At 36.5% G+C, this 72089-nt stretch overlaps 1 protein-coding gene across 1 annotated transcript; it reads right to left on the bottom strand.

Moving 5' to 3' along the window:
* Positions 1–42673: 42673 nt before the first annotated feature.
* On the bottom strand, positions 42674–45405 carry LOC114695777 (endoplasmin-like). Its single transcript, XM_037198939.1, is given in 2 exon segments — positions 42674–45061; positions 45064–45405. Coding segments are annotated over 2 exon segments (2400 nt in total). The 5' UTR covers positions 45350–45405; the 3' UTR covers positions 42674–42947.
* Between the last annotated feature and the right edge of the window lie 26684 nt (positions 45406–72089).

Raw genomic sequence — 72089 nt, 5'->3', positions numbered from 1 at the left:
TTTGGTAGTTCCTAGACTTAGATGATGTTTTAAGCCCCTGTCTATGCACATCATAGACAATATTTCTTTTCATCTATCAGAAAAAAAGGTTTTTTAATTCCTTCACAATAAGTTTTATTATCTTTGACTCTGCAGAGTTACAATGTTTTATAAAGAAAGAAGTCATCACATAGGTTCTACTTAATCTTTGACATGACTTGGGAAATAGTTCTCTTAGGGAACTCCTTACTTTGATTTTTGAAGGTAAATGACCTGCATGTAGGGTCCCTTATATAACAGAAAGTTCAGAAATTTATATACCACTATTTCCCTACAGAATAATCCAGGAGATATAGCATATACAGTGGTGTAGATTTCTCAAAATTATGATGAGTCATTGTTAATTTTGATATTTGTAAAACATTGCTAAAGGGTTGTTATCTAGAGATTTGATGATCAAATATTCAACTTCTTATGGATTCCTTATGCAGTAATAGGAGAAAAGCAATGACCAAAAACTTGTGAAACACAGATAGGAAGATTTCTTCAAGCAGAATTATCTTTGTTTTTCATTGAAAACATGTCTTTAAGACATGCCAGATGTTAGGGTCCACAACAATTAATTTAGAAACTATGAATGTTAATTGAAGACAGTTTCAGAAAAAAAATCCACAAATTCGATTTATGCTGGCTAATTAAAAGGGCAAAATTCATTCCATTGTAAAAGTGAAGTGAGAATTCCTTCTTCCCACTTAGATGACTACATATGAGGGACGTGTGAAAAAAGAAGTCAGTGGGCAAGTAAAAATAAAGTAAGATGATACTAACTTTACCACTTTAAATCACTTTCATTATTAGGTTTAATGAATTGTACCAGTGTATCTTTCCTCTCATACAGAATAAAGATCACAAACAAAAACAAAAACAAAAAAAAAAAAACAAAACAGCAGGGCAGTGGTGGCACACGCCTTTACTCCCAGCACTTGGGAGGCAGAGCCAGGCGGATCTCTGTGAGTTCAAGGCCAGCCTGGGCTACCAAGTGAGTCCCAAGAAAGGAGCAAAGCTACACAGAGAAACCCTGTCTCGAAAAACAAAAAAACAAAAACAAAAACAGAATAAAGATCATAAATTATAGAAAGAGATAAAACCACACATTGTGGTTTTGTATTTGAAGTAAATATAATTCTGGTGGCAGCTGTGTTCTAGAATTCCTTCTTGCCATCATTTTTATTTTGACTAATCAATGATGTACTCTACAGACAAACCACAGTTGGTCAACCCTTGAAATCATTACTGTAATGAAGCCACATTGTTGTACTTTTCGTTGGTTTGACTAGATCTATAATGAAAGAACTCCACTGCTCTTTCAAACAGGACAAAATAGAAAACATTGATAATAAGCTTATATTTGTTTTGTTTTGTGTTGTGTTGTGTTGTTTTGGATCTGGACTCACTGTGTAGCCTTAACTTGCCTGGAACTTACAGAGATGTGCCTACCTCTACCTCACAACTGCTGGTATTAAAGGCATTTACTACCATGCCCAGTAAACACTTAGATTTTGAACAATAAAGTCTTAAGATTTTCATAAGGTACACACAAGAAGAATGACCATAGGAAAATTAAATCAATCATAGGACTTTATAGTACAATGAATTATTTCAGTGTATGTGTACAAAATGAGATACAGTCGCATAGGCGTGGTTAGAACTTGGGTAAGAGAACATTGGAAGCTTCTTTGGAAACTTCACAAAGTATCTCAACGATTCAGTGTTCTAGCCCTCCACTGCCATTCCAAATAATCAAATCCTGTTAAAATTAGCATTAAGAGCAACAGTGGCAGGAAGAAAACTGGGAGAGATCAAATCTGAAATGAAAGGATAAGAGTCCAAAGTGTGGTTGTAAAATGATGAATTGTATGATACCAAGGTTTCCTTCTTTTTGCATACTCCCATCCAGACAAATAAAGACCCTAAATGCCAATTTCCAACAGAAGAACACTGTCAAAATCTTCTGAGTATCTCTATTTGTCAAACCTACACATGCTGACAAACAAACCAATTTTAGTTCTATCATTTGTTTTAATTTGCAGTTACATAGTCGTAGAAGTTAGAAGGCCTAACCATTGTTGTTTTGGATGTGTATCCTTCTAAGTTGAACATGCAATCTAAAGGTGGTTAAATGTGAATGATACTAACTTGTTATTTTTAAGATTTGATTTACGTGTGTCTGTGTAAGTATATGTGCATGTATGCTAAGAAGCACATGTTTGTGCATATACAGAGGCCAGAAGAAAGTGGTGAATCCCTCAGAGTTGGAGTTAAAGGAGGTAACAGGACTTCTAGCTTGATATATGGGTGCTTGAATCCAAATTCTGGTCTTTATGATTGCTCACCAAGTGCTATTAACCTCTAAGTCATATCTCCAGTCCCTAACTTGATGTTTGATACAAAACTTTTAAATTTATGTTTCACTTGTATACAAGAGTAGCTTTCAAAGTCTATAAAACATTAAATGTGGCCAAGGAAGAAGGCTTCATCAGTGAAGTACATGCTACAAAATTGTGAGAATCTGAATTCAGTCAGTCCCCAGCAGCCACAAAAAAGTCAGCAGCTATTTATTATATATCTGATATATCTGACATATTGATGTTTATCAATTATACAGAAGGATACAGAAGGATTTCTATATCATTTGATTATACACACATATATATACACCACACTTTGTTCTAATTCACCTTTCAAATTGCTGTGTCATTCCTTCTACCCTCCCCCTTGTTAAGAATCAAGTTGTATAATTTGTGGGTTTGTCTCTGTATTCCCTATTCATTGTTTTGCATATCTGATAGTGTTATGGCTTCAGCACTGCTCTGGATATTTGGAGTCTTTTGGGCAATCTATGAATTTTAAACTTGGTTGTTCTACTTCTTTGAAGAATTTCATTGATATTTTCATGTTTTCACAAGTGGTATGTTGAGTCTGCAAATGTTTTTCAGTAAAATGACCATTTTATTATTTATTATTGATTTTCAAATCACTGGAATGAAACCAACATGATTATAGAATATGATTTTTAATGTATCATTAGATTCAACTTGTAAATATTGTATTGAAGATATTGAGGTTTTTATCTATGTTCACCATGGATATTGACCTATACTTTTTTTGTCTTTATCATATTTGGTATCAGGATAATGACTTCATAGAATGAACTTAGAAGTGAACTTTGCCTATTTTATGAAACAGATAGAAAAGCAATGCTATTTACTCTTTAAGTCTGATGCATGACTTTCCATTATTGCTTCAGTATCATTGCTGGTATATTTATATCTATTTAGATTTTGTATGTATTATTTTGTTCTTGATAAGAACATATACATTTATCCATTTATCCTAAGTTTTTTTTTAACTGAATACATTCCTTCTAATAACTCTTCTTTTTCTTTTTGTAATTTTGTTGCTTTAATTTGGGTGGTTTGTTTATTTTGTTCTGAAACAGGGTCTCAGTAGACATCATAAGCAGGCCATGAATTTGCAGTTAATTCTCCTACCTCCTTTTCCTGAATGCTGACTGATAAAATTATAAGAGTCACCCCACAACCCATGCCTGGGTAATCTAATCTTAATTAAGGGCTCTCACTTTCTCTTGCTTGATCACTAAGAGTTCATCACTCTTATTTAACTTTTCAAAAAATAAACTCTTTGTTTCATTGATTTTTATACCAATTTTTTGGTCCCTTAGTTTTTGTTCTAATATTTGTTGTGACTTCCTTTTGCTGTTGAGATTGTTCTTTTTTTAATGTAGACACTTGTACATCTAAATGTAAAAAAAGAGAAAAGAATATAGATATGAGATAGATCACTGAATCTATTCTGAGAAAAAAGATAAAGAATAATAGGATAAATGGGTAGATCACTGAATCTACACTAAAAAGAAAAAGAGGAAGATATAAAAATGACAAAAGGTAGATTACTGAATCTATTATGAAAAGAAAAAACACTTTTAAAAAGGAATTACTTGTTTTAAAAAAGGTAAGTAATGAAAATTTTTGTCTGAATTTGTGAAATGTTACTGGACTGGACATTGTTATATATTAATGGAGTTTTTTGTCTGAATCTGTCAAATGTTAATGGACTAGACATTGTTTATGTAATCTTGACTGTGTATATTGTATATACTTATTGGACATATTTTTTCTTGTATTAGTTATAAGCTTTTTTAATTTTAGACAAAAAAGGGGGAAATATGGTGGTATTGTGTTCCCCAAAATATTGTGCACCCTAATAAACTTATCTGGGGTCAGAGACAGAACAGCCACTAGATACAAAGGCTAGAAAATGGTAGCACTCACACCTTTAATCCTAGCACTCCAGAGGTAGAAATCCCTCTAGATCTCTGTGAGTTCAAGGCCACATTGGAAACAGCTAGGCATGGTGACACACACCTTTAATCCCAGAAAGCCAGCCTTTAATCCCAGGGAGTGGTGGTAGAAAGCAGAGAGGTATATAAGGCGTGAGGACCAGAAACTAGAAGCATTTGGTCTGGTAAAGCATTTAGCTGGTTAAGCTTTCAGGCTTCCAGCAGCACAATTCAGCTGAGAGCCATTTGGATATGAGGACATAGAGGCTTCCAGTCTGAGGAAACAAGACTAGCTGAGAAGTTGGCGAGGTGAGGTTAGCTGTGGCTTGTTCTGTCTCTCTGATCTTCCAGTATTCACCCCAATAACTGGCCCTGGGTTTGATTTTATTAATAAGACTCTCTAAGATTCATGCTACAACTACTATCACTTTTAGGGGATGGTCATTTTTTAGTTTCTTTTTTCTGAGGATTTGTCTTGTGTCACTTTGCTGTATATGAAATATTAGCCTTGATTAGTCTTCCTGTAGTTAGTTACTAAATTTGGGCACAGTGCATACAATGACAGCATCAGTCAGAGATATTTATAGGCCATCCAAGAGTGGGGACCCTCTATCCCTCCCAGCAAGTATGCTATAGAGAGTAGTAGAAGGGGATAGTTACTATGCAGCTGCCCCTACACTCAAAGTGGTGAGAGAGGTTTCCCTATGTATTGAGGATGGGAGCTCTTCTACAAGAATTCACAGCATCAACAGTTTTAAGGCATCAATGATATGAGTTAGATGCTCTATTGCTCTATAGGGAGAAGTAGTAGCCAGTCCTGTAGCACCACCCTTACACACAGTCCTGACAATAGTGCAAAGATAGCCAGTGACAGCAGAAAATGTAGTTCATCTGTACTAGTACTATGGTCATACCATCCCTGGAGTAAGCTCTTATTTCAAGTTGTGCAAAGCTATCTTTGCCACCAGCTATAATAGATATTTGGGGGTCAAGAGTCAGGCACAGGTATCTACAGTAGTAGAAACTGCATGTGTATCTGCCTTCAGTCCTGGGAGTGATGTGAGTCTAAAAAACTGACTACAACCTTAGTCACAAAGGGAAAGTTCCCTGATTCCTTGGTTTTCAATGATGGTGCCAGCTATCTCCCTCTGTGTTATATACCACCCATCCTCTACAGTGTAGGTTCCCACTGAACTTGAGTCAGAATCACTCTCCTATTCACACAGCCAGAGCAGTACAATGTCTGTGGGATCCCAGAGATGGAAATGTATAGCATTTTCTGACCCCAGGGCATACAAAATTTATTCAATAGCTACAATCCTTCTTAAGACAGTTCCTGGCTATAGCCCTGAATGTTTACTGGAACATAATATAAATTCTTTTTTTCAAAGACTTCTATAGATTTTAGGTTAATTTACTTAAAAGCTGGTGAGGACTGTGAACCTTCCACTTACTAGAATTGCCAGTGCCTGTGCTCATATAATTTGCTTTGACTCTTCTGTACTCTTAACATGCAAGGAGATTCCCCCAAGCTGGGAGCTGCCATGGTGGACACTAGGGTATTGTTTCTCTTACTATGCTCTTGTACCAGGGTTTTAGGTCTTATCCAGATTCTGCTGTCTCTTCTGCTAATTTCCAGTGTTCTTGCTTGTTTCTTTGAATCTTCTTTATGAGTTCTGGGCATTTCTCTTCAGCCATACTGTGATCTGCCATCAGTTATTTTTCCTGAATCATGTAGGTAAGAAATGTGAGGGTCTGGAGCAAAGGAGAATTTCAATGTAAATAATTACAGTGAAGACATTTTTTGTAAGGCAATACATCATAAAAAGTTTCGGGGAACATATGTGAATTCACAAAACCTCCTAGGGGAGATGTATCATCATTAAAGAAAGCATATTCAGTTTCACTGGCTGTTTTTTGTGATTCATGAGTGATCAAAAATGACTGTAAAAATATTAATGTGACTAAATTAAAGACAGTTTAAATAGAGGAAGAAGTCATGGGAACTCATCTTTTTACCTTGAAATAACACAAAATGTAGAACCTGACATTGATCTCAAAATAACATATTCCTGTTCATTGTTGTTTAAAATTACATTGTGTATACTCAGTAGAAATCTTCCTTTACAGTCTAAACTATCTAATTCTTCTTTTCTTAGAATTATACACAAAAGTTGAAAAAATCTGCAGTATGTTTTATTCTAAGACAAAAGTACATATTCTAGCACTTACACATTTCCTAAGAGGCTATATTATAGAAAAATAAAAATGCTGAGTTTATATAATATATGAAATTAAGGGGCTTTGAAGCCTATATAGAGAGGTCAAAGCAGAATTTCATTATGTTGTAACCAAGAGTAGAAACAGGACTGTATGGTGGCATGTCCCACCATGAATGACTTCTTTAAAGACATTTTTAAATCACAGAATCTTGGCATTTAAAGAGGAACAAGGAACAAGGAAGTTTAAAAATTGAAACTAGAAAATTCAATTACTGGTAATTAGAAATTGAGTTTATAGTTCTTTTTCCCTTTTCTGTTAGCTAGTAATTAATCTAACTCTTCCATCTCATGGGTGACTCACTGTATTTTTTTTTCTTTCAACTCATACTTTTTTTTAATTTAATTGATTTATTTTACATCCCAACCACAGTTTCTCCTCCCTCTTCTTCTCCCATTCCCTTCACTCACCTCCTTTATGCGCCCCCCCCCCATCCACTCCTCTGTTTCTGTTAAAAAAAAAGGGGGCAGGCCTCCCATGAGTATCAACAAAGCATGACATATCAATTTGCCTTAAGACTAAGCACCTCCCTTTGCATTTAGGCTGGGCAAGACAATCCAGTATGAGGACTAGGTTCCCAAGAACCTGCCAAAGTGTTAGGGACAGCCCCTGTTCCCATTGTTACAGTCCCACAAACAAACCAAACTACACAATTGTCATGTATATGTAGAGGGCTAAGGTCAGTTCATTGCAGACTCCTTGGTTGTTGGTTCAGACTCTGTGAGTACTATGAGCCCAGGATAGTTGTTTCTGTGGGTTTTCTGATAATGTTTTTCACCCCTCTGGCTCCTACAATCCTTCCTCCCTCTCTTCAACAGGATCTCCAACCTCAGCCTAATGTTTGGCTGGGGGTCTTTGTATGTGTTTCCATCAGTTACTGGATGAAGGCTCTGTAGTGACAATTGGGGTAGTCACCAATCTGATTACAGGAGTTGGCTAGTTCAGGCTGTGTATCCACTATTGCTAGGAGTCTTAGCTGAGGTCATCTTTGTAGATTTGTGGGAGTTTCCCTTGCACCAGGTTTCTACCTGACCCCCCAAAAGCCTTCCCTTTTCAGTCATCTCTTTCAGTGCTCTCACCCTACACCTACCCCCAAACCTGATCCCTCAAGTTCCTATCTTGACCTGCCACGTCCTGGGTGAACTTTTGCTTATTTTTTATCTTCAACTCCAGAAAAATACAGTTGGGAAACCCACATTATCGTATTTGAGTCATGTTATATACTATCCTATTGAGATTCACAATCAGTTATTAAGCATCTACCTTATATGAAAAACAGACGTTGGAAGCATCATTTTAAGAAAATGTATCACTTTGGTGCATAAAATAAGTTCTTTCTCCTGATACAGCTCAGTAAATTTTACTAAATGTATTTGTGTTTTCAAACCTATCCTTGCTATCTCAATATTGGCTTCAAAAGTTGTATCACCAGTTACTAATGCAATCAATAAGCAATGGAGAAAGCACTGAGATCTGAATCTTGTCATATCCAACAGAACTATGCAGTGAAATAAAATTCAAAACATAAAAACTCTACTTCCTTGATATAAGTAATTTGTCTAATTTTAATTATGACTCCAGCATTGAAAACTCAAAATACAGGTTCAATGGGGTTTAATGCCTGTATTAGGGTATGTGCATATACAATAGAAGTTCAGTACTCTGTAGCAGGAATCTTAAAAGTTCTTATTAACAAAATCAAACCCGAGGCGAGTTATTGGGGTCCATGCTGGTAGATCAGAGAGACAGAACTGGCCACAGCTATCTCACCTTGCCAGTTCCTCAGCTGGTCCTGTTTCCTCAGACTGGAAGCTTCTGTGTCCTCATCCCAATGGCTCTCAGCTGATTGCTGCTCAAAAGCCTGAAGCTTAACCAGCCACATGCTTAACCAGCCAAAATGCTTCTAGTTTCTGGTCCTCACGCCTTATATATCTTTTTGGTTTCTACCACCACTCCCTGGGATTAAAGGCTGGCTTTCTGGGATTAAAGGCGTGTCACCATGCTTGGCTATTTCCAATGTGGCCTTGAACTCACAGAGATCCAGAGGGATTTCTATCTCTGGAATGCTAGGATTAAAGGCGTGTGCTATCACTGCCTAACTAGTGGCTTGTCTGTTCTCTGACCCCAGGTAAGTTTATTAAGGTACACAATATTTTGGGGAACACAATACCGCCACATCTCCTCTCTTTTTGTCTAAAATTTAAAAAGCTTATAACTAATACAAGAAAAACTATCCAATAAGTATATACAATATATACAGCCAAAAATTACATTAATGATATCTAGTCCATTAACATTTGACAGATTCAGATAAAAAACTCCATTATATATATTAACAATGTCCAGTCCAGTAACATCTGATAAACTCAGACCAAAAAATTTTCATTACTTATCTTATTTAAAACAAGTAGTTCCTTTTTAAAAGTAGATTCCATAATCTCCCTTTTTATCTTATCATATCCATATTCTTTCTCTTTTCTTTTCATAATAGATTCATTAGTCTACCTTTTGTCATTTTTATATCTTCCCCTTTTTCTTCAGTGTAGATTCAATGATCCACCTATTTATCCTATTATTTCTTTATCTTTTTTCTCAGAGTAGATTCAATGATCTATCTCATATCTATATTCTCTTTTTCTTTTTTCTCAGAGTAGATTCGATGATCTATCTCATATCTATATTCTCTTTTTCTTTTTGCTTTCTAGGGGTGAAGATATCTTTAGGGAATCTTGAAAAGAAAATTTTGGGGTTAATCATCAAGTCCTGTATCGTTTGTCCAGTCTCTGCATAATAGGAAAATTCAGGGCTTGTTTCAAGTCCTTGTTTGAGTAGTCTGTCAGGCTGGATCATCTCAATTAGTCCTCTCGAAATTGTCCTGACCAGTTTGTAGTCCAAAGTCGATTTTTCCGTGGTGTTAATCAGCCTAGGCTTTATCATAGTCCATGTGGAATCATCGTTGTAGGATCCCATCATACTTTTGAAGATTTCAAAGTCACTGTTAGGCATGGTCATGGTTTCCTGCAGACTTTTTTTTTTTTTTTTTTTTTTTTTTTTTTTTTGCCTCCTCTGTGGTTTGGAGCAATCATAGTCTGATAAATGTCTGTCTCTCGGAACCATGAACATTCTTCCCTAGAACAGAAAATCTTCACAACAATTTCTCCCCACCATTTGTCTTGCCAAACTTTTCCAAACTGACCTTTGCCGATGCTTTCTTGTAACACGATGGTCCTGGCAATTCTTCTCTGAACCAGCAGCAGTAAACCCTTCGTCCCAGGTAGCAGCATCACCGCAGTCACCAACACAATGAGGAGGAGGTGGCAACGTGGAGTAGCCACTGCTTCCATGGTCCCACCACTGTTTGTGGCTCAGTCCGGGCCAAAGCTTCTCCCAAGCCTCCTAGGCCGGCCTCAAACTCGGGATCCTACTGCCTCTGTCTCCTTCAGCAAATCCTACCGGTGTGCGCCACCACAACCGGCTGAGTGTAGCTTGGGCCTGAGCTGGGGCTCACAAGGCCACAGGCAAACAGCTTTTTCATGAATTCGTAACACGAACGTTGGGCGCCAGATGTAGCAGGAATCTTAAAAGTTCTTATTAACAAAATCAAACCCGAGGCGAGTTATTGGGGTCCATGCTGGTAGATCAGAGAGACAGAACTGGCCACAGCTATCTCACCTTGCCAGTTCCTCAGCTGGTCCTGTTTCCTCAGACTGGAAGCTTCTGTGTCCTCATCCCAATGGCTCTCAGCTGATTGCTGCTCAAAAGCCTGAAGCTTAACCAGCCACATGCTTAACCAGCCAAAATGCTTCTAGTTTCTGGTCCTCACGCCTTATATATCTTTTTGGTTTCTACCACCACTCCCTGGGATTAAAGGCTGGCTTTCTGGGATTAAAGGCGTGTCACCATGCTTGGCTATTTCCAATGTGGCCTTGAACTCACAGAGATCCAGAGGGATTTCTATCTCTGGAATGCTAGGATTAAAGGCGTGTGCTATCACTGCCTAACTAGTGGCTTGTCTGTTCTCTGACCCCAGGTAAGTTTATTAAGGTACACAATATTTTGGGGAACACAATACCGCCACAGTACTCTGTTCAAGGGCTGGAAAAAAATGGTTCAGCATGCTCTTGCAGAGGACTAGAGGCTGGTTCCCAGCACTCATGTCAGGTTGCTCACAATTGCCTATAAGCCCAGCTCTGGGAGGATCTGACATTCCTAGCATCCACAGACACCTGCAGTCACATGCATATACCCTACACACTACATGATTTAAAAAATAAATCTTAAAAAAAACAAGAATTCTGCTCATATCTCTTTGAAATTCACAGTTTCTATGCTGACAATTAGTTGCAAGGATTTTTTTTCTGCTCTTGGACATTGTTGAGTCCCGCCCAACCTGTGGATCAGTCTTGAATAGGGGAGTGAGGATTGAGAAAAGACAGCTAGGAAAAACAGACAGAAGATGAGACAGAAACACAGATAGGTTCTGGAGAGCTCCGAATCAACACTACAGCAGCCCTGAGTTTATTTCTTACAGCCTTTTTATGCGCAAAGCAGGGAGCAGGGGAAGACCTCCCCCTCTCAAGGACACCATTGTTCAAGGAACAAACAAGCATAAACACCTTCTAAATTCTCAAGACATCTGGTAAGCACACCTTTTGGACAAACATCCTGTTAGCCAGCCTTAAAGGAACAAAGACAAGCTTGAACTCTCTGACCTTGAGTCAAGATGGAAGCAAGCCACAAGCTGGAGTCACTGTGGGCTGCCATCAGGACATATGCTTGGCTAGAGCACAAGACTGGCTAGTGTGCTTGCTACCTAGTTTTATGTTAACTTGACACAAGCTAGAGTCATTTGGGAAGAGGGAACTTGAGCTGAGAAAGTTTCCCCAACACACATCAGACTGGTCTGTGGGCAAGCCTGTGGTGCATTGTGTTTTCTTGACTATTTATGGGGGGCGGCCTAAATCACTGTGTGGGGTGCACCCCTGGGCTAATGGTCCTTGGAACTACAAAGAAAGCAGGCTGAGTAAGTCATAGCAAGCCTTTGCATCAGTTCGTGCCTCCATGTTCCTGTCTTGAGTTTCTGCTCTGGCTTCCATGGATGATGGACTAAAAGTTGTAAGACTAAATGAACCCTTTCCTCCCAAGTTGCTTTTGGTCATGGTATTTTTTCAAAGCTATACAAACTCTAACTAAAACAGGAACATTAGGAAGTTAATAGTAGTCATCAGGTTAACTAATGTTGAATCAAAATTTATGCATAAATGTTCAGCTTCCCTTGCTCCTCAAGAAAGCTAATGCTATGGCACATACTATACAGTTTACCATAAGCCTTCAAAAACATTGAACTCCATCTTTCCTCAATGGTAGCCACTTATTAGCACACTTTATATGGGATTATTTTTGTTTCATATTATTCAGAGTATCATTACTTTATAAATGTCTGCTAAAAACCGCAACCTGAGAGTTTTAGTCCTAGGAAACTCAGTGGATAGTCTCTTGTATCAGTGGTTGTCAACCTGTGGCAAACTTCTATCTCCAAAAATATTTACATTACAATTTATAACAGTAACAAAATTATAGTTATGAAGTAACAATGAAAATAATTGTGTGGTTTTTCCGTCACCACAACAAGAACCGTATTAAAGTGTCGCAGCATTAGGAAGGTTGAGAACCACTCTCTATGTAAAGAAGCCCTGTCTGGGCAATTGTGTATAAAGAGATAGATGGTATCTCAGGGTTTTTTTCCTGGCAGTTATCAACTGTATTTAAACTGTCTTTATAGGATATATCCTCTCTCCTTCTGTCATCTGCCTTTGTCACCAATATTTTTCTATTTTCTCCTGTTCTTAAGCCCAAATTACAGGGCAACTATGTTGGGCAAGGCGAGGCACTAGATATACAACAAAATGTTTCTCTTTAATTTCCCATTATAAGTATCTAACTCCCTAAACTGACTCTTCTCTCAGCACCATCCATATAATACTTGCTATGTTCTATCAATAAAGCCACAAAAGTATATTTTAAGCAAGTCAGTCTTTTACTCTCACAGATACAATTTGCGATTCATATGGCCTCCTCTTTCCTAGAAGACCTCATTTTTCTACTCTATTCCTTCTTTTAAATCTCTGTCTTCTTTACATCTTTCTACTTTATTCTATCATTTGTCGTACCTCCAGAATATATTTGAAGGTTATAAATTGGTTCTTTAGCTTCCTGAATCACCTTTCTGCTTTGCAAAGGATCTTTCTGTATACTTTGTTCTCTCTCTCTCTCTCTCTCTCTCTCTCTCTCTCTCTCTCTCTCTCTCTCTCTCTCTCCTGTATGTGTGTGTTATGTATTTCCTCACCTTCAATAAAATGATTCCTCATCAGTCTAAAAAAAAAGACATAGAATAAAATGTCCTTCATCATTTGGTTCCTTAATACTTGTGAAGTAACCACTTGTTCCTGACCACAGGAAATGCCACTGTCCACACTAATCACACACACTGTCATCCAGCATTACTGAGCCATTTTCAGTTTCATAACACAAGGAAACATTTCAAGGGGTCTTACAAGTACTCTTGAGTCAAAAGCTTGTCCTCTTTCACCTATACCATCATTCTTGTGCACTAGTTCAGAAATGCAGCTTCAGTAAGAATGGGAAGGGGTGGGGTATTATTTCAACCCGCTTACAAAATAATTTTCCACATTTCACATGGGAATTTCTAAGTACAAACAGGAATCTGGGTGAGTAAGTAAAATAGCAACATAAATAAAATGCACACCTTTTAGGTCATATCAGGAAATTGCCTTGAGGTTTAAATAGCTGAGATCATTTCTACATTCCTCACAGATAGCCATCTATAATTAAACAGTGGCAGTAGTCGGCACACATTTATCATCTCTGAAGAAAAGGAAAGTCACCTCCATAAATCTCAAAATATGGGATATTAAAAGTGTGTTTCTATAATGGTTTCTATAAAACAATTTGTGCAAAGTAACTTATAGAGATTTAGTGGGAGGGGGAGATGAGAGAGGGTAATGGGGGCATAAAGTGATCAAATTTCATCATATACATGGATGAAGTTACCTAATAACTATTATAATTATTATTATATCATAACTTCTGCTATAGTTAAATCCATGTCCCAAGACATGGATTATCCAGGTAATATAAACAACCTACTAATTTTCTTCATATTAAAAGCAAAGGTACTAGGATCTAATAATTAAAATGCTATTAAAACAAACATGTTTATATTTTAATTAACATTAGTGAATTCATCACATAATATAATGAGTACTAATCAACTTCTTACAAACACTTTTAGAATATTCTGTCCTAATTCACATATTTACTTCATGCAATTCTCCCTTGAATTACTTTGATTGGCTGTTGAAAAATAACTCTCCTAAATGTAATTTCACTTCTAAGATGCTCTGTGCAATTCTATCAAATTAACTTAGAATTCTCTCTCTTTTCTCTTTACCTTCTAGTCCCTTATCCAAAGTACCAAAAGCTACTATCCAATTCTGTCATGGTTGTATAGAAGCAGACATTGACAATACAAGCATGGATGTGTGGCAGTAAAATTTTTCAAAAATAGCCAGTAAGTAAATGTGGCTAGTGGGCTACAGTTTGCTAGGATTTTAAAATCCTTTCTGACATCTTAGACCAGTAACACTTGGATCATTACATTAATTTTAACTATATTTTGTTGAGCATTGCACATAAAAATAGTATTCCTTCCCTGAAGACTCCAAATCCCCAAATCAAATAAGGTAGATATACTAATATTTTAAATGTGGTATATATTATCAATTGTAGGTCAAATAGAAATGTGATCAGAGATGGGGAAATTAATTTTGATACTTGTTATTCCTTACTCCTTGTCAACATTGAAATACAGTATGCTAACTTGATCAACTTGATTCATTTTTTAGTTCTAGAGAAAGTAGGAGAGAGGGAGGGAGGCAGAGAGATTTAATCAAAATTTTAAAGATTTGTTTATTCATATTGTATCTGTGTGTATGTTTTATATGCATGTATGTAAGTGCATTATGCATATGCCTCCTGCACAAAGAGGCCAGGAAAGGTCATTCGAACTGACCTGGATGCTTGTGATGGAAACCACACCCAGGGTCTCTGCAAGAGCAGCAGGTGCTTTTAACCTCTGAGTCATCTCTTAGGCCTTGAGAGATTTACTTTTAATTGTCAGCAACGAAAAACCTTCCCCCAAGAACAATGATGAAAAATAAACCACAGAATTTACATAAATTCTACAATTCAGAAGAATTAGAAAGATAGTAGGAATCAAACTTAGGGGCTTGTCTAAGAGTATGTGCTCTCTCACTGAGCTCCACCCAGCCTAAAGGATATAGATGACTTTCTTTTTCTATAATTGTCGAGTGCTAAGGAGGTAATGAACTTTGTACATGTTGACACATAGAGTCAACTTGTAGCCATTCTTGCTTCGTAAGAGGTAGGGTCGCCTTAAAGCTACTACTTCAGCCCAGGCTGAAGGAGAAGGCAAGAGATGAACAAGACTGTGAAATGAAACACTCCTCTGTTTCCCTATCTCATTCTTCTTTAACTATTATTTTGAACTTGAAGTAGTCAAAGCTAACATATTTTTGTATAGACAGATAAGTTACTTGCATATGATAGCCCTTGGAAATAAAGCTACATAAAGGTCTGATCGAGAGATGATAAAGGAATGATAATACCCAAACCATCAGTGGTAAAGTCAGGACTTCAACCAAGCTAGGTTAATTGAACTCCTCATTAATTCTTTCATTCTCCTGGTTCTCACATCTGTCTTGGTAAGAGCTGAAGTAGATAGCTTGACAGATTTTTCAGCTATTTCTGTTTAAATGCAGAGTGCCCCTTGCTCTTTAACAGATCTTGGTGATTATCTTGGCAGGCCATTAAAGACATGACATTACAAGCTTCAAGGGGCTCCTGAGGGATTAAAAAAAAAAACAGTTTTGGGGCTGTCTAATTTCTAGTATTCTCCCATCTGCAATAATTTTTAAGCTTCTATATTCGTCATTGAAGAAACATTTTAAACACAAAACAAAAAAGAATGTTTGTTGAGTTTTCCTGTCACCAATAATCTTGTTCAATGGAGAAATTGCATTTAATATTGCCCAGCCTGAAATAAGGCTCTGGCCGGGCGGTGGTGGCACATGCCTTTAATCCCAGCACTCAGGAGCCAGAGGCAGGCGGATCTCTGTGAGTTCAAGGCCAGCCTGGTGTACAAAGCAAGTTCCAGGAAAGGCACAAAGCTACACAGAGAAACCCTGTCTCGAAAAACCAAAAAAAAAAAAAAAAAAAGAAAAGAAAAGAAGAAGAAAGAAGGCTCTGATGTTTCAACTTTACATCTATAAGCAGACAATCACTAAATTAAAATATAAAGTGAAAGGAAAAGTCTCTCCTGCAATTACCCCTCCAAACAAAACAAATAAACAAGAAACAAACAATAATAAAAAACAAAAACACTTCAGTAGGACTTTGCAGCCATATGTATCTTGATAAGGCAGGAGCAGTGAATAGAAATGGAAGACTATGAACATGCCTTTAGCAAAACAGTTTATTTGGCTCCAGAAATCTTGTCCCTCCTGTTTTAGAATGCAAATGAATAATATATGTGAGAAAATGCTAGGCAATCTCTATTTTAAATATGCTAAAGAGATCTAAAATATCTCTATAAGGTATGCCAGCCTTCACACCTTGTATTAAGAGAAAGATCCATCTTAAATCATTTTCAAGGAACTTGCTAACTGAAGTATCAAAATGATATGACTACTGCTGTGTAGAAAAGCACTGTCATGTATAGAACTGCAGCTTGAAGTCTGCAAAAAGACAACCCAAGTTCCAGTATTGGACAGTCATTAGATATGCACTTTCTCCCTTTGACATTTTACTAAACTTCCATTCTTTTGTCAGGCTGAGTTAAATATGCTCCTTAGTGCTCTTACTGAAAATTTTGTCCCTACTTTCTTTCCTTTCTCTTGAGAGTGCAAGGACCAGCAATCTAGAAAAACATCTTTAGGGCTGTTCATCACCTTGTGACAGATGCAGCACAAAACCTGAGTGGCATATTATATACATTGTCTGTGCTAGTTGCAATGTACTTCAACTTAAAAGCACATTAAAATTATAATGATTTTTTTTTTATCAAGCCCACAAATGATAATGCTTACCAAAGAATGATGTGGTTTACTAGGGACAAAGGATTCTTATTTTGCCTTTCCATGTGTGATACACTGGGGAGTTTTTCTTGTAAGCTGAGTGAAAGAGCTGCCAGACATCATCTTCTGGAAATGCCTGGAAGAGACATGAGCTAAGAGGAAAACAGCCGACTTTAAAAGAGAGATCTGCCAGCCTGCATCAAATCAAACACCCCCAAAATGGGCTCCTCACACTGACTTAGTAAGTTCACTCTACTGGCAATTCATGCACCATAATTAACTGTCCTTAATTCAGATGAACATTTTATGAGCCCACGGGGTCTAGAGAGGAAACCGTTAGCTTCACTGACTAATTTTCAGTTAATCAGCAACAGTTCACTCGACAGAACACTAATAGGGAAGCCTTGATTAGAAGTATATGGATATGATATTAATTGGCTTCTTCTACAGATATGAGGATGCTAAAAAGCAAAGACCATGTGTGACTGTAGCAAAGATACATTGACAAGCACTTTTTGAAGGTAAAGCATAAGACAAGAATAGGCTTTAATTTTCTAGTCAATCTACAAAATACTTCTTTACATTTATTGTGTCATTACTAATTTGATTGTTCATTTCAAAGGCAGGAAGTTCTTTCAAAACCTGTGGTTTAAGTGATATGTTGAAGTTGCGTGTCACTGGATTTAGAGTTTAGGACACAGTTTAAATATAATTTATAAATCACACACACACACACACACACACACACACACACACACACACACAAATTTACCACAGAAGAACACTGAGTACACAGACTTTCTTGGCAATATCTCTTGTGATTTTCATGGTTACTATTTATTTAGAAGTATCTTTATTAGTTTTTAAATCTAGAATGCAAAACCAAGGGGGTTTGTTACGACATAATACTTTTACCTCATTTCTACTACACCAGTCCATCATCCCCTTGCCCACCTCCTACTAGTTCCCCTCGGTAGCCATATCAAATACCATTATCTTCTTCCCCCACCCTCGACTTTCTGAAGATCTCATTTTTCCTTCTCATAGTTCCTTCTAGGTTTAAGACCTACCTCCATTACTGTGTGTGTGTGTGTGTGTGTGTGTGTGTGTGTGTGTGTGTGTGTAAATCTAGAATCTGCTTATGAGAGAATAGGTAGTATTTGCATTCTGAGTATGGCTTATTTCACGTAATGATTTCCATTTCCATCAATTTTCCTGCAAGTAGCATAACTTCATTTTTCTTTATGATTGAATAAAATTCCATTGTGTATATGTACCATATTTTCATTTTGCATTCATCAGTTGATGGACATTTAGACTGAGTCTATTTCTTACCTATTATGTATAGGACAAAAATAAACAAAAATGTCTAAGTATCTCTGTAGTAAGACTGAAAGGTTCCTTTGAGTATATAACCAAGAGGCTCTGAGATAATGCATAGGATAGTTCTATTTTTAGTTCTTTTGTGGAACTTCCACACTGATTTCCGTAATGGGTACAGGAGATCATGCCCTCACTAGCAGTCCATGGGGACTACTTATTGTAGAGGTCTTTCCTCCTTAGTAGTTTATTACTATGTATTTTAGTTTTCCTGAGGCCATGGTTAATGGGCATTTTTCCTTGTTTCTTTCTCTACAAGCATTTTATAGGTATGTAGAAAAGCTACTGATTTGGGGGTGACTAAGCAGCATACAATGATGCTGAGACTATTCATCTGATCTAAGAATTTTTTTTTGGCAGAGTCTCTAAAGACTTTTAAATATAGAATGGTGACATCTATAAACAGAGATAAATTTTACTTCTTTTCCTATTTGTATCCCTTTTATTTTTTTCTTTTGTCATAGCTAAGAATTTAAGTACTATATTGAGTAAGATCAGAGAAAGTGGGCAAGCACACTTGTCTCATCCCACATCTTACAGGAAAAGTTGTTTTGTCATCTAGAATAATGTTGAGGACAGGTTTGTTGTATATATAGCTTTTATCATCTTGAGATAAATTCCCTTTATTACTTTCATGACTTTTATCATGAAAGCATGTTGAACTTTCTCACATATCTTTCTGAATCTATAAAGATGATCATGTAATTTTTGTTCTTAAGTCTATTTACATGTTATATTGTATTTGTTGACCACTATAATGTAACTTGCTTGATTATGATATATGGTCTTCTTAATGTGTTCATGATTTCAGCTTGCCAGTATTTTGTTGAGAGAGTTTGTGTCTATGTCCATTGGAAAAAATGCTCTATATTTTTTTTGTTATTATTGTTTTTTTTGTTTTTTTTTTTTTTTTTGGTTTTTTGAGACAGGGTTTCTCTGTGTAGCTTTGTGCCTTCCTGGAACTCATTCTATAGCCCAGGCTGGCCTCAAACTCACAGAGATCCTGCCTCTTCCTCCCGAGTGCTGGGATTAAAGGTCTGCACCACCACTGACTGCTTGGCTTATTGTTGTGTTCTTATCTGCCTTTGGTATTATGTAGACAAATTTCTAAAGGTCTTATTAAATAAAAAACACGGAGCCAAATATAGGGGTGAAAGCCTTAGATCAGGGAAATAAGGAAAGCCACCAGCCAACTTTACCTTACCAACTCTGCAGCTTCCAAATGCAAGTTACTTCCTGTCTACCCGCACCTATATGCCTTGCTGTCCTGTCATCTGATTAGCTCTCTGTCCAGCTACATCACTTCCTCTTCCTACGCAGCTCTGTCACTTTGTATCTGTCTGTGTACAGATCTCCAGGTCTCTATGGTTGGTACTGGGATTAAAGGCATGTGTCACCATGCGTGGCTCTGTTCCCTAGTGTGGCCTTGAACACACAGAGACCCTGCTTGCTAAGTGATAGGATTAAAGGTGTGTGCTACTACTGCCTGACTTCTTTGTTTACTTAAAATGGCTGGCCTCCCCCCCACACCCCGATCTTCAGGCAAGCTTTATTAAAGTACAAATAAAATATCACCACATTTCAGCACAAATAAAATATCACTACAGTATTATAGTAATATTGGCTTTCAGAACATGTACAGTAATGTTTTTGTTCTGTGGAATAGTTTGAAATATATTGTTGTTAGCTCTTATTTAAAGGTTTGGTAGAATTTGAGCAGGGTGTGGTGGCATATGCCTTTAACCTTAGCACTTGGGAGGCAGAGTTAGTGGATCTCTGCAAGTTTAAGGCAAACCTGGCCTACAAAGTTTTCTAGGATAGCCAGGGATGTTACACAGAGAACCCCTGTCTCAAAAACCAAAAATAATAATAATTAGAATTTTTTTAGAAGTTTGGTAGAATTCAACCAAGAAACTGTCTGATCACAGGCTTTTCCTTTCAGAAGACTCACTTGTTGCTTCAATCTCATTGATTGTCGTAGGTGTATTTAAGTTGTTTAATCTTGGCTTTGGTAGGCCACATATGGTTATGAACTTAACCATTTCTTCTAGTGTTGCTCCATCCCCACAGCTTGTCTGCTTCAGTCACCTCTCTGTGCAGAATGTATGTAATTCCCAGTTACATTTATGGAGTTTAATCAGTCTTTCTCTAGCTTATTTTTCCAAGGTATCTAAGTCCCAGATAGAAAGAACACCTGTATGGCAGCTGCTGCTGACCAAGGCCTAGTGTAATCATAGCGGCATGACTGATTTATGGCCAATCTTGGCTGCTTCTTCTCATGTAAGCTTATGTTTCATCTCTTTTCTTTATTTATCTCTCACATAGAAATAGATTCTACTGTTTTTTTTTTATTCTGACTATCTTTCACCATTTGGCTTAGAGATGGCTTTCAATATACCATCTTACCCACAAGCCTGAAATTATCTTTAAAATATTTAAAACATCTCAACTTAGTGGTACAGACCTGAAAGTTCATCATCTGAGATACTGAGGCAAGAGGATATACATGAGTTACAGGTCAGCCTGAGCAACAGAGTGAGACCTTATCCACAAAAAAGAAAGAAAGGAAGGAAGGAAGGGAGGGAGAGAGAGAGAGAGAGAGAGAGAGAGAGAGAGAGAGAGAGAGAGAGAGAGAGAGAGAAGGGGAGAGGAAGGAAGGAAGGAAGGAAGGAAGGAAGGAAGGAAGGAAGGAAGGAAGGAAGGAAGGAAGGAAGGAAGGAAGGAAGAAAGAAAACAACAAAAAACTCAGAATCTAAACAACATATGTTCACATGTTTCAGTGAATGTAAAAAGAAGAATTTTTACTTAGTGAAAATGCAGTGTGGTATTATTTACTCAAGTTAAATCTCAACTAACCAAGACTAGTATTGTGGAATATAGTTTAAGGTGTGTTACAATCGTTTATGCTGTGGAATGTTTGTTTAATGGTACAAAGATGTGCTACATTCCTTTATGTTGCATTTGTTTAACTCTGTAAAGCTGTGTTACTTTGCCTGCCTAAAACACCTGATTGGTCTAATAAAGAGCTGAATGTCTAATAGCTAGGCAGGAGAGAGAAATAGGTGGGGCTGGTGGGCAGAAAGAATAAGTAGGAGGAGAAATCCAGGCTTAAGATGAAGGAGGAATAAGAAAAGGAAAAGGAGAGGAGGACGCCAGGGGTCAGCTACCCGGCCACACAGCCAGTCATGGAGTAAGAAGGAAAGAAAGATATATAGAATTAAGAAAGGTAAAAATTCCAGAGGTAGAATGTAAAGAGAAATGGGATAATTCAAGTTAGAAAAGCTGACTAGAAACAAGCTAAGCTAAGGCTGGATATTCATAAGTAAGAATAAATCTCTGTGTATTGGGTGGTGGGCCACTAAGACAAAAAACAAAAAACCCTACAAACTAATGGATAATTTACTTCATTTTATTTTCCTACTAGTTAAAATTTAAACTTGTATCCATTTAGTATACTTCTTTTTTGTAGACATTATGTTGTCTTACCCTAGTAGAGAAGATATAATTGAATGCCTAGTCACTTGGGATTTTCACTAGGATGAATCACAAGATGATCTTTCTCACCAGAAAAAAATAAAAGTATAAAAACAATGCTCTTTAAATTAGTTCCATTTTGCTTCACCCTAGGACTGTATGTACTTCTCTCCTCTCTCACCCTTACCTCCTATCTTAAATAAATTTCATGAATAAAACTAATTTGTTTTCCTCCTCCCCCAGCTTCTATCAATGGATTATCATATTTCCTTTGATTGTTTTTTATATTTATAAAATAGTAATTTTGTTGACCCTAAGGAAAGCATATCTTTTTGTAAATACTTCCACAAAAATAAATCAGATAGAGTTTGCATCTATTGTTCATTTGAGGGGATCAGTTCTATAACTCAAAGCAATTATAATATATGGTTACATGTCACTTAACAGAAATATGTACCAAAAGACATGTTGTTATGTTATTTCATCACTTCTATGACTATAATAAAGTCTGTTGACACAGACTAAGATGTGTATGAAATCTCTAAGAAATAGGATTATCTGGGATCACCAAGATACACATGGTTTGTCATTGACTAAAATGCCATTATAGAATCCAGGACTAGAACTGGAAATCTAGTAATTTGTAAGCTCTTCCCAAATGTAGAAACAGGACCCAGGATCAAGTACAAACTTTACTACTTTTGTTCAATATGATTCATGATTTCTAAACATAGATGAACTTTCATTTCTGTATCTTATTCAAGAATAACTGACCTCAGCTTAGTAGTTCAACTGAGTGCTAGAGTTCTTACTTAGCTTTGATTTAGTAACATAGCATTGAATTAATATCCATCTCTATCTGAAAACCCATAGAAAGTCTGACTAGCAAGATAAATCTAAAATAATGTGACAATATTTAACACAGCTATCAGAAACTAGCAAATCATAACAAACAGAATGAACAAATACATCTAATACTTGATTTAAAATACATGTTAGACAATGCATTAAATAAATAGAGGCTATAAAATTGTTTTCAAAACACACTGGACATTTAAAGACAGAAAGAACCTGAAAAATCTCTCTCTAATTCATTTAAATTTAAATTAACAATTAATGTATAATCACAAAAGAGACTCACATGTCTGAAAACTACAATATGTACTTCTTAAAATTTCAGACTCAGATAATAACAGGTATGCACCATTTTACCTAACCAATGTTCTCTTCAATGCTAATGAAAGTATCAGTTATAGTTTTAACTTAGAGGGAAAATAATTCATCTTTTGCAAGCACATGCAAAATAAAAAAATTTTAATTGTTTTTTGAAGTGAATACGAAACCAAATAAGATAATTTCAGTACAACTGAAGAAAATTATAAGCAAATCTATTTTATTAATATAGAATTGAAAATAATTGCAGGGTTAGCAAGATGGGCCCATGGCTAAAGGCACGGGCCACCAAGCTTGTGAATCTGAATTATATCTCTAGGACTCACATGGTTGAAGGAGAAAACCAATTCTTGCAGTTACCCTATGATTGTCACACATATACCATAGCACATACATGACCACAGATAATATGTAAATAATGTACAATTGTTAAAATGAGTGTGGTAATGCATATACTCAAATTTATAATAACATGTTGTTGCATGAATTTTAGAGATCTTATTAATAAAATCAAGCCTGAGGCCAGTTATTGGGGTGAATGCTGGAAGATCAGAGAGACAGAACAGGCCACAGCTTCTTCATCTTGCCAGTTCCTCAGCTGATCCTGTTTCCTCAGACTGGAAGCCTCTGAGTCCTCATATTCGAATGGATCTCAGCTGAACTGCTGCTAGAAGCCTGAAAGCTTAACCAGCCAAATGCTTCTAGTTCCTGGTCTTCATGCCTTATATACCTTTCTGCTATCTGCCATCACTCCCTGGGATTAAAGGCTCACTTCTTGGCATTAAAGGCGTGTGTCACCATGCCTAGCTGTTTCCAATGTGGCCTTGAACTCACAGGGATCCAGAGAGATTTCTGCCTCTGCAATGCTAGGATTAAAGGCATGTGCTACCACTGCCTAACCTCTATATTTAATATTGTGGCTGTTCTGTCTCTGACCCCAGATAAGTTTATTAGAGTGCACAATATTTTGGGGAACACAATACCACTACATTTCCCCTTTTTTGTCTGAAATTAAAAAAAAAGCTTATAACTAATTAAGAAAAACTATCCAATAAGCATATACAATATATACAGTCAAGAATTACATTAACAATGTCTAGTCCATTAACATTTGACAAATTCAGACAAAAAAACTCCATTTTATATATATTAACAATGTCCAGTCCAATAACATTTGATAAACTTAGACAAAAAAAATTTTCATTACTTATCCTATTTAAAACAAGTAGTTCCTTTTTAAAAGTAGATTTAATAATTAATTAATAATTAATTTAATAATTCGGGTGCACAATATTTTGAGGAATACAATACCACTACAACATGTATACTCGAAACTCAAGGATAGTTTAAGATTAACAGTCTGGAATATTCTCAGTGTCCTGTGTCCTTGGCAGGTGGGCACCACTATGATGAACAAGTTATGTGGTGAAGAAATGGGAAAGAAGGAGAAATGAAGTGGTTTGTGCACTGTGGAGAGAAGGGGAACTAAAACTGCAAAGCTGATGTGGAACTGGCTGAAGTGAGGGGCTTATGCTGCCACCTGGGTCCCTGTGATGTTTGGGACTGTGCTGCTGCTGAGGGCCATGTCTGGGTCCATGGCCCTAGTGCAGCTAGGGTCTGTGTTGAATGCCTTGGCCCAAGTTACCACTGGAAGCCAGATGCCTGTGATCTGTGGCTCCACTTGAGGCCATGTTGTTGTCCCAGGGCCATGCTGCCACTGGGCCACATGAATCTGAGTATCCTGTGCTGACACCAAGGCCATGGTGTTGTCCTGGCCGGAGCTGTAGCTGAGGGCTATGACTGGGTTCATGGCCCTACCACAGCTGGGGGCCATGGCCTGTGTTCTCACCAAAAGTCATATGAATACCCGACATCTAGGCCACCACCTGAAGACTTGTTGGTGTCTGAGAGCCATACCAATCTGAATGGCCTACACTGCCATCCAAGGCCATGGTAACATCTGGGTCCAAGCTGCAGCAGAAAGTCATGTCTGGGTTTGGGGTCCTACTGAAGCCAAGGTCTGTGTTGATGTCTATGGCCTGTTTTTATCATTGGGGGCCATGGGAGAGCTGGTCCTACCCCTCACAGGCCACCTCAGTGAGAGAGCTGTCCCCCTTCCTAGGAAAACTGACCCCAGTGGTGTGGACGCAGGAGAGCTGGCCCCCAACCTTCGCCAGCCCTGGGATAGCTGCTCTTGTCCCCCCATCATTGACTGCTGCAAAAGGAGAGCTGGCATCCAATGGCTTGGGCTCTAGAGAGCTGTCCCTGATCCTGACCTGAGTGTGAACTGTCCCAGTAGAGGCCCAGAATGAACAACTTAACTATCACCCAAGCCCACATTCAGGGCTTTGAGTTGGTCCATCCCAACATCTATGACCTGCTGGAGCATGTGAAGGAACTGGTCCTGCAGAACCATAGCCTCAGGATTTTCATGACTTAGGACAACAACAGCAGGATTTCCAAGAGGAGTTTCAATGAGGATCCAGAAGCCAAGGCCTTAAACCAGGCCAACAACCCACTGCAATGAACATTTACAAAGAAAGTTGTTTGGGTAAAATGGTATACTGCATGACACACTGCAGCTCCAAAGGCCACTATGACAAATGAATATGTGATGAAGAAACGAGAAAGACAGAGGAGCAAAATGTTTTCCTTTTTTCTTAATTTTCTTTTGGGGGGCAAATCTACAAGGGTAGAAGGCAGACATGGGAAGACTGGGAAATGAGTGGGGTTGAGATCCATGATGTGAAATTCCCAAGGAATCAATAAAAAGATTACATTAATAAAAAAAATCTCTGGAATATAATGGAATAGACAAATGAAAGATAAGACTAGGAAAAATGATTATCCTTGTAAATGAAGGGAAAACATTCAATAATACTAAGAGCCATTTGTGGAAAATGCTATGTATAAACTCTTACAGTAAATATATTTAGTATTGAAATTGTAGAAGTATCAAGTTTGTTTTACTTACTCTTATCTTTAATACTTACCATTGTAATAGAGACCCTAGATAATACAGGTGCTTTAAATGCTCGTAATAAAGCAGACAGTTTTTGTTTTTCACAAATATCATTTGGTATATTAAAAAATCAAGCACTTCGTAAAAAATTCTACAGCATTCCCATTGTTCATCAATAATAAAATAGGGATGAGAATCGTGTCTGCTGTGGATATCACTCTATATAAATAAAACACTGATGGCCAGTGACCAGGCAGGAAGTATAGGCGGGACAAAGAGAGAGGAGAATTGGGGAAACAGGAAGAAGGAGGGGAGACATTGCAGCCACCGCCAGGAGAAGCAGCATGTAAAGATGCCGGTAAGCCACCAGCCACGTGGCAAGGTATAGATTTATAAAAATGGGTTAATTTAAGATATAAGAACAGTTAGCAAGAAGCCTGCCACGACCATACAGTTTATAAATATTATAAGCGTCTGAGTGATTATTTTATACGTGGATTGTGGGACTGCGGGGTTTGGTGGAACCTGGAGAAAAGCCCTCCAGCAACAAATGGCACCCAACAGCTCGAGTTTCCACCTTAAACCTGAGAATGTTTAATAACCAATTCTAAACAGAGCCAAAAACAGGTTCCTGCTTCTTGTCTCATACGGCAGCTAGACGCCGCAAAATACAGGTTTGAACACTGGTGGGTTCTTGGCTAGTATTTTTTTAACAGTTAAAATTGTAAATTAGGACACAACTCTAGCAAATTTAGTATAATAATCATTTTAGATTCTTTAAAATTTAATTCAAAGATATAAAAGATGATATGACTAGAAACCTATATCATTTTATGAGATGATAAAATTCAATAGTGTAAGATATCCATTTATCTCAGATGAGTCTATACATTTAATACAGTGACAGAGTCCTGATAATTTGGATAAAAATTGACAAGTTAGGTCAAGTTTATATAGGAGAGGAAAGAATCCAAAAATCAATTTAGAAAAATAAAAGAACAGAGTAAGGTCAGATCCTTTCCTCTATTGCCATCTATTAAGGATGATTAAATACACATATATTAATCAAAGCCCTTTGACAGTAGGGAAATGATAAACCAAGGGCTAATGGAATAGAATAAAAAGACTATGTCCACATACCAAGAAAATTGATGTTTCACAAAGATAAGTTTTAAAGAATTTCTTGCTCACAGTATACTCTCATGTCTGCAGGAAGTGTATTCAGGTCACTACAACTGATATTTTATAATAAAACTCACTATTATCCTAAAATCCTTAAGAAAAACAAAATAACATGGCACAATAATGAATAATGATTTAATAAAAGCCTAAATGCTATGTCCCTAAATGAAAATCTTGTATAAACCACCATTTTAAACTAATAAAAAATGTTAAATACTAAAGAAGCCACAAATAAAATTAAATAAACAATAGATGATATTTGGCACTTGTATAAATAATAAGAAATATTTTCATCAAGCGGTGGTAGCACATGCCTTTAATCCCAGAACCCAGGAGGCAGAGCCAGGAGGGTCTCTGTGAGTTCGAGGCCAGCCTGGTTTACAGTGAGATCCAGGACAAGCACCAAAACTACACAGAGAAACCCTGTCTCAAAAAACCAAAAAAAAAAGAAAGAAAAGAAAAGAAAAAGAAAGAAAGAAAGAAAGAAAAGAGAAAGAAAGAAAGAAAGAAAGAAAGAAAGAAAGAAAGAAAGAAAGAAAGAAAGAAAGAAAGAAAGAAAGAAAGACTTTCAAGGTTATGTTATTAAAGTACCTAGATACCAACAAGGAAAAGTTTTAAAAACACAATAAAGAATTGAAAAATTCATAAGAGGAAAGTAACATGATTGATCTCACCATAAGGAAATTTTAAACAAACAAAAAGAAGGTATAACAGCCTAATTACCAGGTATATGGTTATGAGGAAGAATCACATAATACTAAGCATCTGAGAAGATGTGGAGATTATTAATATCCTGATAGAAAAAATTTAAATAGTTACATGATTTTGGAAGATACCGGAGTACCTACCAAATGAATATTTCAAAATGTTTTTAATAAAGGAATTCCAGCCGGGCGGTGGTGGCACACGCCTTTAATCCCAGCACTCGGGAGGCAGAGCCAGGCGGATCTCTGTGAGTTCGAGGCCAGCCTGGGCTACCAAGTGAGTTCCAGGAAAGGTGCAAAGCTACACAGAGAAACCCTGTCTCAAAAAAACAAAAAACAAAAAAACAAAAAACAAACAAAAAAGTACATAATAATTTAAAAACATTCAGCTTCTTGGACTTAACAACTACCAAATTCTTTGCCTTTTAAACATGTAAATATCCATTGTTGGGTTACTTATCTTTTACTGTGTAAGCTAATCTAAGGTAATGAATACACCTTCATAATATAAATGATAGATGGACTATACAAATGTGTGTTATTGGTTACATTCCTCGAGAAAACTATGTCTAATACTACTACATTCTGTACTATTTGAAATGTATGCATGAATTTTGTTCAATTAAAGGAACTTCTTTTCCAGAGCCCGTATTATTAAAGGCAAATACCCATTATTTAGAGTTATTTTAATTTTGAATAATGAGTACTGAGTGTAAATGGCTGTATAATTTTGATGTTACCTATTTCCTTCATATTTACCTACAGCTTGGAATGGCAAAGCTTTTACTTAAGAATTGAAAAAGGAGTAAATATATTAGAAAATCCAGCAAAATCAACATAACTTAGAACTATTAAAGTGTTTTTTTGAAGGTTTAATTGCTGCACTGATTTTTTTCATCCTTAACCTGTGTTCATTCTTATACACAGAAGACATTAATTTGTAATCTATACTTTAGAGTTGTAACCTTTGAGTTTTGCTTCAAAGTGGACCACATAAGAATCTTATTTGTGGAGCTGGAAATATGGCTCAGTAGTTAAGAGCATGCTGTTCTTTCAGAGGATGTGAATTGAGTTCCCAGAACCCCCATATGGAGCAGTTTGTAATCACCTATAACTCCAACTTCAGGGGATCCAATACCCTCTATTGGGCACATACACTCACATGTACACATCGCACCCATCCACCCCCCCACAAACACACACACACACACACACACACACACACACACACACACACACACACAAAAAAAAAAAAAAATTTTAAAAAGGATCTTATTTGTGATGCCAGTACCCTCCATTGAAAAACCATCATAGATTGGAAGCTTTTTAAAAAGGATAAATTAGATTACCATAATATTATTTTCTCTAAAGGATAAATTTTAGTGAATAGAAAATGTCAATTTATTTTTTTACTAGAACTTGATAGCAAAAATAAAGACCTCCTTACATAACAGACATGTCACATAGCTAAATGAAGATTTGGAAGTGGGAAGCATGAAAATTTCTCTATGGCTAAGCGACTTAGTATGATTTTATGTGATGGAATTAAAGTTATTTCTTTCCACTTATCTTGAAATATACATAGTCTCCAGGCCATCATCCACTGGCATCTATTGTTGCAACCATGAATTAAATGTCTTGTAACAAACCACTAATATTTGGTACATTGTACAAATATCTCATGTATGAATAGTTTTCAAGTAGATAGTGATGTAGCAGACACTCTTATGATCACATCAATTTATATACATTTTTTGTTGATTACAGATCATGTGCTTGGTAGCACTAAATTTTATTTTCTTCTCTCACACTCTATTACCATATGACCACTAAAGCAACTTCAAGATAAAATGCCTTACCATGACTCCAGAAAAATCAGAAAACATCCTGACTTTATTACAACAGAATTATCAAAACCCAGCTCTGTTTTTTTCTCTAAGTTTGCTAGAATCTATTCAAGATTTTTGTTTGTACTTTAATAATAAATGTGATTGCTATACGCATGATGATGTATATATATATAGATATACTTTGAGTGCCACCACATTCCTAAAGAGGCAATTTGTAATCACTGACTTCATCATTGGTGGTGTCTTCATTTGATTGTAGTTTTCAATTACTCTAATCTTTGCATTTTAATTATAAATACTGTTAATTTAAATTCATGATTATTAATTTATCTTGGGAATGGTTGTGTGTTCACATTACAGTGAGTAGGGATACATATTTTCATCAACAATATTCTTGATGATGTACAATTTTCAAATAACCAGATGTGTATAACTGACATTCATATATGAATTAGTCATTCTCTGAGCAACTAGATTCCTAAACTTCAAAATGCATTCAAAAGCTTATTTTTTCTGTAAGGTTAGTGACTCATATATGTTCCCAACAATTTTACTGCAGATTGTTTCTTCATCATCCTTGGTTATCATTGAATTCTTTCATTTGGAAAGTAAAAACAAGTAGTTTAACTAGGAGAAGTAATTAACAGTATAGGTATTCAACATATCACCTGTAGATTAGCCTCTGTGTGTACTTTATATGTCCACAAATTGAAGAATACAGTGTTTATGGCTCCATCTTACTATGTAACATGACCAGTATGGGCACAATAAACAATTCTAAAAACTCAGTTGTATATACACAATAAGCATTTGATCAACTTCCACATTGGCAGTTGTACTAAATCTAGTTAGCTCGCTCAAATATTCCATATCTAAGATTAGGCTGGGAGCCTATTAAAATTAGCTGAATAAGAGGTCAGAATTACCAATTGTAGTTGTGATGTCTGTGGCAGCTTTGTTCCACACTACATGTCTCTTTGCTGGCACTGTATGGTTTTCATCTTCCTCCTTGGACGCTTGTGGTCATGGCCTATTGTGGTAGTGGTAATAACAAAAAAAGAGGGGGAGTTGTTTTAAAAGATGCAGACTGACAATATCTTTCTCACTCTACTGGCTAAAGCAAGTCAGATGAGCAAAACCAAAGTAAAAGAATAAAAAAATATAAGGAAAGAACTGGCAAATTCACTTAGCAAGGAGCGTGAATAGGAAGAAATAACTTCGTGATCGCCAAGTTCTGTCTTTAACCCATTCATTTTACAGAAAACATACTCACAAGGCCTTATTTTCATTTAAAATAAACTTTTCAGAAGAAGAAAAGAAATAAACAATAATTTCCAGGGTTTGGCCATGAGTCTAAACAATAGTTCTAGAACAAAACTAAAAATAGAACAGGTCTCTCAAAGCTACTGAAAAAAAAAAATCACTGGATCTACAGGTTCAACATAACTCACACTTTACTGTGTAGAAAATATTGATTTTCTGTATTTCCAACCATGACCTTGCATGTGTGGTAACCATGGAAACAGCCTAAGCCGTGGTAAAGCCAATATGGTGAATTCATATTAGAAGAAACTAAACAGCTAGAGGAAACAGACAAGGAGGTTGTAATAGGAGTAACTGTTTATGTCCCTTAACCATCTAGGGTTTAATAATCTGAAACCTTCTTTAACATCCTTCTCTGATCCAAAAGTTCTCAAACTTAACTGCACATTAGAATTTCTTGGAAAATTATTTGTCATATTAGTATCAATAGCAATAAATCTACTTCTATTAGCATGTAATTATACAACATAATGGATTTAATTATGATATTTTTATACATGTATATAATATACTTGGTAATATTTCTCCCCACCTCTCCCTTTCCTTTTCCTATATAGTTTCTCTTCTATATTTGTGACTTTTAAAAATCTAAATTCAGAATATAAGAGAAAACACGTGTTAATTTTTAAGTCTGACTTACTTCACTTAACATGATGATTTACAATTTCATTTAATTGTGAACAAGGTGATTTTTTTCTTACTTTTTGATTAAAATTGTATTGCATTTTCATTATCCATTTAACTGTTGATAGATATCTAGGCTGACTCCATAGCTTGGCTACCATGATTATTGCTATTCCAAAAACAATGTGCAGGTATCTCAACTATATGCTAATTCATCTTCCTTCTGATAATTACCCAGAACTGATAAAACTAGATGATATGATAGTTTTGGTTGAATTATTTCAAAGAACCTCCATGCTCATTTCCATATTAGCTGAACCAACTTACAGTTCCTGTGGAACTTTTTTAAACATCAATGCCTAAATACACAAATACAATCTCCTCGTCCACATAGCGTTACTTGTATGTATATAATTTCAAGACTGACTACTTGGCATTAAATAACCAATTAGAGGATATACATGTAACAATAATTAAAGAAAAAGAGGTCAGGGGTCCTAGAGAAAAAACAAGTGTGACACAAGGGAAGAGTTGGAGGGAAGAAAGGGAAAAGAAAAATGATGTAACTATATTTTAACTCAAAATTATTTTTTCATTTTTTTTTATTTTTTGGTGTTTAGAAAAAAAGCAATTCATTACATCCAGAGAATCTCCTAAACATATTATCCTAAATTTATCACTACTTATTAGCTATAATAATTTAACATCACTCATTAATTCTAATAATTTTTCTTGGCTTTCATGGATTGCTGCATACACAAATGAGCCACCTATAAATAACAGCAGTTTAACTTTTTCATCTCTAATCCCTTTACATTTTTTCCTTGCCTTGCTAAAGTAGCTGGGACAACTGTGGAGATGATGGACAATACAAGGAGATTGGGTATCTTTGTCTCATTGCTAATCTATGAGAGGAAACATTCAAGAATCCCTGGAACAGAACTGATACAAAATGTTGTCAAATACTTTTTCTATGTGTAATAAGCTGATTCTGTGTTCCAAACCAAGAAAAAATTGTTCAGTGCCAAGAGCTCATCTAAAGAGATGCTTGATCAATTAGTTTGAGATAGATCTAGTATGTTAAGATTTGTTCATTTTTATTTTACATGTATGGATGTTTTGCATGCATGAGTTTCTTTGCACCACCTCCATGCCTAATGTCCATGGATACCACAACAGATCAAGAGCCACCATGTGAATCCTGAGAACAGAACCCAGATCTTCTGCAAAGAGCAAGTTCTCTTTACTACTGAGCTCTCTCAAGCTAAAACTTCAGCATTGTTTAACACGCCCCTCCCCACTTAATGCACAGTCAAAACTGACAACACTGTTCTGACCAAATATATACCTTCTCATTTCTAATATTCTCCATACTGTCCAAAGGTAATTATAAGACTGTCTTAACTAACTGTACAAATGGCACTATAAAAGCTAAGTCATTTCGAAACCAACAAGCCAGTGGAGGCAATATTCTTTTCTAGGAGAATTTGACTAGCTATAGGATCTTTGGTTCTAGCTTTAACACAGACACAAACATCACTGTGTGAGCTTAGACTACTCACTGCCCTTCCAGGGATACATTGACCTCATCTACAAAAGATCTACAAAAGAAGAGGATTTGACTCACTGATATACAATGTCTTTCAATGTTATGAAATCCCCCTCCTGTTCTATAATCCTGTGGTTTCTAAACTACAGGAAGATTAAACATGCTGTGATCTATCTTTCTCTTTCCTCCCTCTCCCCTTCACCCTCTCCTCACCCCCCCCCACACATGTTAAATTAAAAGCTCTAGGAATGGGATGTGAGTTCAAAATGCTCCCAAGCAATTCTACATTCAACCTTTGATGCTAACATTTAAAATAAAAACCAGTAACATTGTATAGGCTAAATAAAATCTCATTACTTTTTTTCACCTTTTGGCACTTTCCATTCTGACCATATTCATTTGTCATGGTATAGCATCTGATTTCCCTCATCTCCTTTAAACTTACCTTATGTACCATTTCATTGAAAAATTGACAAAGTGATCAAAAGCAGTACTAATTGGGAAATGGAACTTATAACGCCTACTGCTAAGAGAGATGCCAGCAAAACTTCAATGGCACATATTTTATTTTATTTTGCAACTGGGAGGATGTGCGCTTGTAGTAAGTAGATATTAATCATAATTCTTTGTAAATTTTCTAGTAACTGTAATGAGAGGAGAGTTGAAGTGATAGGAGCCATAAGCCTAAGTGACCCTTGACACACATGCTGCCATATTTGGGCTTCTCTTCTTGCTTTCTAGATCTAGGCCTTGCTTAAGTCTCCATAGTACCAGAACTTCTCAGAAATACCAGAACCTCTTCTCAGAAATCAGGTGACCACACTGCGGTTAGGCAATTAAGCAAGAATAGATAATCCCCATAGCAACATAACCCTGTTGGCTGAACAACCCATAATTAAGAAAGTCCCCTCCCTGCTTGTACTTCCCCTTGCCCTTGCTAGATATGCCTTAAGAGGAAAACAAAATTTGGAGTTTGATCAGACATCCTGTCTTGCTCTCATTCTTTGTGTCTCTTGACCCTCTCATTTGCCAGGCCTCCCCATTGAAGACCCCGCTGGCTGGGACAATGAAGGAGGGAGTGGGAAGGGAGGGACAGTGAATGAAAATATACAGGAAAACAAGCTAAACTTACTTAGATGTAGAATCATACTTTTCTTATATAAGGCTATTGAAAGCATGGTAGTCATCTAAACAACGTGGGTGAAGGACCAGTATCTGCAAGCAAAGAAAACAAATTAAAGACACTTTTGAAAATGCATTAATTTAACCCCACTACTTCCTGATATCTTTTTCATTCTACTCATTTCTTTCATTGTTTATCTTGATTGAGGTGACAGTTCTGAGAGTTTGTCCCCCCTCCCCAGACTGCACATTTTAGAATTCCTACATGCTTCTAATGCCCCAAACAATAATCACTATCCTCATTTACTCATGTAAGTTTAAACTAAAATTTAGATTTTTAGGTCTTCTGTTATATCGTATTTTACATACATAACCACACACACTTATTGACTTCTTTATTAAACATTAACATCATTACAAAAAGTTCTAGTAGGTAGGGATCCCCTAGAATTTAGCAGTATAAAAGCCAAATATCTTTGCTATATAGAGGTAATTAAGTCTTGAATTTGCAACCTTACGAAACATTGAGATTAGTTTTCTGTGATTTCATTTTCTCATCCTAAAAAATGGATACAAAAATAATCACTGGCTCTAAAGGCCATGTGATAGATTTATGTTTGATTCTTAGGAAGCATAATTCTGACTCTGAATCCCTGTACATGGACAGAAACTGTTATAACTCACAATCTGGAGGAATCAGAGCCAAACAAGATAGGACAGCAAGTGATTCTCAAAATATGGCCCCCGTGTCACTTGCTTGAAACTACACTATATTACTTACTGAAAATGCATATTTCTGTGCCCAGTTTTCAGCATTACTGGATCAGAAAATTTGAAGTGGAACTCATAACAGGATGTTTTGATAAGTTCAATGATGATATTTATACATACTATCTGGAAATGTATTTTCTAACCTTTGCCAGCATTTTGTACTTCTTGGTTACACTTCAATTTGACTAATTGAATTTATCACTTCTTTGAAAATTTGGTGTTTTACAAACCTGTTTTGGAAATAATCAGTTTCTCCAATGGTAGGATTATAGCCATGATCCTGCAGGGACAGTTAAATTGTAATGTATTCACACTCACTTTCCTATGACTGGGCAGCACCATTAAGTTTCGCTAATGTTATTTAGTATATCTTGCATAGATTGCTCATTTGAAGCTAGCCAAATGATTACCTAAGAAATATTTTGCACAGTTTCTGAAAGAAGCTGTTGCAATTGGGAACAGCAGGAAAACACAGCCATTAAAAGAAAGAGAAAGCCTATGTTTTTACAACAAAATAATTAGAAGCCATTACTGATGCTGTTTAGATTTCAGTGCTCCATCTATCTTACTTTCAATTAGAAACACAGTGCCCAAATAGGAAAAGTCTGCTTAAACATGAGTGGTTTTCTACTGCATGCCTTAATAAAGTGTGGTCCCCATTAGTAATATGTAGTCTGTGAGGTTTGTCCCAAAGTACAGCTTTTGTGAGACAATAATGCATTTTTAGATAAAGAAATGGGCAACAATTTCACTAATTTATATCATTTATCCACTGTGATGAAAGATATGAGAGATGCAATTTTTAAAGCTAAATCCAAATTCTACCCAATGTCTGAATCCCTTGCACAACTTACAGTAATTGTCCACCCTCTATTTGAACACTTCTAAAAATGAAGAGATCATTTTTTTCCAAAGATATTTTCTCACTTTGGACTAGACCTAACTCATTCCAACTCTGTCTGTTAGTATTATTTCTGCCTTCTTGCATGACAAAGGAGTAAACCTAGTGCCTCTTTATGTGACAACTTTTCCCATCATAGAAAATTACTAGGGTGTTTCTCTTGTCATCTCCATAGTAGGTTCAGAGACATTTTCTTTTAATTAACGTATTCTGGCTTTCATCTAATGGTGATAAAAATAGAACAAATTATTACAAATTTCTTCTACTTCAAAACACTTTCACATATTAAACATTTTTATTAATTTTACATGCCAACCACAGATCCCCCTCTCGTCCCTCATTCTGTTCACCCCCACTGCCTTCCGCTCCCCTTATCCCATCCTCCAACAGGGTAAGGTAAGTTCTCCTATGGTGGGGGACAGCTAAGCCTGGTACATTCAGTTGAGGCAGGACCAAGCCTCTCCCCACTTTATCAGGGGTGAGCAAGGTGTCTGAACACAGGTAATGTGATCCAGAAAGCCATCTCATGCACCAGGGTTAGATTCTGATCACATTGCCAGGGTCCCCTCAACCAGACCCAGCTACACAACTGTCTCCAGAATTCAGAGGGTCCAGTCCCATGCAGGTTCCACAGCTGTCAGTCTAAAGTTCACGAGTTCCTTTGAGCATGGTTCAGTTGTCACTGTACATTTCCCCATAATGATCTTGACCCCCACCCCTTGCTCATATAATCCCTCCTCCCTCTCTTTGATTGGACTCCTAGAGCTCAGCCTGGTGCATGGCTGTGGATCTCTGCATCTGCTTCCATCAGCTACTGGATGAAGGCTCTATAATGACAGTTAGGGTATTCACCAATCTGATTAGCAGGGTAGTCCAGTTCAGACATCCTCACCACTGTTGCTAGTAGTCTAAGGTGGGATCATCCTTATGGATTCCTGGGAATTTCTCTAGTACCAGGTTTCCTCCATACCCCATAATGTCTCCCTCTATCAAGATACGTCTTTCATTGCTCTCCCACTCTGACCCTCCCTCAGCTTGACCATCCTGTTCCCTCATGTTCTCATCCTCCATCCCCTCCCCTCTACTGCTCCCTCATCCCCAGTTTACTCATAGGGATCTCCTCTGTTTCCCCTTCCCAAGGTGATCTGTACATGCCTCTTAGGGTGCTCCTTGTTTCCTATCTTTGTTGGAGCTGTGGCTTGTAGCTGATTATCCTTTGCTTTACATCTATGTATCCACTTATGAGTGAGTACATACCATGTTTGTCTTTCTGAGTCTGGGTTACCTCACTCAGGATGATATTTTCTAGTTCCATGCATTTGCCTGCAAATTTCATGATGTCATTGTTTTTTACAGATGAGTAATACTCCATTGTGTATATGTACCACATTTGCTTTTTATCCGTTCTTTGGTTGAGGAGCATCTAGGTTGCTTTCAGGTTCTGACTATTACAAATAATGCTGCTATGAACATAACTGAGCAAGTGTCCTTGTGGTATGCTTGAGCATTCCTTAGGTTATGTCCAAGAGTGGTGTCACTGGGTCTTGACGTAGATTGATTGCCAATTTTCTAAGAAACTGCCATACTGATTTCCAAACTGGCTATACAAGTTTGCACTCCCACCAACAGTGGAGGAGTGTTCCCCTTGTTCTACATCCTCCCCAATATAAGCTGTCATCAGTATTTTTCATCTTAGCCATTCTGACAGGTGTAAGATGGTATCTCAGAGTCATTTTGATTTGCATTTCCCTGATGACTAAGGATGTTGAGCATGCAAATCAAAATGACTCTGACATATTAAGCTTCTTAATTTAGACAGTTAAGATTTGACAATTCATAGTTGCTGTGAAGAGACTTAATCTAACCAACCACAGATTTTCTTGACTATTGAAGATTCTTAAGGAAATATGCATATCCATTTCACCTAAACTCTATTGGTCTATACTGAATCTTCCTGTTGGAACTTTAAATTTTACTCAGTAATTCAGTATAACAGATAGTCCTCAGCTTGCAATTGGGTCATATTCCCACATACCCATTTTAAGTTGAAAATACTACAAGCTTAAAATGCATATTCATTTTCCCAATGAAGGATCAAAACATCACATAGTACCTCACAAAAAAGGTGTGGGTGTGACAAGTTTTCTTCAGTATTTTTAATTTTTTATGTGACACGCCTAACCTATTGAGCATCACATCATAGTGTAATTAGTCAAGCGTACCTTAATTTGAAAAATAGGTGAATTCCTATTAAATTGGTATAGTTTTCATATCATCATAAAGCTGAAAAAATACTAAGTTGAACAAATTAACAGACAGAGAGTTGGCCATCTATACTTATTAAATAAAAAAATCTACTACATGTAGGGATTCAACTGTGTGTTTTAAATCAAGGGAATAAAATACACATATACCTATATAAATCAAATCTTAATCATTTTCTCTTTAACATATTAACTCTCCTTAGGGGAAAGGGTGATTCAAGTACCAGATTCAAGTATTAGACTAGTTGTCAGACAGGCTTCACTTTGCAAATCTATCAGGTGCCTCATTCACCTGAATCAGCTTCATAACCTATTTTGTTCACTGCAATGATTGGTTATATTTTAATATATTGAGATGCTGCTTGTCAATTGCTTTCTTATGAGGAGAGAATTACAGAATACTAAATACAGACACACACCCCCATCTATTGCATTGCCTTACCGTCTATGCAGTGCTCCTGAAACATTATATCCTTAACTATTTCCAAACTGTTTCTAAACTCTTATACTATCTGTGTAATAAAGAAACTGCAAAAGCAACAGGATAGGCACTCAATTATGTAGAATTTATTATAGTGACTTATATCATTATATTTCATACAATCATTTCCAAGTGTTTTGCTTGCTAATATTCAAAGAAAAATTTTATGTTCAATGTCAAATCTGCTTTCTACTTTTGTAAGAGCTAAAGCTAATGATTATATTGTCCTTTTTAAAGTCTTACCCATTTGTTGCAATAATAAGCTCTTGTGAATTCCCATGGTCTTTGCCAAAATGATCAAGTAACTGAATTTATGGGCTGAGCTCATTGAAACTTGTTTCCTATTTGACATTTTACCATCTACTATTTTAAAAGTAGCTGATGAAATATGAATATCAGAAGAAAAATGAAGGCCGTTTAGTTAAGAGTTTAATCCCCTTCTGCATCAGTTCTTTTTGCCCAGAAATATATTTTGTACTGTTGAGTTAATTGAGTTTCACCTGTCTTAAGAGGTGGTAGACCTAGAACTTCCTTGCCATCATATTTCAGATTAGTAATCTTAATAGCTTTAATATTCTGGGATGTGTTTAATCTAGTCTTATTTGTTTGTACAAGTTAAAATTTTCCAAAGGCCTCTTATTGTTTTAGCAAGAGGAATTTTTTAATGGTCTCATGGCTTTTTAATACCTCAAATTCAACTCTTTATTATTGGCATTTAAAACAAAGAAGTTTTTAAATAAGTATTTTAGGTTGCCCTAAAATCCCCTAATAGATATACTATGTTTGGCTTTTATGTCGTTGTTGTTGTTTTTTAAAAATAAAAATTCTTCTCATTTCTTCCCAGAAAAAAAAAAAAACAAAGAAAAAAACCAGCTGTTTTTGTATATTCTTATAGAAGTACCATAAAATATACCCTACAGTGAGCTTCATGTTTACCACATTCCAAGCGGTGACTAGGTATTTGAAACTGGTCTCACAAACTTATTTTAGAACTGATATTGATCAGCATCCCTGACATCAATCATTTTCCAGTAGTACTCACCATTCTCCAAGTTATGACCAAGAAAAATGTCTTCAAACATTTCCAGGTGCTCCCAGAGGCGACAAAATTGTTTATCTAAAACCCACAGGTACATTATCACTTTTAACCCTTGCTATATCCTGGGAAACAAATAGTTCTATCCCAGATTTATAGCTGGAAAACAACAGCTAAAAGAGGATAAGTAATTAGTCACAACTAGCAAAAGAAGAAACCAAAATTTATAACCCACTTTTGAATTTAAAGCTTTTTTTTTACTGTTAATGCAGTCTTTTTTCAATAGTAATACACTTACAGCCCTTGTTCCACTTATATGTTTTATTGTATCTCACTTGTATTATAATCTAGACAGCACAAAATGGCCATAAAAAGATCCTGGGTTCTGACATCTCCTAGAGATAGGTATCTTAGGAAAAGCATCAAAATGCCACCAAATCAAATCTGAATCCAACTCTAGTTCATATAAATGAAAAACATGAAACAAATGGCTTATAAATACACATGAAATGCATATATATATATTATTAGCTATAGTGCCAAATGCTTTCAGAATAAAAGGAGGATAGAATTTATATTTTTTTCTTCTTTCCCTTTCTTAGTCCATGTCTTAAATCTAACATCCCAAGCCACGTAAAAAAACAACACTCAAGCAACAAAAATTGGAATCAGCCTCAGCTCTCTCTCTGGTTGCCACAGTCAACCTTTCTGAGGTCAACAGACCAATCTCCAACAGAATGAGGGTTAAAGGGTATTGAAAAATGTCCAAATGTCAAAAGAACAAAACTACATATGGAGTACAAAATACTGAAGGATGTCTACTGAGTAGCTTAGGAATTATAAGGGCTTCTTAAAAATGTAGTATTTCCTAATATTTTTATTCTTTAAAAATTTCATACTTAAATATGAACAGATGTTTATGTAGTAGGATTTGTCTTATTAAGTGTAACATGTGTATCTGAATATGGAATAAAGTTCATCAAAATATTGGGGGTTGGATATATTTCACAAGTTTCATTATCACTTAAGGGCTAAATCAAACTATTAGAAATGGCTTGTTAACTGAACTTTGTCTGTTTTGTTATCTAGTTTGTCTGTGTAGAAACATTGAGCAATTGAATGCTATGGGCTAAATGGACACATTTCTCTACTGTACCCAGAAATTCAGGACAAATGTATAGAGTAAAAGAGATAGCTTGATTTCAGCCTTTAAACGCTTCTGTTGATTACTTTATGTGTACTTGAAAGACTTAGGGATTTTAGAGAAAAGCCCTTGTAAGAATTATTTTTTAAAAAAATTATTTTTTTGGTTTTTTGAGACAGGGTTTCTCTGTGTAGTTTTATGCCTTTCCTGGAACTCATTTTGTAGACCAGGCTGGCCTTGAACTCACAGAGATCCACTTGCCTCTGCCTCCCGAGTGCTGGGATTAAAGGCATGCACCACCACCACCCGGCAAGAATTATTTAATAATAATATCAAGCTCAATATTGGAAATACCATGGCCAATGCCTATTTGAAGTAGAAATATTTTAACTCCCCAATTAGTGAGTTTTCTATTCTATTTTCAACTGTAAAGTCACATGGAGATATTGGCTTGAGCTATGTTTAGAATCCAGTGAACTAATCATATTTCTGGTCAATATACATCTCTTATGGTGTGTCAAAGATACTTCAATATCTTCCAAAAAAAGGCTTTTGTGTTCAGGGATTGGTCCCCAGCTTGTGTCACTGTTGAGTATTGATTGGATCATGATGGCACTAAGTTCATCAATGGATTAATCCATGGATAAATTCATACTAAATGGGTAATTAGGAGGTGGGGCCTGGCTAAAAAGAATATGTGTTGTGGATATTACTTTGTATAAATAAAATGCTGATTGGCCAGTAGCTAGGCAGGAAGTATAGGCAGGACAAACAAAAAGAAAATTCTGGGAGGAGAAAGACAGAGAGTCATGAGACACTGTCAGCTACTGCCTTGAGTACCAACATGTAAGATAATGGTAATCCATGAGCCATGTGACAAGATGTATATTTATAAAAATGGGTTAATTTAAGATATTAAAAACTAGATAACAAAAAGCCTACTGTGTCCATACAGTTTGTAAATAATATAAGTCTCTGTGGGTTTACTCAGTTCATCTAAGCGGCTGCAGGACTGGCCGGTGATAGAGATTTGTCCTGACAGTGGGCCAGACAGGACTGGAGAAAACTCCAGCTACAAATGGTGCCCAATGATAAACCCACTGTTTCTAAGAGTTGATCTCCCCCAGAGCTGGCAATAAACTGTACCACTGCCATGTTGAAAAGCTGACGGGGGTGGAGCCATCAGCCACAGTGCCGTTTCAGTCTTAAAATGCTAAAGTTTAAAACAGTAGGTTCACAATAGGACAAATTCAGATAAAATAGTTTACAATGTGTGTAAAAATGTACATAGACTTTATATATATATATATATACAGTTATATGAACAAATAAATAGTTTTAAAAAAATAAAGTCTTTAAAGAAACAGTAAAGGTAATATAAAAAATAAGCCATATAAAGATAGATATCACACAAAAATATCTAGACTGTGTTGTCTTTGAGATTCTTAACTACAAAAAAAATTTGATTGTAAAAGCTGTTAAGTTAAGCCAATATGTATATTTTAAAGGTACCTTGACTTCAAAATTTGGATGTAAGCATGTGTTACTTTGGAAAGGAGACTCTGCTTTTGTTCCCACAGGAAGCCAGAGGCTATGAATTTGTTATAGATTAAGATACATCATCAGGTTTGACCAGCCAAGACCCCCTGAAAGGTCTCCGATGACACCATGGCCCAGATGATCCAAAATTTAAAATGGTTTCAAAACAACTGGCTCAGATGATATACCCTCCGGACTACTCCATAATGCTAAAATTTTCTTTGTGTCTCCATAAGACACAGCGCCCCCTCCAACAAAAAATAATATAAAAAACTATGCCCAAAATTCCCAAATAAACCAAGCTAACTTTAGAGATAAAATTGGCTCACTCCTTCTCTAAACCCAAACATATTCCTAAAAAAAAAAAAAGGTTGAGAGATTCTTTTTTTTTTTTTGGGGGGGGACCTTTTTTATTTTTATACACATGACAAGATTTTACACCAATAGTCAGTTAAATAGTACAAATTTACATTCATGAGGAATGTTAAAATAAAAACAAACAAAACAAACTCAACTAAAAAAAAACACTTCTTCCTGTGACCCATAATCCCAACATTTTACAGTGCAGGGGAGGTGGTGGCTTGGGGGAGCATCCAAAACAAGTCTCTCTGAAAAGAAAGGACTTTAAAATTTCACATTCCCTCTCCACACAGGATCCGTGGTGAGAAGATAATTTACAATTCATCCTTTTCTGCTGTAGATTCCTTTGCTGTTTCTTCCTCCTCCTCCTCTTCTGTGCCTGCATCCACCTCTTCCTCTTTGTCTTGCTCCGTGTCTTCTGTTGTGTCATCTGGCTCTTCTTCCTGCTCTTCTTCCACCTGTGCTTCAGGGTCAATGTTTAAACTGAGGCGAAGCATTTTTTCTATTCTGTCTCCCTATGCCTTGGTGTCTGGTAGAAGATACCCTGACCGGAGTGTTGCTGTTTCAAACAAAACGACAGCAAGATCCAGGACAGTCTTGTCCTCTTCATCCTCCTTAACCCGCCGAAGCATGTCTCTGATCAGTGGATGTCTGGGATTAATTTCAAATGTTTTCTTCTGACTGGCATAGTAATTTGTGGAGATGTCTTTGCCCGTCTGGTATGCCTGTGCCTTCATAATCCTCTCCATGTTGCCAGACCATCCATACTGGCTGGCCACAAGAGCACAGGGAGACTCTGTGAGACGCTGCGATACCACGGCCTTTTCAATCTTGTCCTTAAGGGCCTTGTCCTTCATCCAGGTGAGCAGAGGCTCAAACTCCTTCTCTGTGGCCTCCCGGTTTTCCTTTGTCTTCTCGCTTTCGTCATACTTCACTCCTTCTTTGGCAACGTTCTGGAACCTCTTCCCATCAAACTCAGGAAGGGCCTGAATGCAGTATTCATCCACGGGCTCTGTGAGGTAGATAACCTCATAGCCCTTTTTCAGCAGCCTCTCAACAAACGGAGAAGATTCAGCCTCTTTCCTGCTTGACCCAGCCATGAAGTAGATCTTGTCCTGTTTTTCCTTCATTCTCTCCACATACTGGTCTAGACTAGTGATGTCAGGTGCGTGGTGAGAAGACTGGAACCTCAGGAGCTTCGCAAGCCGTGTGCGGTTTGAGTGGTCTTCAACCACGCCAAGCTTGATGTTGGTGCCGAACTCCTTCCAGAAAGTATCGTTGTACTTCTCATCAGCAATCTTCTTGATCATGTCCAGAGTTTTCCGGACAAGATTCTTCCTTATCACCTTGAGGAGTTTATGTTGCTGAAGAGTCTCACGGGAAACATTGAGAGGGAGATCATCTGAATCCACAACACCTTTGACAAAATTAAGGTACTTGGGCATCGTATCATGGAAGTCATCTGTGATGAATACTCGGCGCACATACAGCTTAATATAATCGCTCTTCTTGGATCCATATTCATCAAACAGACCACGAGCCGCAGATGTGGGCACAAATAAAATTGATTTGAAGGTGACTTCCCCTTCTGCAGTAAAGTGGACATAAGCCATGGGATCATCACTTTCCTTTGAAAAGGATTTGTAGAAAGCTTTGTATTCATCCTCTTCTACTTCTTTGGATGGTCTCTGCCATATTGGTTTGATATCATTCATAAGTTCCCAATCCCAAACTGTTTTTTCAACTTTCTTGGTCTTTGGTTTCTTTTCTTCCTCCTCCTCCTCCACTGCAGCTTCATCGTCAGATTCTTCCTTCTCTTCTTTAGCTGCTTCGTCTTCCTCCAGGGGCTCCTCGACGGTCTCGGTCTTGCTACTCCATACGTAGATGGGGAAGTTGATGAACTGAGAATACTTCCTGACGAGATTTTTAATTGTGTCCAATTCAAGGTAATCAGACGCCTCTTCTTTTAAGACAAGAGTGATTGTCGTCCCCCGACCTAGTGTGTTTCCTCTGGGGTCAGCGATGACAGAGAACTCATTGGAGTCTGTCTCCCAGATGTGCTGGGTGTCATTGTTGTGTTTGGACGTGACAATGACCTTATCTGCTACAAGGAAGGCAGAATAAAAACCGACACCAAACTGGCCAATCAGTTCAGAAGTCGACTGGCCGTCTTCTTGGGCCTCTGTCATTTTGTTTAAAAATTCACTTGTTCCAGATTTGGCAATGGTACCAAGGGTTTCATACAGCTCCTCTCTGGTCATTCCTACACCAGTGTCTGTGACATGCAGCAGGTTCTTCTCTTTATCACACTTAATCTTGACCGTTAACTCTTCATTCCTAGCCAGGGCATTCTCATCAGTTAGTGAGATGAGCCTTATCTTGTCTAAAGCATCGGAAGCATTTGAAATCAGTTCTCTCAGGAAAATCTATTTTTATACAAAGAGTTGATGATGAGTTTCATCATCCTGTTAACTTCGGCTTGGAAAGCAAACTTTTCAGATTTTTCTCTAAGTTCTCTTATTTGTGATGCGTTTAACCCATCCAACTGAATAGCTTCTTCCTCTCTCTGCACAACTTCATCATCTGTCCTTGAACCTTCTCTGCTTTTACCCAGGTCCTCTTCTACTGTACCATCCACATCGACTTCATCGTCAGCTCTAACAAACCTGAAGGTCAGCAGGACGCAGCAGAGACCTAGTGCCCAGAGGACCCTCATGGTGCGCGGACGGCGAGTCGCAAGTCCTTTTCGGTCACAGGAGCCGCTGCCTCCGCCCCCCACCCCCACCCCGAGTCTCCGGTCCTCACACCTCCAGCCGCGCGGTCCACCCCAGGTTGAGAGGTTCTTGTGTTCCCATATCAGAAGAGCCCTCTGATGTGGGACAAAAAAAAAAACACAATATTTTTATTTAAAACAGATTAATTATAAATATAATATATTTCTAAAAACAAAAAGGAAGATATAAACATATAAAATATAGATATGATAAGATAAAAGGATAGATTGTTAAACCTACTTTTAAAGAACAACAACTTGTTTAAAATGTTTTACATTACTGTAGATTTTAGTTTATTGATACAAGTTTACATTTAAATTTGTTATTATATATATATATTTATATATTCTCCTTTGAGGTATTATGTTTATATAACTCATTTATATTGTAACAGATAATTAAAAATACAGATTAATAATTAGTCTTCTATGATAGTCAAACTTGTAACATGTTAGTTGTTTTCTAGATATACATAGATATATTTCAGATAGTAAATAATCTCCAAACACTTCAAAGACCTACAAAATATGACATTTAAAATATTTTAAAAATTTAGACTTTCTAGACAATAAGACATGTCTACTCCTGACAACACCGATTTAATTCAGAAATGAAGATGGGCATCAAAGACACTCTATATAAAGTTTATCTTCTTCTTGATGAAAATAGCCATTTAGACAAAAAAACCTGTTTTTGCATAGACTACTTGATCTACTAGACATACAAAATACATAAAAAGGTAACCACAAAACTTTGCTTGACAAAATGGTCTTTCAGGTTCCTACTTCACAGAAAAAACTGCCAAACATTCTAAAAAACACACCAAAAAAAGTAACTGAGAGATTCTAGGTCTATGAACTAAAGACAGATGCCCCAACTGTACAAAAAAAATTAGGTGACTGTCCAGGCTGCCAGCTGTCTCTGTCTACTGTTGCAAGACTCCCAAAAGTTGTTTGCATCCTTCTCCTGTTTCTCAAATAAATTAGATCCTTTTAGGTTCTTTGATGTAGTTAAAAACAAGATAGTTATAATTTCCTCCGTTATAATAAAAATAAATTAATTATAAAACCTTAAACTCACAAATATATGATAGATAAGATATTTTCTTTAATATTGTAACTGTAATTCTTGATAATTGTTTTGTTATATGTAATTTTACTATGTAAAAGTTAAAACCCTCCTTTAAAAAAAAAAAGAAAGAAAAAGTGCTGTGGCTATCACTCTGTATAAATAAACTGCTGATTGGCCAATAGCCAGGCAAGAAGTATAGGTGGGACAAACAAAAAAGAAAATTCTGGGAACAGAAAGACAGAGAGTCAAGGATGCTGCGAGCCACTGCCATGAGTACCAACATGTAAGATACTGGTAAGCCATGAGCCATGTGACAAGATATATATTTATAAAAATGGGTTAATTTAAGATATAAAAACTAGATAACAAAAAGCCTAGTGTGTCCATACAGTTTGTAATCAATTTAAGTCTCTGTGTGTTTACTTGGTTGGATCTGAGCAGGTGCAGGACTGGCCGGTGATAGAGATTTGTCCTGACAGTGGACCAAAAAGAACTGGAGAAACTTCCAACTTTTTAAGCATCTGTGATGACACTGTTATTCCCTCAAATGTCAGAAGCTACCTCAATGAAAATTTCAGATGGTACGTCACAATTTTAGTCCACCAAAGTTCCATTACTTGCCTTTTATTTTTTTTCCCCTAACCTAAAGAGACTCCTAGCAAAGTACAAGAAGCATACAAGATACCAAATATGGATGGTGTGACAAGCTACCTCAAGATACTATTGCCCTGATGATAGATTGTCTCTTTAACTGTGGCGCTACAATAAACTCTTCCCTCCTTTAAAAAACACAGGCTGTTGCAAAGACAATAGTTTGCTCTCCACAAAGTGACAGCAAGGCCCCAACAACACATACAAAACTCATTGAACATGGAGACGTCCAAATGGTGCCTACCAAGAGCCTTTACCACTATGTACTAGTGCAACAGGATTCCAGAATGTGCAAATAAGTGAGTCTCTGACTAATGTGCCTTCTCTTGGGCTCTTTTCCTTCTGCTGGTTTATCTCATCCAAATTTGATGTGATGGTTTTTTATTTATCTTATGTTTTATTTTGTCATGTTTCATTGTTATCTCTTAGAAGCCTATACCTTTCTAATGAGAAAAAGAAAGGGAGTTGATCTGGATAAGAGGGGGTGGGGAGGAACTGGAAGGGGTAGAGGGAGGAGAAACCATAACCAGGATATATTATGTGAGAAAATGGTCTATTTTCATGAAAAGAACAAAAAGAAAATGTTTTAATTTTTTCCAGCCATGACCGTAAGTAGAACTCTGAGAGTAGATAATACCAAAGAAGCCGCATCTATGAACAGTAACAAACATTCCCATGGGAAGAGAGTAGCCTGGCCCTCCTTGGCATCTCTCATAACTCTTGTAGAACCAAATTTCGATTTTTTTTAAAAAAAGCTTTGACTCAGGGTCTCATGTAAGCCAGATTGGCTTCAGACAATGATGGTTGGTGAGACAATCTAGACTCTCCTAGGAAAGAAAGCTACTTTCCATACTTGTGGTGTGTCAATGACATGCCTTTAAAATAAAACAAAATAAAATAAAATAAAACTAACATTCTGCCTGTGTTCCTCCAAACAACTGCTCATCTAAGAAAACCTTAAGAACTCCTTGGGCAGAGTCTCCAGCTGTGCCTGTTGTGTGCCAACTCTGTCTAAAGATAAGCCCTCACTGGTTCTGACTTGCTTTCCGAGAATTTCCTGATGCCTGGGGTGCTTCATTTGCACATGCACTTTGTAACTGAATGAGTGGTCCTTGGAGAGGAGTCAGAGCAATCATTTTAATTAGCAGCAACTTGAAGTCTGTTCTTCCCCAATCCCCAGTAACTCACATGAACCAAGTGCGAAGAGTGTAAAATTTTGCCCCAAAGGCTCCTCAACTGGCAGCTGATCAAAAAGTGCATAGGCAATAATATCGGACAACTGTTTCATACTCAAGCAGATTTTTCAGCCGTTAATTACTCCCTACTAAGAGGCGAAGGAGGTCCAATAGCCACCAGAATTATTTCTAAGTTCTTATCAACAGTATTGTGTGGTCTACCCTGAAACCACAGTCTTCAGAAAAAGGGGAAAAAATCCATGCAATTTAAGAAGACAAACTTAAAAAAAAAAGTACTTTATAGTGAAGAACTTAGCTCTTCAAAACTAGCCGTAATCTTCCTTGCCTCAGAATTGAAGAAATCCTTAAATATGTAGCTTTTTAAAAATTGAACAGAAGCACCACAAGCATTGAAAACATGAAGCCCAAGCAAGATAAAATGGTAAAAACACATTCATTCCCATCTGTATATCTTTGGATCAGAGTTTCATTTGAGATGAAGTTATCTCCATTTTGGTCTGATTATTTTGTCCCATCAGGATGGTGGCTTTCTTGTTTGCTTTCCTTTCATTTTCTTTGGAAAGGTCTTAAACCAATCCAATGTAAGAAAATGCCCTGTGGAGGGTAGGCACTTTTTTGTTTTCCTTTTAAAAGACTTAAACACCTGTACCCTGGCTGGTGCAGGACCAACAGAAGATGGTAGGGTTTCGAACTGATGGTAAAAGCAAAACATTAATAATTGAGCTCTTCCCTGCAGAATATGGGTTTCAAATGAGCTTGTCATCATCATTCTTTTGTTTCCCAGAAACACATTGCCTGCTCTATTTTCTCGGTAACTAGTATCATTTTAAAGATACTCTTTATACTTGCAAGTCAGATAGCACATTTTAAATCTTCTCCTCTTGTAAAATGCCACAATCGAGAACATTATACAAATTTGGGGCATGTACAATACTATGCACAATTTGATTGAATAAAAATAGATCTGAGAGTTATATAGTTAGTGTCTACACAATTCTATAACAACCCATGAAATATGAAACACTCAGGCAGTTAAGCAAGTTGTACCAGCTCCATTAAATCAAGAATGTAGCATACAGATAAATCATTTAAATGCTTCATTACACTGTTTTTGCATTTGCTCTGGTGACTTTGATTCTTGATAGTAATGCCCTGAAACCCATTCTTACAAAATGTTGCATGTATTTCTGAATAACCATAGTCTCTACAAATTGTCTTTCCTACAGCTATAGGTTGATTGCATAGACCTTGGCTATTTAGCAGCTACAAAGAAATTGGAAACAATATTTGCAGCAAAACTTGGTAACTATTATAAAATGATATTAAACCATGCAAAACCCTGTTGACCTTGGGTTTTCTGGAAGTACAAAATATGTCTTGTTTTCAGAAAATAATTTAGAAAACTCTCTTGGACCATTTAATGAGATATAATGCCACAGACACTACGTTCTGTACTCTTGAAGAGGTTGGGTGATTTTTCTTTTTCTTGTCCACTCCAGTTCTCTTTAAGTGTTTCAAGCCTGCATGGATTTCTTTGGCATCTCAGCATGTAGCTTTTCCAAGACAATGGTCTGATGGCACTGCTGTGAAATGTGATTAGGGAATTTGCGAGGGAAAGTAATTGGCTGAAGGTCATCACCAATTAGATGAAAATTCAGATGAAAACTAAAGGCTACTGAGCTACTCAAATAATGAATAATTTTCTGAACTTTTAAAAAGACATTTAGAATGTAATTTCATTGTGGATTTTCAGTAAATTTAAAAATGGCAGAAGTAGCAAGTCTACACAGATATCCTGATAATAAAAGATTAGAGAATAGGCTAAGGTTGGAGTAGGATTATGGGAAATGTATGTCATCCTCAATGTTTAAGAGATGCTCATGCCAAAGGATGTTCTATTACCTACTAGTCCTATTAGCATTGCCTAAAAATTATGCCTAAAAATTATGGAGGGGATTTTTTCCATATTTTTAGACTTAACAACAGAAAATAATAGAATATCCATCTCCTAAGACCAGCAGGTTCTTCAACCATATGAGAAGAGATTAGATTCTCTGCTTGTTTTTCTAATGGGCTGTTATAAAACACTAATTTCTCCAGCTTCAAATTATATTGCAAATATGCCCTGTGAGTATATAAGTATATAACAACAATTTAATTGTTTTGAAGGGCAAAATGCAGAATAAACAACTATCCACAAAACTGGATTCTTTTCTCATGTGTTACTTTAATTACAGTCATTTTAACAGCATCACCAATTGCATGCCCTATTATTCTTAGAGGCAATATAATTGCATATAACTAATCAAAACAAAGATGTGATGATGCAGGTCTAGAAGTATTCAACTGATTCTATTGAACCCAGAGTGAAAAACATTATTATTTTACTCAATAACTAAAGGTTAAAATATAATGATATGTTTCAGCATTCAAAAGGAAATTCCTTCACCTCAAAAAGACCATAAGCAATAGAACAACAGTCAAAAATTTTAATAAAATCGCCCATCAGAAATTGGAAGTGTGACAATATTCAGTAATTAGGCCCAAATAACACACAGGAACTGGTGGCAAATTCATTTTTACATCAGGGTTTTTAATCCTGTAAATGACTATATCCCTGTATATTTACCAATTGTTTTGTAAAATTAGAATATATTGTGTCTTGGTCAGAAATGCTTGAAGTACACAAACACATGTAGGCTGTAATGTCTAATGAAATTATAGCAGTCAAATGTACCTATAGAAAATAGAGAAACTACATTCCACACTCATCCAGTGAAAGAAATACTACAGCAGCTGCAAATCAGTAACTGCAAATTAGCTCTGTATTTAATTTCATGACGACTGCAGCCAACATTCTTTAGGATGGATCATGAAAGCATGCTGGATTTTGTCAAAGACTTTTTATGCATCTATTGAAATGATCTTGAGATTTTTGTCTTTAAGTCTATGGTTTATTACATCTATTGGCTTGCATATGTTGAACCATCTCTGTATTTGAGGGATAAAGCCAACTTGGTCGTAGTGGATAATCATTTTGATGTACGTGTATATTCTGTTTGCAATGATTTTATTGAACATTTTAATCTATGTTCATCGGGGATATTGGTCTGCAGTGTTCTATTTTGTTGTTGTGTACCTGGTTTGGGTATTACAGTGACACTGGCTTTATAGAAGGGGGGTTGGGAATGTTCCTTCTGTTTCTACTTGTTTTAAAAAACAGTGGAAGAAGAATTGGCTGTATATCTTCTTTGGAAATCTAGTAAAATTCTCCTGTGAATCCATCTGGCCCTGAAGACATTTTATTATCATTTCAATATTCTCCTTTGTTTTGGGTCTATTTCAGTAGTTGATTTCTTCTTGGTTTAATTTTGAAGGTTTGGCTGTATCAGAAAACTCGTACATTTCTTTCAGATTTTCTGACTTAATGGAGTGCAGGTGTTCAGAAATTCTTTGGTGTCTGTTGTAATGTAATATTAATTCCTGATTCTCCTATTTAAGTCCTCTCTTTTTTTCTTTTGCTTAGTTGGGCCAAGGACCTGTCAATCTTGTTTGTCTTCTCAAAGAACCAGTGCTTAGGTTCTTTGTATTGTTTTCTTTGTTGTTATTTCTTTTTTTATTCTTCTCTCATCCAATACATCTCAATCAATTTCCCCTCCCTCCACTCCTCCTAGGCTTGCCCCCACCACTACTTCCCTTCTCCCTGATATCCATTCTTCCATTTCCTTTCAGAAAAGGGCAGGCCTCTCAAGGATATCAACCGAACATGGCATAACAAGATACAATAAGACTAGGCAATTTCCCTCAGTATTAGGTCTGAACAAGGCAACCCAGTAGGAAGAAAAGGGTCCCAAGTGCAGGCAAAAGAGTCAGACAATCCCCCACTCCCACAGTCAGGAGTCACACAAGAATACCAAGCTAAGAAGCACAGAATGTATGCATAAGACCTAGAACAGACCCATGCAGGCTCCATGATTGCCACTTCAGTCTCTGTGAGCCCTATGAGCCCTGCTCAGTTGATTCTATGTCCCCTGTTCTGATGTCTTCAATCCCTCTGGCTCCTACAATCCTTTCCCCTCTCTCTTCCATGGGTTTCCAAGTTGTGCTCTCTCTCTGCTTAATGTTTGGCTGTAGAAATGCAAAAGCAACTCAGTGTTTTTTGGAGATAGGATTAAAAGAAGAAAGTTTGTTCCATGATGTAGTCTGTTTTAGAAAGTCTTTCATGTGTTGCTGAGTAGAATGTGTATACTTTAATGTTTAGGTGGAATGTTCTGTAGATATCTGTTAAGTCCATTTGATTTATAAAATCTATTAATTCTGATATTTGTTTGGTTTTTGTCCAGATGACCTGTCTTTTGGAGAAATTGGAGAATGGAAATCACTTCCATCTTTTTAAGGAGTCAAAAAAAAAAAAACAAATAAGAGTATCAAACACTAAACAGTAGATATTATTGATAAGCAAAATGTTAGTAAAATAGAAAATAAATATGGACTTGAGAAAAATAATAAAATATATACCTTTGCCCTAACAATTTATACACTTTTTATTTTAATCCAATCCTATTAAAACACTGAATTGATTTCTTACTTTTATGAAAAAAATCATTTGTTTTTATACGTGCAGGTCTCTTTCTGGACTGGATTATTCCATTCCCTTTGTGTCTATATTTGTATTCATTCTAGACTATTGACCAAGCTGTATTGTTTTAATAAGTCTTGAAATTGAGTTTAAGCTCTTCAACTGTGTTCCTTTCTTAAAATCTTGCCAATTTGGGATCTTTTGGCTTTTTCAAAAGACTTTTAGGATCATCTTGCCAATTTGTTCAAAAGCACATATTGGGATTTTAGTTGGAATTGTGTTAAATTTGTAAATCAATCAGTGAGAATATCATAATGTTTTATTGCCCCAAAAAAGACATAGTATCTTTCAATTTATTTAGAACTCTAATTTCTCTTTAGGATATGTTTTAGTTTTTAGTATATAGCTCTTGCACATATTGAGTCAAATTAATATTAAAGTAGTTTATATTTTATGGTATTTTATTATCTGGTATCTCTTATAGAGATATACATAGTTAATATTTCATATTATTTTTATACCTTACAAGCTTTGAGTCTCCCATGGGCTTATAAGCAATTCTAAATACTCAGTGGTTTTGGAAGAAATCGTTTCTTTGGTCTGATGGTGTCCTCTCTATTGGTATAAATAAACTTTTCTTTACATCTCCCCAGAAAAAATCATGCAATATCATTTCTGTGAGTAAGATTTTTTTATTATGTTCCCCAAATCTATAATGATGTCTTCTGTATATTTCTATCTTTTGATTGTCCATGATTCATTTTGAATATTATATTCTGGTCCATACTCCAGTTAAGTAACTATCTATTTGCATTCAATTTTGTATTTGTAAATAGCCATTGGTTTCTTTTTTTGCCATACCAGAGATTGAACCTAAGGCCTCCCACATGCTAGTCAACTGTTCTAACACTGAGCTACATCCCCAAATTTCCAAATGTGCTAAAGATAAGAAAGCACAATGAAATTAATCTTAAAGAAATCATATATTTTCAGTCATCATAGTATATCATTTAAAATAATATATAGCATTTTATTTTCCTTTCTTCCATAACCATTTTCAGTGACACTCTAGAATTCACCCTGTTAATGATTACTTCACTATGCATCTCTGAAAATAGAAGAATTTTTGTTCCATATTTTTAAAATGTCTAATTGAATCTTTCTTAGTCATGAAAATATGAAAGAGTGCTATTTTTTAAAAAGAGTAAGTATCCTAGGGGTTCTGTTTAGGAATATGCTAAAGAGAACTATGAAGCATTTATCTAATTATTCTTTATCAATAAAAACTCAGGAGTCAGATATTGGGATGAAAACCTGAATGATCAGAGAAGTGGTGGCAAAGCAACCAGTGACCCCCTCTCTCTCTGATGTTCCTGGATGCAAAAGGGCTGAGACCTTCTCTAAGCCCTACCTTACAACTTATGGTATCTCTGTCTGTTCTCAGTCCTCCAAAACCTCTATGGCTAATGTTGATCATCTAGTAACTAGCTCCACCCTCTTATTCAAAGCAAACTTTATTGTCAGACTTAGGAGCATCAGACTATGATCAAAATATCACTCAACAGAACCTCGTGTGTGTGTGTGTGTGTGTGTGTGTGTGTGTGTGTGTGTATACATGTGTGTATGTATATATATACATACATGTGTATATATGTATGTGTGAATATATGCATATATGAATATATGTATGTATGTGTGTATATGTATATATATATTCATTTGTGTATCTTTACCTGTATATGTACATCAAATACATGTACAAAATGTTCAGAACCATCATAATCATAAAGCTATGAACTGAATAGTGCTCAGTCTCCAATCAGAAGAGAATATATCTATCTACTCATGAATATAACTATTGTCACAAGCAACAACACAAACGCCACAGACATAATGTTAAATAAAGTGAGATAGACAAAATGTGAACTGTATTATTGTACTGATGCCAATTTCAAAAGCAGAATCATACTTGTTTGGCCTAAGGAATAAAAGTAGATAATTCTGCGAGAGTGTACTGATTGAGAGAGAATCTTCTAGGATGCTGAAAACCTTCCTTATCCTTATGTGAATGTATGTGGGTTACAGATAAATTCAGGGGTAAAAACATCATAGTTTGTACCTTTTGCTTTTGTTTTTGTTTGTTTTTGTTTTTGTTTTTTTAATTTCTGGAATTACTTTTACTTTATTCTATTTTGGGGATTATAATATAATTACACAATTTCTCCCTTCTCTTTCCTTCATCCAAACCATTCTATATAGCCCTCCCCAATTGCCTTTAACTTTGCAGGCTCATTTTTACTAAGTGTTATTGCATGCATATATATACTCTTAAATATAACATATTTGGTCCATATAATGTTACTTCTATGTACATTATTAATGAAAAATTATATTCTACTTCAACAAAAAAAGAAGCTTCTAAAATAAGGAGCAGTAAGTATGCTCTAGATTACAGTTGGTAACAATTTTTTTAAACAGAGCAGCACATGAGTTTTTGGCCTTTGTAAAAGATAGAGACTCTTGACAACCACACACTCCTATCAATTCTAGCACAAAAATAATATGTAAGCTAATAAATATAACTTTGTTCCAATAAACATGGGTTCCTATGTACATGGGTGAAGAGACAACTCAGAGAGTAAGATTCCTACCCATACAAGCTTGGTGAGCTCAGTTGAATCCCTTGAACAACATAGAACACCAGATGTAGAAGACAAATATAATCCCAGCAATTCTTCAGCAGAATAAACAAGAGGGGCCCTGCTTCAACAAGATTCAAAGCAAGAACTGACTCCTTGAAAGTTGTCCTCTGACCTCTATTCACGTGCTGTAATATGTGTGTGTATATGCACAGAATAAACACATACATACTTATATATGAACATATATAAGTAAATAAATATTTCAAAAATTATTTTTAGACATCAATATTTAAACTTCCTTAATTTCTCCTCTTGTGACATATTCATTTTCTCAAGACTTCAATTTTTTTAATGTCAAATGCTTTCTTAGCTCACAGACATACAAATGCTAATCCCTGCTTTAGGTGCATAAAAGCTATAAGCAATGTATATATGAATATAATCACCATAATCTAAGTATTTCTAGAAACCTACAAACCAAAAGAAAACTGACATTCACCAGTAAAAGATTAATTCAGGCTATCTATGGTTGTAAGGAGGGGATATACGTAATATATCCAATATTACATGATGATTGTGATGCTGGTCAGTAACAAGAATGTATATTGTTATGTTTATACTATAATTTGCTGTCAAAAAAGTTAGACAATGGGGTTGTCATTCTTAGACCACCATGAAGGTATTTAACATTTTATCCCTGTTATGTTCTTCCCTTTACCTGAAAGTTTTGCTACAGACCTATGGTTCTCAACCTTCCTAATGCAGTGACCATTTAACACAGTTCCTCATGCTGTGGTGACCCCAACCATAAAATTACTTTCATTGCTACTTTGTAACTATAATTTTGCTACTGTTATGAATTGTAATGTAAATATCTGTGTTTTCTGATGGTCTACAGTGACCCCTGTGAAATGTTCATTTGATCCCTGAAGGAGTCGACCCACAGGTTGAGAACCACTGTCATAAATGGTAATCATTTGGCATTCCAGGTAGCTTACACTGCATTCAGGAAACCTATATGTGGAATATCTCAAATGCACTACCTCACCAGCCCCATCTGCAAAGTACATTTTTTTTTTTTTATTGAACGTGTTTTTCTGTGGCTTGGAAGGGTTCACAGAAATGGTGATAAGAAGAGTTGGCACTTGTAAGATAGTATTTTTCTCCTTTCAAAATGCTTCTCTTCACAAAATACCCCAAAACGGTATATTATAAATCTATTCTCCTTTCATAGTAGTAGAAGCTACAATTTTTATGTACCATAGAGTGGCTGTACTGTTTTCAAAAACATGTACTCAGTTTGCTGCCAGACAACTCTACATATGATGAGTATTTTTCCATAAAAAAAAAATGCAATTCCCCATTTTTATTCTATTATTTCTGTTATTTCATTACATAAAATGGAATTAAATATGTCTCTAGCTGTGTAAGTCAGCATTCAATCTCCTAACTTAATTTCTTTCTACAACTTGGCTTATCTGAATAATTCTATTATCAAATATAGTGTGGATATGCTTAATCTGGATAATTTTTCCATGCTGTTAAAATATATTTCATTTCTGTGTGAAAAGCATTAGAATAGTGAAAAATTAGAGTTTCTTCTGTCAGCTAACCTGGACTCACAGGAGGTCACAGAGACTGAACCAACAACCAGGGAGCCTGCATAGGACTGACCTAGGCCCTCTGCATATATGTGACAGTTGTGGAGCTTGGTCTACTTGTGGGACTCCTAACAGTGGGAACAGGGGCTGTCTCTGACTCTGTTATCTGCTTTTGGGACCCTTTTCTCCTAATGGGTTGCCTCTTCCAGTCTTAATTGGAGAGGAGGTGCCTAGACTTACTGTACCTTGATATGCCATGGCTGGCTGACATACATGGGAAGCCTGCACTTTCCTGAAGAGAAAAGAGGAGGAGTAGATGGGGGAAAAGGGGAAGTTGGGGAGGATGGGAGGGGAAGAGGAAGGGGAAAATGTGATCAGGCTGTGGAAAAGTAATTAATTAATGAAAGAAATTAAAAATAAAGGAGTTTCTTTTGGGAGCTCACAGCCTTGAGGGAGAGGCGGCCTTTGAGAAAAGACCTTTGTGCTTCTCTCTACAATGTACAGTGGTACAGAGATGCCAACCTCTACAAGTTGTGCCTAATTCAGAAATTGCCTGTAGTGACACATTGCTTTCTTGAAGCGGGTTTCTTTTTGGCTGCCAACTAACTCCTACCACTATCTACGCCAACTTTCGAGTGTTAGCCATCAGCTTTGAGTTGAACTCTTTGGCTTACCAAACTCAACCACCTATGCAACTCAAATATGTGTCTTCCCTTGATGTAAGCACTGTTTATTCTTAGTGGTGGTTTGAATGAGAATGGCCCACTGTAGAAGTAACCATCTTATTCAATAAGAAACACAGAGCCAATATAGAGATGAAAGCCAAGAGGTCAGAGCAATAGCTAAGAGCTAAAAACCTTACCCTTCCTGTCACTGTTGTCCTACCTCTCCGAAAGAGACCTACTTCCTGTGTGTCTTTTTATTGTGTTTCTGTTCTGCCTTCTCATTGGTTGTAAACCCAACCACATGACCTCCTAGTCACTGCCTGTCTGTACAGACCTCCAAGTCTTCTATGGTTGGTATTGAGATTAAAGGCATGTGTCTCCATGCTGGTTGTATCCTTGAACACACAGAGATCTGCTTAGCTCTGGCTCCCAAGAGCTGGGATTAAAAGCATGCACCACCACTGCCCCGCTTCTGCTAAGGCTTGCTATTAGCTCTGGCCCCCAGACAACTTTATTTATTAACATACAAATCACATTTTAGTACAAATAAAATATCACCATAGCCCACAAAGGCTTATAGAGTGGACAACTTGGTCCCCAGTTGGTAGAACTGTTTGGGAAGGATTATGAAGTGTGGCTGGCCTTGGAGGAGGTAATCACTGGGGGATCTAAGAGATTTCAAAATCTTGTGCCATTCCCAGTTAGCTCTCTTTCTGCTTCATGCTTGTGGGTAGGTGTAAGCTCTCAGCTTCCAAAGCCATGCTTGCCTGCATTTTATCATGCTCTCACCATTATTGTTATAAGCTCACCCTCCAGAACTGTAAGCCCAATATACTCTTCTATAAATTGCCTTGGTCATAGTGTTTTTTCACAGCAATAGAAAAGTACCTAAGACAGGTTCAAGGGAAAAGAATTGTTTCATCAGTCCTAAATCCAAAGGATAATAATAACCTGACTTTCCAATTGGCATGAGAGAAAGTATAGTCTTTGGACATAGATCATTTAATAGAGTTGAATAACTGCAACAGGGATACAGAAGAAGGACCAAATTTCCATGTATGGAGATCAGTAATTTACTGAATTTAATGCTATCTTAATATAATAAATACTCTCTATTTAGATAGAGAAAATAAGTCTAATGTTGATGTTTTGTAGCCTGTGTTACCAAATTCAACATAGAGGAAGTAAGTTTTCTTTTTATATTCAACAAGAAGAGTTTGGAATCTCTTAGTATAGTTTTTTATTTGATATTCCACTGATAACTTATATCTGGAGAATTTCTCTCTAGCTCCCTCCAAGTCCCACCAGTCCCAGAGCCCACTTATAAAATAAATGCACAGAATCTTACATTATTTAAACTGCTTGGCCATTATATCAGGCGTATCATTGTCTAGCTCTTACTCTTATATTTAGCCCATTTCTATTAATCTATACTTTGCCACGTGGCTCATAACTTATTAGTACCTTACATCTTCCTTGTCCTGGTGGTGGCTCCAGGCAGTCTCTCTGCCTTCTTGTTCTCTCAATTCTCCTCTCTGTTAGCCCCGTCTATACTTCCTGTCTGCATACTGGCAATCCATATTTATTTATACAGAGTGATATCCACAGCAATAACTTCATAAATTAATATTTGAAATTATACTACCATAATCTTTCAGTATATGACCATTCTCATGCTTCAACCTGAGGAAATTTTCACACCTAAAAAGTTGTTTTCTTGATCCTGCTGGGGTCTTCCGCTCCACTAAGCTCTCTTCCCCTCGACCCATGCCCTTCATTACACCTCCCCACAACGTCCAGTTTGCTCATGTAAATCTCATCCATTTCTCTGTCATTGGGCCATCCCTGTGTCTTTCATAGGGTCCTGTTTTCTAGCTAGCCTCCCTGGAGTTGTGAGTAGCAGTCTGGTCATCCTTTGTTTTACATCTAGTATACTCCTATGAGTGAGTACATACCATGTTTGTCTTTCTGAGTCTGGGTTACCTTACTCAGGATGATTTTTTCTAGATCCATCCATTTGCCTGCAAACCTCATGATGTCATTGTTTTTCTCTGCTGAGTAGTATTCCATTGTGTATATGTACCACATTTTATTTATCCATTCTTCAGTTGAAGGGCATTTAGGTTGTTTCCAGGTTATGGATATTAGAAACAATGCTGCTATGAACATAGCTGAGCATGTGCCCTTGTGGTATGATTGAGCATTCCTTGGATATATGCCAAAGAGTGGTATAGCTGGGTATTGGGGGAGATTGATTCTCAATTTTCTAAGAAAGCTCCATATTGATTTCCAAAGTGGCTGTACAAGCTTGCATTCCCACCAACAGTAGAGGAACAGTGACAGAGAACAAGGAAAAAGATACCATGATAAATGAAGACCCCATGGAAATAGGAAGAAGCAAAGAGCTAGAGAGGTCCCCATAAATCCATAAAGATACCTCCACAATAGACTGCTGGCAATGGGTGAGAGAAAGCCAAAACTGACCTACTCTGGTGATAGGATGGCCAAACACCATAACTGTCGTGCTAGAAATCTCAACCAATAACTGATGGAAGCAGATGCAGAGATCCACGGCCAGGCTCCAGGTGGAGCTCCTGGAGTCCAATGGGCGAGAAAGAGGAGGGATTGTATGAGCGAGAACTGTTGAGACCAAGATTGGAAAAAGCACAGGGATGAATATTCAAACTAGTGAAAACACATGAAATATGAACCAATAGCTGAGGAGTCCCCAACTGGATCAGGTCCTCTGGATAAGTGAGACAGTTGATCAGCTTGAACTGTTTGGGAGACCCCCAGGCAGTGGGACCAGGACCTGTCCTCAGTGCATGAGTTGGCTATTTGGAACCTGGGGCCTATGCAGGGACACTTTGCTCAGCCTGAGAGGAGGGGACTGGACCTGCCTGGACTGAATCTACCAGGTTGAGCTGAATCCCCAGGGGAGTCTTTGCAATGGAGGAGATGGGAATGGGGGGTAGGCTGGGGGGAAGGTGGCAGGGGAGGACAGGGGAATCTGTGGCTGATATGCAATATTAAATCAAATTTTTAAAAAAGTTATTTTCATTTTATCTCATAAAGACAAGCTATTTTTCATTAGTCTGAGCAGAGCTGTAGAGTCAACAAACAGAGCAACCAAAAGGTTAAGAACTGTGAGGTATTCTCTTTGTGGGACTACATCTATTCAAGCTGGAAAAATCAATGAATCTGGAGGAATGTACAATATTATTCCAGCATCACTCATGCTCAGAAGCCAACAAAAATCACAAAGATAAAAACTACATCAACTTTGTCCATGCAGAGAAACCACAGGTGAGGATGTTACATTCTCCCTCAGCTGCCTGGAAGGGAGTACCCATCTGATAGACATCCCTGCATTTACCTTTAAAAACTGCAGCCACTAAAGTTAAAAGCACATAAGTCATATGCTTATGGCTTAGGACAGTGGTTCTCAACCTTCCCAATACTGCTGCCCTTTAATACAGTTCCTCATGTTGTGGTGACCCCCAATCATTATTTTCATTGCTACTTTATAAATGTAATCTTGCTATTATGAATAATAATGTAAATATCTGTGTTTTCAGATGGTCTTAGGCCACTCCTGTGAAAGGGTAGTTCAATCTCCAAAGGAGTCGTGACCCACAGGTTGAGAACCACTGGCCTAGGAAAAGTCTGGCTACATTTGCTTCTTTTTATCATACTTACTTTGAGAGGAAGGTTAGACAGGGATGTTTCCTTGTTTCTTGATAGAAAACCTTGAGTGATATGGAGTTCAGGAAAGAGAATTCCATCATTGAAGCTAAAAATAGACTTTGCTAAAATAAAGGGATCTGTTCCAGTGCCTTGTTCATTGAGCTGTGAGATTTCTGTTACACAAATCCTAAAACTCTGAAAGTCTCCTTACTATGACTATTACTGAAAAAAAAAACATGCCTTGGAGGTAAATAATCTCTTGTCTCCCTGATATTAAATATAAAAAGAAGGGACAGCGAATTATAGCACTTCTTTCAAAAACATGAAAAGTCCTCTAAGAAGGGATACTACTTCTGATGGTGCCCCTTACAATAGTTAGCTATGCTACAGTAATGCTGAGTAACAAACTGGGCTACAAAACAAACAAAAAGATGTGGCATAAAACAGAACTATACTTCAGTTTGGATAGGATGGACTCCAGACACTATGTTTTGGTTTCCAGATTGTTTTTAGGTGTGTTGAAATATATTTGCATTTTTCTTTGGGCCAGAAAGACCTGTGCTAGATGCCAATCACAAGATCATGATTGGCAAACTCAGGCATGAAAGCAAGTTTAAAAACTGTATGTAGTGTGTAGCCATTCCAGCTTTGGTCTGGAAGTTCCAACCCCCATTGAGGCTTCGGTAACTATCATGCCTACAAGGCAGGGCCAAGAGAGGACCCTGAAGACCCGAGATCAAAATGTGCTATGCTCTCTTCCTGCTTGGATGCTGGACGCTAGAGGAGACCAAGGAGAGTTCTCCAGAGAACACCGCTGGACTGCGCTGGGTCTTTCCCAGAACCTGCCACCTACCTATCCCTTTATTTGTAAGTTACACCATTAAATAAATCTCCCTTTTAACTACGTGGAGTGGCCTTAATAATTTCACCAATACCTGTACACTTAATTGGCTAAAACAAGTCACATATTTAAATCCAAGGCCAAGAGCTGAGGAAATATGAAACCATGCAATTAAGTGAATATATAATTAAGTAAATTAAGTGCCAAAAGTAGTATCTCAATCTACTTTATCCTCCAAATGAGAGGAATATTCTCTTGCTGTAACTATGAAATTAACATATTAATAGGGAGTATTTCTCCTTGGTCCCTTCAGAAAAATATATCCAGTTGCCCACCTGATTAGTCTCATTATATTTATTAAGCTGATAAATATTGATTGTTTTCACACACGCAAACACACAATTACAGTAAGGTAAAGAGTGAAATTTTATTTTATAATTTCTTTTGTGGCTTATATGAAGCCTAGAGTTATGTTGTTCAATATGGTAGATATTTGTGTCAGGTTAACTGAATTCATAAAATTTTGTTCTTCCATTACACTAGGTCCATTTAAAATACTCAATAGGCTATCTTGCCAGATCAATTAAAGGAATTATAATTGCAAAAGAAGAAGGTAACGTCCCTGTTTGTGGATATCATAATCATGAAATACATAAATATAATTACAGACTCTACCAAACAACCATTAAAACTAAAGAGTGAATTTTGCACTGTTACAACACAAAAATCAATAGCATTCCCATATACTAATAGCAACTAATCTGAAAAGCAAAGGAAATAATCCCATATCCAATAGATACAACAAATAAAATACTTAGGAATAAATTTAAGGAGGCAAAACTTCTCTCTTCTGAAAACTATTGGTCACTGGTAAATGAAATTAAAGATACAAAAAGTAGGATGATGTCCATGTTCATGGACTGGAAGATTAATATTGTTAAAATGTCCATACAATTCAAAGTGATTTGCAGATTCCATACAATCTTTATCAAAATACCAATAGCCCACTTTATAGAAATAGAATAAAGAATCTCCAAATTTGTGTGAAATCAGAAAAGACCCTGAATAGATTCAATATCTTAAGCAAAAGAAGTGGAGTCATCATACCACCTGACTTCAAAAATGTTCTACAGAGCAGCAGTAACCAGAAGAACCTGGTACTGATATAAATACATTACAAATCAATAGAATGAGAAGACACCGAAGGAATAAACCCACCCATTTAAAGCTGTATTAATTCATTGTCTACTATCATAATGCTGGAACAAAATATCTAATGTCCCATATTTTTAAAGAAACTTTTACTTGGCTCAGTTTTTCATATTCAACAGCTTGATTAACATCGTCATCAGCTTCATAGTCAGTGGTATCACAGTAGTAGGAGTATTAATGTATATATGGCAAGACAAAAAACCCAAAACTACTTTAATTCCTGGGGAAAACCCTTTAGATGACTTCATAATTTCCCACTAGGCCCATCTCTTAAAGGTCCTACCACTTTTCAGCACTATTACACTGAAATATAGGCTTCCAACTCAAGGACTCTTGGGAGACAAACAATAACTAAAAAAGAAACAGACAACTGAGTTTTCATGTAAGTACTCAAACCACATAATGACAGAAGTCCAATCTGTTTAACAATGGCAATTTGGAAAAGTGGAGAACCGCATACAAAGACTGAACACTGTTTCTATGGATAGAGCCAGATATGGAACTATTTAAAGATGAAGACAATTTCAAAGTCAAAAATTGTGAGACTATAAAAATATCAAGTAAAGTAAAAACTCCATGAAAGTGGTCTGTCTAGTGAGTATTTTTAAAAGGATCCCAGAGGCATAGACAATAAAAGCAAGAAGAAATGAATGAAATTACACAAACTAGAAAGTTTCTGTATAGCAAACAATCAATAGAGGAAGATGATATGTAACTGAAAGAAAATATCTACAAACTTTACATCCATTAAAGGACTAACATTCAAAATGTACACGGAAGGAACACATACAAGTCAACAGCAAGACAACACTAGCCTAAGTTATAAAATCAGGAAAAAGACCTGAATAGCCAGAAAACACTCACAAAAAAGCACTCACCATCACTAATCATCAAAGTAAAGCAAATGAAAGACACAGTGAGATATTACATGACACCTGCTCAATTGGCAATTATCCAAATGATATAAAATAATTAACTGTTGCTAAGTATGTGGAGAAAAATGAGCTCTTGCACACTGTTGTGGGAATATGAATTAAAACAGCCATTATGAAAAATAGTACACAGGTTCCTCAAAAAAATTTAAAATCACTACTGGCACACAATCTGAATCCTTGGTTACATAGCCAAAGGAAATGAAATCAGTATGTAGAAGAGACATCTGAACCCTTGGATTCATTGTAGCAGCATAACCAAGGTATGGAAACTACATAAGCACTCATCAAGCCAGGAAGGAAAAGCAAATGTTTTACATATACACAATAGAGGCTGGAGTGAGTTGTGCAAAAGAGGGATTAAGACAGGTTGATCATTGAGTAGCAAGTTACAAGTAGACTGGAGCATGACGTTCTCATGTAGAATTGAACAATAAGGTGCCTACAGATTATAGCATATTGATATTTTTAAAAGCTATTTAATAAAATCATGTTGAGTTCAACCTCATTAAAAATGTACCTGAGATCAATGTTGTAAAGACACACAAAAAAAAAAGCCTTTGCCACATTTACTAAGTCTGCTTAGTGTCATTCAAACTCAGCTTTGTGTGAAAAAACTTTGTAACAAGGATATTGGTATTGCAAATGTGAAAATGTCTAGAAACACAGAATAAACAAACAGTCACACAAAGGACACTCATCATTTCAGAAAGGATTCATACACCATAAATTTCAGTATTGAAAGTACACAATTCATTGATTTTTAGTACATTCACTAGGTTATTCAGCTACCACTATTATCTTATTCCAGTTCATTTTTATCACCTCAATAAAGAACTCCTATGTTTGTTAATGGTCTCTTTCCTGTTCTTTCCAAGAACACAGCACATGCATCTGCCCCATTTCTGGGGAAGCACTTGTACTATTTCAACTAGTGGTTGCTCAAGGGCAAAAAGGTACATACTAAAGAGAGAACTATTATGGTTTAAAACTCATGTTGAGGTTCACTTCCTCTGTGTGGAGTATTGGAGGGTGGAGCCTAGTGGGAGGTTTTTGGGTCATAGGGAAAGAACACTTGTTAATGGTCTAATGTTTTGCTTTGGAAATAGGTTAGCTAATGTGGAAGTTCTATATTGCTAACCAGAATGAAGTTTCTGGTTATTATATCAATTAGTGAGAGGAGCATTAAAGTCTCCAACTGTAACTCTTGTTTTTTTTTCTATTTCTCTTTTCTGTTCTGTCAATTCCTGCCTCATTAATTTTGCAGTTCTTTTATTCAATGCAACATTTAGAATTGCTCTATCTTCTTGATCGAGTAACATTTTTATCATGTAATGTTCCTGCTATTGTTTATTCATTTAGTTTGAATACATATACCTAATGAGTTATGTATTGGAGTCTTAGCACTCAGGGTGGTAGTTTTGAGCAGTGGGATGGACCTTGGGGAGATAAGATCTAGTGGGACGTTCTTGGAGAATGAGGTCTCTGCCTTCAAGGAGGGATTATGGTATTTTTTTTAAAGTTAAGTTAAATTTGTTCTATGACAATTTCATATATGTATAGAGTACATTCATTCTGACTATTCTCAGTCAACATCTTAAACCCTTTTGCACATTCATGTCTTGTTTTATTTTGTAGCCCACTGGGTTTCACCAGGGCCATCTGTGTTTCCACGAGTTTGAAGCTATCTGATAGAGCCTAGAGTGCCCCTGACCCCAGCGTGTACTCAGCTGACTATAATGACTCCCTCTCCCTTCCTCAGAACCCATCAGTAGCTTATAGTTCAGCAGTGAGAGATAAGGACCCAAGAATCACTCCCCTATCAATACATGGCTATGTGCAGACCCAGAGGTGGCTACCATGACAGCAGAGAGTTCATGATTACAATGACTGTGTTATGCCCAGAAGGTAGCATTTTGAAGCTTTTCTCTCTATCTTTTGGATCATACATTCTTTTTGTTCCCTCTTCCATAATGTTTTCTAAGACTCAGAGGGGATGATACAAATGTCCTACTTAAGGCTGAGCACTCAACCATGACTAATTCTCAGTACCTACAACTCCCACAAGTCTCAGTTTTTGTCTCATTGGCTGGTCATTTTCCCAAGAGGGTTACTATAAAATCTGGATCCTGGCCTCAGCTCACTAGCCCACTGCCATTCTTGGAAGTGCCTTCCTTCTTTTTCTCTGTCTGTTTCTATTCCACACCTAATTTGAAAAGTATAGGACTTTTTCTTCTCTTCATCTCTCCTCCTGATGGATGCTGGGATTTTTGCTTAACCTGTACTATGCTGTATTATGTTTTTCTCTTAATAAAATTGACCTGAACTGAAAATGGAGTGAGGGGGAGCAAGGGAGGTAGAGAAGAAAGGGAAGGAAGAAGGAAGAAAGGAAAAGAAAACAGAAAGGAACACAGTTCTTTCTTTATGTTTGTTTCTTTGTTTGGTTTTTGTTTGGTTTTTCAAGGCAGGGTTTCTCTGTTTAGCCCTGGTTGTCCTCTGGCTTCTGAGTGCTGGGATTAAGGGCATGTACCACCATGCCCAGCTGGCCCCAGTTAGGTTTCAGATAAAGATATATGACCTCGGAGAAGCTAAGAACACTCTCTGCTTAAAGAACAGTGTCTCCAAAACAAGTTCCATTCATCTTATATAAAATTCGCCAGTCCAAAAAAAGCTAAAGCTTTACAGAGACTCATTGCATAGATACTTAGGAACTTGGTATTGACTCTGTCCTAAGCATCTCAGCTTCTGATTGTACTCACAAAAGTCTTATAACAATGCTCAGAAGTGGTAAAAGCAAAATAATTCAAGACTAAAATATAAATTTCAGAGCCCTACAGAAGTTTCTAGTCTATCAAAATAGACAGGAAATTATTAGAATTATTTTAATGCTACTTTATAAGAGGAATAACCTTAACTAAGAAAATAAGAGAGCAGAGAACATTAGTCAAGAAGAGCCATGATCAAGACATTACTACTCATGTACCACTGCTGGCATTTCTCAGCATTTGAGCCAAAATTAAACAAATAAGATAATCCATTTAAGAATTTGATTTAGTATTTCAGTTTTAAGTACTAAATTATAGCTTAAATAGGAGAGTTTAACAAGGCAATCCAGTATGCTAGCATATCAGTGGAATGAAGAAGGTACTGGGACTGGTAGCATGATAATCAACCCTAGACATTAATTTCTTATATGGATGATACAGGTTAGATAATATGTCCATATGCTACAACCCCTCCATAGTTTGTTTAAAGAGTCATAATGCAGGGGCAGACTAAGAAGAAATGCTGCATAATTCTATGGTATACAAGACTGGGAAAAGCCCTTGTTTTCAAAAGTAGTCTTCTAGATATTTTCTGGTTTTAAAATAAATTTGTATACAATATAGCAACTGAAACTTTTAAGTTTATCATTCAAAGACAAGCATGAATGTTTTGTCAAATTTTATATTACTTTTTTAAAGACTAGTTTACCTAATCAATAACATCTCATGAATCTAATTTTGTTTATACCATTGTAAAAATTATAAATTTCCTCATTATTTGTATGTATACTATTATAAGAAGAATTCTTTTGATAAGTATACTACAATTTGCAAAAATTTATTTTATAATTGGAAAAAAGTTGTATAGGAATTTTTGTTGTTGCATTTCTTTTTCTTAAAAGTAAAGCTGTATAAATAACTTTGCCTGTAAGTGACCTTTGGACTGCAACTCTTGGCAGCATTAGACAGTAAGTTCCAAAATGATAATAATTAACTCCCAAACTCTTGGGGGAAACATCTTTAAAATACTACAACTTGGACACCAGTGAAAGTTTAAAAAACTTGAGACTTAATATAGCTATTTTTTCTTTTCTTTCAATATAACAGAATTTCTAACTTAAGTTTTCCAAATCTCAAGCTTATTTACATTTACAATAATCTTACAAAAGCATATCAGGATGCTTCTTTGGTGAATGTGCAAATTACTGTTTTCCTTTAGATACTCAGACTTAACAGTGGGCATCTACCTACATGCTACTTGGGTGGAAATGGATTTGTATTGCTTTGCATTGTTTTGAGCAGAGGCAGGCAATAATGCAGGAGTTAGGTGGATGACCATGAATAGGAAAGTTTCATTATGATTTCAGATTCTTAAACAAATCTATTTGGGACACATCTCCAGGGAAGTCCTACAGAAAATGAATACATTTCTCCTTTAAGCTCAAGGACATAAATTTATAAAATCGCAAGCTGACTTTTGCCTTTAATTCTCTAGGCGACCCCAGTAAGAAACATGAAAGGGAAACAACATGCCTTCACCATCACACACAACGGAATACGTTTTTTCTCTCTGGGCAATTTGAATTGGAGAAAGTATACATTACAGAAGATTGAATCTCTATGCATTATGATTCCAAAATATGGTTTCTATTGAATTTGCATGAATGCAAATAACTTTTAGGGAAAGATTGCTCCTCTGTAATATGTTTGCTTGCTTAACGTTATATCACTTATGGCTAGTATAAGTCCTGGCATGAGGAAGACCCCCAATAAATACTTGTGAAATAAATTTCTAGTTGCCTTAGATTAAAAATTAAAAGACCAAAGACATAAAGATGGAGACAATCAGGATATCATTGACACAAAGCTTGAATAAAAATTATGAAAGAATGCCTTGAAGTTGGAGAAGGACCTCCCAGTGTCTCCAGGTGCTTAACACACACACACACACACACACACACACACACACACACACACAAATAAATAAATAAATAAATAAATAAATAAATAAATATCATTAAAATAATATTTTCTTTCACCTAGTAGGCAACTTATCACTTCTTATCTCCCTCACTTGAAAAGTAAAAATATTTGAGGCCAGAAACTCTGTGGTTCTTTTTTATTTTCCTTCTCTAATCCCTGCAGCCATGTCTGTAGACCAGAGCTTATTTAAGTCAACTGTATAGTGTGTGTCAGTCTACTCTCCCAGGTTCAAGCTTCTACAATGGATTTTTGAAGACCACCTGCATGCTCTATTATTCCTTCACATATAGAAAATAAAAAGCCTCCTATGAGTTATCCTAACCAGGTTACAGTATAATGTTTAACTTGACATCACGCTTTTTTTCCTTTCTGCCCTATCTTAGCCTGTCTCGCATATGACTGAAGCATCCTTTCAAGAGACTTTCCAGGACTGAATCTGTGGTAATGTTAGAATAAAATCTCAGAGGATTTGAATTCATATCACTAATCATACTAACATGGTTAAAAAATAAATAAATAAAACTCCAATCTAATCAGTAGCTTAAACAAATAAATTCTAAAGTGGTCTTTAAAGTGATTGCATCATCTCAATCCCCAAGATTCAAATAGAATAAATTTTCTAAATCTCATAGGACAGACTGGTGGCTCCTCAAGCGAAGCCTAGTGTGCTGTCTTACTTGTGAATATCATTGTGCCTACAATATATCAGGGTTAAATGCATTCATTAACTTCCAAGGAGGAATAATAGTACCCACCTGCTATTTCTGCTTCCTTATTTATAAGTTTTCCCCTCTTTCATTTGCTTTTATAACTCTTTTCCCCTCACACATACAAATTTGGGTATTGTATAAAAGAACTAACTCTGACAGCAACTATAAGAAATATAGAAGCAGAAAATGCATCATATAGAAATGAAAATTTTATATGGATAAAATACTATGCATGATTCCAAGGCTAGTGGCAAAAATATAATCATTAAAGATCTTAACAAAGAGACAATAAGATGAGTGGAACAAATACTAATCACCATAATTCTTTTGGAATTGAATCTATCAAATAACTTATGTTTCTTATTACCAATTAGAATTATGGCATTTCTTTAAGGTTAAATGGTAATCATCCAGGAAGGTAAGCTAGAGGTTAGGATTATACCAATTTCACAAATCACAAAATGAAAGCCTACAGGATCCTTTGATTGTACACTAAAAACTTGGTTTAACATTTAGATCTTTTAACTGAAATTTCTCTATTTCTTATACCATATATAGTATCTGAAGGGCCAAGAACCTTGTTAAAGAACTGGAGATGTATCACAATTGATACAGTGTCTGGCTGGCAAATCTATAATCTCAGCAATCTTGAGAGAGTGGCAGGAGAGTCACAAGTTCAATACTATTGTTGGCAACATATTGAATTTGAGGTCATCTTGAGCTACATATATTTGTAATTTTCATTCCTACAAGGCCCAGGGAACTTCACAGAAGATGAGATAAAAAGAATATAAGACCTAGAGAATGGGAAGGGGCATTGTAAAATGCTGTCTTCTGGACAGGAACGCACACCAGCGGCTAAGACCTAAGTACATTAACAATCCATCAAGGATGGAGGAGGGGATTCATGAGACTCCACTTCCCCAAAAGTGCTGTAGACAGTACTAAATAAAGAAAATAACTAATTGCCCCTCAACATACAGGTACAAGATAAATTTTATATGTAGGAAAAAAATAGTTGGAAATGATATTTGTACTTAGTCCTTCAGTATTTATTATGTGAATAGTTCGCTAAATGAGTAAATTTGAATATTCACCTCAGAAAGAAATTTTATCTCTCATGAGAATACATAATCTTGGCAAATACAAATGTTTAAGTCTATTTTGAAAATATCTCTAGAAGTATGAACCAATTGGCTTTTGTTTCAAAAAACAAACCCGTTCAAAATTGAACTCACAATGCCTTCAACACATGCACTAAATCTGAACTTGGTATGTTTTCTAACAGAGCCAACTACCATGTTGTGTCTTCCTTGTGGTTTTGTCTCTGTCTTTGCATCCTGTGGTCTCTTTGATGCATTGGTCATAGTCTGTTGTTTATGTGTTTCTACAATATGGTATACTGTTGAGCTTTTATGTCACACTAAGACCCTGTTAAAGTCTACTTTTCCTTCATTTATGAGGAGAACCTGCCATTCTCTGAAACATTTCAAAGATGCCTGCCAATCCCTTTCGTGCTGCAAACTATCCAGCATTTTCACTGCTATCAGAGCTATAGACTGGGAAAGTTAGAAAACCTTATCCCATCCTAATGTTCTAATTTGTAGAATATAAACTCATTCCCTCAGGAGATACACTATTTACTTGAGCTAAGGACTCAGATTCTCAGAGTTTCTGTTCTTGTTAAGTAGATTCAGTGTCATCCATTGAAGTGCCCTGCTGAGTGCACTAAAGGAACTGCCCAACTCTTTTCTGACATTCCTCTGCTAGTGTAAGGAAATCATTTGCAGATTAACTACTGTAAAGTAATAAGAACAAATTATATTTCTTCTCAATAACCTATACAAATATCAAATCTCAATAACTAATCTGAGTGTGGGGTCTCACACCCAGCCCTCTGGAGGTTGAAGAAGAATTGCCTCAAATTCAATGTCAATTATTATGCAAAGTGAACTAGGGCCCAGAAAAGGCTATGTAGCAAGACCTTGTATCAAAAAAAAAAACACCAAAAATCAATAAAGGAAACTGATATCAAACAGTAAATATGATATGATTGTACTCACTTCAATTTTAGATACAGGGGGAACAAATTCAACATGGAGTGTTACAAATGTGCATACTAGTTTTGCTTATACAAGAGGTGGTGA

The sequence above is a fragment of the Peromyscus leucopus genome, chromosome X (genome assembly GCF_004664715.2).
Source record: "Peromyscus leucopus breed LL Stock chromosome X, UCI_PerLeu_2.1, whole genome shotgun sequence".
Classification (NCBI taxonomy): Eukaryota; Metazoa; Chordata; class Mammalia; order Rodentia; family Cricetidae; genus Peromyscus; species Peromyscus leucopus.
Note: the sequence above shows the minus strand (reverse complement) of the source record. Positions and strands in the feature narration are given on the sequence as shown.